The sequence below is a fragment of the Nuphar pumila genome, chromosome 15 (genome assembly GCF_984573655.1).
Source record: "Nuphar pumila chromosome 15, dmNupPumi1.hap1.1, whole genome shotgun sequence".
Classification (NCBI taxonomy): domain Eukaryota; kingdom Viridiplantae; phylum Streptophyta; class Magnoliopsida; order Nymphaeales; family Nymphaeaceae; genus Nuphar; species Nuphar pumila.
Window position 1 is genome coordinate 18,987,754 of NC_143263.1, and position 72,089 is coordinate 19,059,842.

The 72,089-nt window shown below is 36.7% G+C and overlaps 1 protein-coding gene and 1 pseudogene across 1 annotated transcript; one reads left to right on the plus strand and one right to left on the minus strand.

The window, feature by feature from the left end:
* Positions 1-8,117: 8,117 nt before the first annotated feature.
* Positions 8,118-15,510, minus strand: LOC149814704 (phosphoserine aminotransferase, chloroplastic-like; annotated as a pseudogene).
* A 2,053-nt stretch (positions 15,511-17,563) lies between these two features.
* LOC149814705 (uncharacterized) lies at positions 17,564-52,776 on the plus strand. Its single transcript, XM_089989054.1, has 3 exons — positions 17,564-17,661; positions 17,815-18,484; positions 49,258-52,776. The coding sequence occupies exons 1-3, from the start codon at positions 17,630-17,632 to the stop codon at positions 52,279-52,281; spliced, it is 3,726 nt and encodes a 1,241-aa protein (XP_089845180.1). The 5' UTR covers positions 17,564-17,629; the 3' UTR covers positions 52,282-52,776.
* Positions 52,777-72,089: the final 19,313 nt, after the last annotated feature.

Below are 72,089 nucleotides of genomic sequence, written 5' to 3' on the forward strand. Positions count from 1 at the left end.
TAAAATAGTTTGCAAGTTGGTTCCAAAAAAATATAGATGTACATTGCTTCAAATCTGGATTGTCTCTTGATGTTTAATTTTTTTATTTATTGTTTTAAATTTTGTTTGTGTAAAGGTTAAAAAAAATGAAGTTCAAAATATGTGTATATATATATAACAAAATATATACATATATATTCAAATTTCGAGGATGAACCATGTGTGGGTTTCAAATATGAAATCGAGCGCGTGTTCTAGAATTTGAAACGCAAAGGAAAGCTTAAAAACACACACACACACACACACACACATATATATATATATATATATATATATATATATATATATATATATATATATATATATACACACGTATGTGCATGTGTGCAATATGCATATGCATACGTGTGTGTGTGTTCGGATTTGAACCATGTATTTGATTTTTTTTAATGCAAACTATAATTTGATTGAGTTATTCTAGTCTTACTTGTGTGTGTTGTATCTATACCCCGCTCAAGACTTGAACTATATTTAAAAAAAAGTTTTTGTTGTGTTTCTTGAAAATCGTGTAAAAGAGTTTTTTAAAAATAAAAATAAAATCCTAAAATTTTGGTTTAAAAAACTGGGGTGTTACACCTAAGCTAGTATGAATGACACAATGATGCCCTTGTTGATGAAACCTTGCCTGGATGGCTCGTTCTATATTTTCCTTCAAGGGCATCGTACTTATAAGGGCCGATATGTCAGAGTAACTATTGCAACTTGTTAGGTCAGTGTTTGATGCGGCTAAAAAGCCCGAGCAGTCGATCCAAAGTGTTCCTTGTCTATGCATGCCTTTGTAAAACACTACTATAATAACACTCGTAAGTGTCGTTGTGCCAGAGTTGGTTGTCCACTCGTAAGGGGTAAGGCTCTCGTGAAGGCCAAAGATGCCAAGAGTCATGCTTGCATGCATATGAACAAAACATAAAGGTTGTCTCTGACCACACAAAAACTGGCCGGTGCTTCAGAAAACTAAGTGGGGTTAGGTTCATATTCCCTTTGTGCAGAATGCACTGAATTGCCTATGTAGCACTCGACATTCTAATACGAAAGATTTTACTATCGAACCCCTTCGAGACTTTACCCTCATCAAGATGATGATGGTACCACCTTGAGTGACATATATGTTATTACGAACCAAAGAGTTCAGTCGATCTCCCATCACTCAGAGGTTAGGAGGCTGAATTATCCTTAAAATCTAGGGATTGAACTCCACTACTGTAGTAGAAGGATGCATCCGAACCGACCTATCCCATCATGAAAATTGTTGCCCCACTATGAATAAGGTCATTATGCCTCTGAGGTATACAAAAATACATAAGATAATAAACCCCCAAATGCTTTTGTTGATGTCGAAGTCAAGCTTCTCCTGCATACCAGGGGGTGAACGGTTAATATTGAAACAATGCATTAGCTATAGATGCAATGATAAATGAATGAATGTGCATTAGTATTACTCATGCATCATCTTATGTAAGGTATTGGTATCGGTACACTGTTAGACCGATGGGGCAAGAGATCTAAATTGTATCCACGTGGCTAAGCTAAGCTCGAGAAACTCCTGCTTAAGTTCATGGGATACCGATATGCTAAGTCGTGGAGACTTGAGTTACGTTGTTTTGAACTGCAACATTGAAGTGACTTCTCATATTTTCAAGTATTATACTTATTAGAATTAAAATGCTTTTCAACCAAATCAGAATTGGTTTTGACCCCATTTTATGGGGAATACAGGTACTAAACCTGCGATGTGATATGCAGAGCAGGGCGACATCGAGATCTAGGGTTTCTCTAGATTGTGTTGGACATTTCGTTTACAAACCCAGTTTTATCTAGTACTGTTTTACCAAGTAGTATTGTTTGTAATAAATAACTCATTTTGTTTGTCTTGTTGATATTCCAACATATTTTTATGTGAAATGAATGGTACTACATATGAAATCTAATATTGATTGTATGCAGGTATTGGGTGTCCAATTAGAGAAACAACAAGATTATGGTGCTTATATTATAAATGATTGCATTGCAAAATTGATTCTAAAATGAATGAAGTATGCATAGAATATGAATGTTTGGATGCATCTAATTGTTATGATCATCGTCTATTGATGAATGAGTGCTTAAGCTATAAATGAAAAACAACATGCAATGATACATGAAGTTTGCATTTCTAAGAATGTGCGTCTATGATCCCAAAAGAGGCCAAATTCTTAAATTTGATTCATAAATGTGTGTTGCATGGAATTAATGAAATAAAAAGTTTAATTATGTGATACTAAAATATGATGCTTGCAAGGAGAGGGTAAGTGATACTTATGGCTTCATGGATATTATTTTTTAGCATGAAAAGTTGCTCCTCCCCAATCACAAAGATAGGAAAACCCTCCACATTAGACTGCAATGTGAAGGATAGAAACACATGAGTGAAAAAATTGATGCATCGGGATGACGGTGTTGGGAGCGCTCTCTCGATGCAATCGTCCCTTACCTGTAGGACGGATGAAAGGTGCCCGACTAGGTCAAAACCATAATTATATAAAAATATTCATGTGCCATGGCCCTGATCTAGGTTTAAGCTTGTGTTAGTACCCATGGGGCTAAGAAGTAAAACCTAAGTTGATTATTCATTTAGTTAGTCATGACACGCATCATTTAAAAAAGAAAACTTAATTGAAGATAAAAGTCACTCATGTATAAATGGTTAATTGTTCTGTTATAGTAAGTGCATGCATTATTAATTTCTCATGCATGTTTAAATGTTCATGAATATGTAAATGCTTTTGATTGAAATAAATATATATTGCATCGTATGTATTTTTAAAGTGTTGATTGATATCTACATGTGTGAGTGTTGGAATATGCCTTTGCATGCTTGTTTTAATTTATGTGTATTGAATAGTGCTTTCATACTGAGGACTTGTTAAGTTTGACCTTATTATGAAAATATTTTCAGGTAGTGAATAGAGGACTAATGCGATGGCGGGAGGTTGTGGCGGAAACCAAGCTAAATCTTTTCCAATTATGCTAGTGTTTTGGATTGTAAACATTCACATTTATTTTATGGACTTTGAATAAGACATTGATATTATTTATTAAAATTTTGTAATAGATTTTATTCAAATATGGATATTGAATTTTAAATTTATATATAAATGATATGATGGATCTGTAACTTGCTAAAGCTTTTATCTCGTTTCGAATTATCTATAACTCGCCAAAGCTTTTATCCTATTTTGAATTTCTGTTGTGATTTCTAAAACCATTTGGAAAAAAAATCTGTAATTTTTGGAATAAAAATTTGTTACAACTTGGTATTAGAGCAGATAGAAGAATTTGGCTCAAAGCTTGTCCAACTGATCAACATTGTTTGGTAAGTGTGTTCCTTTTTATTTTTATGTATTATTATAAAATTGTTCCTAAAATGATTAATATTTATAATTCATGCAACTTCTGAACTTAGATGCTAAGTAGGGACATCAGTAGAGAAAAATTTGGTTATGCAAACATAGAAATTTATATAGAATTAAAATTTCTTGTAGATGGCCGCCCGACAGCCCGACAGTTGGACTGCTCAAAGGGATTTTCTCCTAAAAGTCCTACCTACTTTGACTGCTACGTGCTAAAACCTCGTGAATAATGAGGTTAATGGCAATGGGAACGACCATCACTCTGATGGCAATGGGGCGCCAAATGCAGTGAACCATGAAGTGTCCTATAAGCGCTTCATGGAACTGGAATACCCCAAGATGTTTAACCCAAAAAATTTAGTAATTTTTTTTTGTAAGTGAAAATATTTTTTAACATATTGGATCAAAAAACCTTGGGCGAGTTACTGTCAGTCAAATACACTAGCACTGGATTTTAATAATTGCGGCAATATCTCTTTATAAAATTCTCATTGTATCATATAGAAGTTCATAAGACAAAATAACAAAATCACAATAGTTCAAAAATCCAGTCTTCAGAGAAGGAAAATGGGATGACTCCCAAACTCTGCCACAGCTCCTCGTCATCGTCCCAGTGATTCATTCAGTTCCTGTAATTGTGTAGGGGTCAAAACAACACCTAGAATATGCAAAGATAGCCCTGGGGTGCGGACAACCGATTTTTATTCCCCGGAAGAGTCGCATTTAGTCTAGTAAAAAAATTGCAAACATGAAAAACATCACACATTTAGATATGTGATTTTACTATGGTATATGTGTAGTTAGTAACATATTTGCGTCTCTCTGCACAATTAGATATGCAATTTTTTTTTTTTATAAAATGTGATTTTACTATTTACAAATATAGAATTATGATTAAAAGAGGTTTGCATAAGTTATATTTGTGCATTTTGTGATGGTTAAATAAAGGAACAAGGAGGTTCATGGTTTTCTGCAACTTTGATATAATCTATGCAATTTTTTTAAGGTATTTGCAAAATTATGATCATAAGGAGGTTCACATAAGTTATTTTTGCACGCTTCATGAAGACCCCAAAAAAATAGTTATAAACATACATTTAAGTGATGATTAAAGAAAAAACAAAGGAAGTTTGCACACTGTCCAATTGACTTTGGTATAAAATATGTGATTTTACTAAGATATTTACGATTAGCAGGGAAGATTGCATAAATAACATAATTTTTGTGCTCTTCTTGAGGACCACAAAAAATATGTGTGAATATACATTTAAGTGAGATTTTGCCATAGTCGATAAGTTGAACGGTATACCGCATGAACTTCGGGATGTTTGTTTGTTCAAAGGGTAAAAGGGTCCTAAAAAGTTGCCTATTTGTAGTTTTGGATAGTGAATGAATTTCGAAAATTTTGAGGCATTTAAGTAAAAACACATCATTTTTTGTCATACAGCAGGATAATTTTGGTTTATAAAATGTACTACATTATAAACCTTAGCTTATTGTCAGGAAACTTATAAAGCTACTTTAGACACTTCACGCCTTAAATTCTTTACCATGAAATCAGTATAAAGACCTTCACATCATTCATTGCTTTCTATTATTGTTGATAAAGGGCCTTTTTAGAAGAACATTTCTTAACTAAAGTGAGGCTTTCGGTTCATATGCTTTCATGGTAAAAGGATGGCTAGTCTTACTTAATGTGGCTTATTAAAGGCAGTAGAGCACCATTATTGTGTATAAGCCAGATCAATTTCCGTGACTACTTTTCTAGTCACATGAAGTTGTACGTAAGAGATTAATGTAAGGTGAATTTAAATTTAGCACCTCAACCATGTTAAATCAACAGCAGCCCCATGCACAATCAGGATTGGATCATGGGCTTCACCACATGGGTAATCACCGTGGTGGTAAGGAATTTCTTATTTGTTACTTTAACCCTTTAAAATTACTTATTTGCCCTTAATGGTTACTAAAAAATATGGAACTACAAATGTGACATTCAATAATTAAAAAAAAAAAGATCGTTAAAAGCATCATTTTAAAGAGTTAATTTAGTAGAGTTACCAAGAAGTTATTTGAGCAATTTCTTGAAAAGTTAGGCATTGATCTTAAATATCTGAAAACTGAGATGGTTAAATATAGATTTTCCATATATATGTTAGATGCCTATGTGTAAATTACTCTTCTCAAAATTTAAGTTTTCAAGAGCCCACGATGTATTCTTCATATGAATTCAAGTCTTATGAAATTTTAATAATTCCCCAAAAGAACTCAAGAAGAAACAATCATTGATTGCTTGGATATCGAAATAATGGAATCATATTTCACAAAACTTGAATAAAGTGATCAAAATATTCAATGCCCGCAGGTAAGGGCTTGTGCAAGTGGGAATTGGATGTTTTATTTCATAGCACCATTCAAAGAAGCTAATATATAATGACTTGATAAATCATCTGCGATGTCACAAAGTCTCCCCTGAGTACTATCAAAAGAAAAAAAACACACACAGACAGTCTCCCCTGCGTACTATCAAAAGAAAAAAACACACACAAAGTCTCCCCTGTGTACTATCAAAAGAAAAACACACACACAGTCTCCCCTGCGTACTATCAAAAGAAAAAAACACACACAAAGTCTCCCCTGCGACGTCTTCTCATAGAAACTTGTAAAGAAAAATGCATGTATGAGTAGTTTCAGGAGCTTAGTAGGAATTTCCAATCCAGAAACAAATTTGACCCTATTCATTGACTTCCAATACACGAAAATGCAAGTATGCCCATTTTATTTCTACCTCTTGTTTGAGGTCATTTTGTGTCTTGAGATTAATTTACCAAGCACATCCAATCCAATCTTCAAATATTTGGTATTCCTCCCATACATGTCACCATGTTTGAAGTAACCACAAAATAATAAAGTGAAAATTGAATGTCTATCATCTATAGTTGCTTATTAATTCTTAATTATCAAACTCTATCAACTAGTGGGAGACAAAGATCATTTATTTTTCTATTCAAAAATTGCATTCCACTAATGATGATTATGTTTTAGAGTGTCTGGCACATTGGTCACAAGTGTTGGCATCACCTTTGCACATTGACCAGCTGCAAATCCTTTAATAACCATAATTTAAAAATGCAAAGCGTTGCCAATCTAGTACATAGGGTCAATATATACATGATTTTAGACAGGTAATATGCCCCAGATATCTGACTAATGCCCTTTTCCAAGCATGTGAAGTGGTCATCTTCTAGCAGTCTAGGATTATTGGTTCAGATATCAATGTACCATTTTACATTGTTTTTGGTGATGAAAGATAACAAATTTTTGGGAAATTATGTTGGATATATTTTAAGGTACCTTTTGAAAGGGTACTTTGTAGTCATTTGCAAGAGCTCATAACATGGTTTTCACCAAAAAACAAGAATCCAAATTAACCCAAATATGCTATTATAGATGAGTTTCACTTATCCTCTAGAAAGCTCAAGAGACAAAGCAAGGTGATTTGGAGGCAAAAGTGAAAGTGAATTTTGGATTGATGCTCTCCTGCAACAGGATATGAACAGACTGGATAGGAAAGAAGAGGATTCAAGGACTTGAAGTAGCTGTTGTCTGTTTGCTGTTTAAATTTGGCATCAAGAAAAGATCTTTCCATCTGGTCACTCTAATTTGCCCTATTAGCTATATTTTCTAGTACTGTGTTGTGTGTGCTATGTTTTCACTATTTCTGGTTTTTGTATCTTTTCCACTTAGATAACTTCTTGTAAACCATTTGCTTATTATGGATTTCAAAATTCTCATTATCTGTAAGCAGTGGTTTAGAAATTTATGAGGCAAGCTGAATCGTAGACATGCAAAGAAATGAAGTCTAAGATGGTAAGCATCATCTCAACACTACTGGCAATGCCTTTGAGGCAGCTTAATTTCACTTTTAAAGTAATTAGCACTAATTAAATATGGTCAACTTAGAGTACCCAGTTTATTGACCAATTTTGTAAAGAAATAACTTAGAACACCTTCAAAAGTAAGTAGGGACTCCCAAAATCAGAAATGTATGCACTTATTTATTAATAAATAATGCACCATTTTTTTTGGTGCCCATCATATTATGTCCAACTTTCTTGGAATTGGTGGTTTTCATTTCATGTTTTCCTTATGAGTTAATGATATTCCTAGAATGCCTTGTCTTTTATATATTTTATTGATATTCTAAAACAAGTTACGTACGCATATACTTTTTCCTTGTTTTTTTTCTGAAGTTTCAGTGTCTGTATATATACATTAGTCAGGAGAACTTTATACATCCTGATATGCTGTTGTTCCTTCAAATGATTTATAAGCTACATTTTGACCACAGGTCTAACCAGGAAAAAGAAACCATATCACATTTTGCTCTTCAATTTTTTGTTTTCAAAGGAAAAGAAAAATCCATTCTTCACATATTTAAAGAACTTGAAATTTCTTGATTTGACTGTGGAGACATTACTCTTCCAAATAGCAATCGGGACTTGTATCCTGATCACCATCATCCCATTGGCAAGGCAATCAAAGAAGGTTCTACTCAGGATCGCATGTCTGACTCTATTTAGGTGCCAATTTGAATGTCCTTTAGCTACTAAGTGCTCTATTCACATCATACTATCACGAAAGTGAGAAGAGAATGCACTAGCTGTCCTAGTAAAAGGAAAAGAAACCCTAAAAGCCAACCCTCTTCAATGCCTCAAAGTACATCCTCACCACCACCACATCAATGTTCAAAACTGTATAATTGGACAATAAGATTATTGACACTACATGAGGGCGAAGAAAAAATGTCAGGAGGTACAAAGCTCTTTTCAAACTTATCCTCCATTTGAAGATCACTTGTATCTATGATCTCTTTTTTAAAACTTTACTTCTCTAAGAGCAATCACAAGCTGAATGTCTAGTGTGAAAGATTCTCATTCTTGGGTTGGTCTTTCTTTTAATTTAAAATCCCACTCTTTGTTTTGGCTGCACGTACGCCATTCTTTCGTTCGATTCTTTATGCTATAAAAACCTTAAAAAATATTCACATTTGTCTTTTACTTTTTACTTGTTGGGTAAAAAATTGTTAATTACTAATGGAGTAAGTAATCATGGTGGTGATGATAATGGTCATGCTGATCACCTGACCCCATACTGAAGGCGGGAAAACTGTTGATAAAGGTACTTACTGCAGGTGTCTCACAGAAGCTCATGGTAAGCAGAGTTGGTTTAGATAATTTGTCTAGGGAATTGAACTAATAAAGTTAAAAAAAATGGTGTAAGGATTGCATAAGTATAATCTCCATAGAAAATTAAGGACATGGGCATGGAAAACACTAAAGGGAAGGTAATAAAGAAATGTGTCGTTATGGGAGAGACAGGCGTCAGAAAATGTGGGGCCCGGCCCACGCTACAGGAGAGCTCGTCTACGTCACTGACATGCTGTCTTGATGGCCATGTATGTGGTGTGTATGTGCAGCCATGCCATTCCTTTGCATGATCATCCATATGCATGATGGTTTGTTCCTACCTTAGCGACAAAAGTTTAAAACAGCAATTTCTCGGTTGTGAATTTCTTGAGAGATTTTCAACTTTCCTCCAAAAAATTATTAAAAAATTAAATAAATTCTCGAAAATCTAAAAACATTTAAACAAATTCAAATAAAAATAAACTAATTACACAGTTAATTTTACATGAAAAAATATAAAATATATTTTCAATCTCACTATCCATATCTAAGAAGTATCAACCTATTCCACAAAACCCTAATTCTAATTAATTTTCAACAATAACCCACAAGAAGATACTAACGGTGCATGATTTTCCATCACCATATGATTTGCCATCACCATCTAAACCACAAAAAAAATAAAAAGGATAAAAGAGCCTCAATCTTCTCCGTAAGTGCAAAAACAAAAGGAGGCAAGGAATTACCACCGCCTTAGGAGACAACGCGCTCAAATCGTGAGCATAATCAACAATCGCCAAACCACTACCGTTGATCGACTTGCTAACATTTGAATCCCCAACTGTGATCACTAGAAATTTGAACTATTTTTTTTTTTAAATGAGCACATAGCGAAAGCAAAAATATTTTGAATCCGGTCTCGAGCTCCGACTTCTCGAGCGTAAACGAAACATTCATCAGAGATCGCACCGATTTCTCGACCGGGCACCTATAGAACCCGCCGCTCTCATCGATCGTCTCGTAGAGGATCCTCGCCTTCTCCGAATTCTTCCTCTCGATCTCCTCCAAACCTCCCTGGTTCAACAGATCTTCGAAAACCAGCCCGCAAATGTAGATTGCGAAACAGGGCGAGGTGTTGTACAGAGACTTGTTCTCTGCGTGGATCTTGTAATCGAGCATCACGGGAGTCACCGTCTGAGCGTTGCCGATGAGATCCTTTCAAACAATGACGATGGTCACCCCCGAAGGGCCTACATTCTTCTGTGCCCCGGCGTAGATCAAGCCGAATTTTGACACATCCACCGGCTTCGAGCAGAAATTCGACGACATATCGACCACCAAGACGCAATCTTTGCCGACGGGCGTTGGGTAATCCTTGAATTCGACTCCATGGATGGTCTCATTGGCGCAGATATGCAGGTATTTCACATTTCGTCTACGTCACTGACATGCTGTCAATACACAGTGAATCAAAATATTTCATATATTGACTTTTAAGCTTCATTTACAAAATCTAGTTATCTATAAGTACTTTTTATAAAAAATTTAAATCATATAACATCAGTGAGTCCCAAAACACACAGAATCCTCAATAGTAGAATGGGTCCACGATCCAGCTCTAGAGATACTTGAGTCCACCATATCCATCACCTCCAACGCACACCTAATCGTAGGTATTTGAAAAAGAAAAAAATAGGGATGAGACCAACAATATGTCTCAGCAGAAAACTCGACCTCCCATCTCGTTATAGCGAACATGGATAAGTCGATGAACTAAACTGGACTCCAACCAAGTCCAAAGCTCAACACGAATCCAATACCCGTCTCTCTGTAGGATCTAACTCTACTCAACCTCTAACTCAAGAGGAAAAATAACAATACATGCACATCCTAGATGCATGAACATATTTTAATACTTTCTTTGTTTAAGTTGTTCTTTTGTTTTCTAGATGATGCACATACAATTATTTTGTTTTGATATTAATTATTGTTTCCACGTGAGCACCACAACCTTGGGCCGCTATAGGCTCACCAATCTACATAGGGGTGTATTTTCACACACTGGTATTTTTCATTTTTTATTAACCTCAAGAGAACTTGGTTATACCAACACCAAGGTCCAGAACCTTTCGTTAAGGCATTCCTTTTTTCAAACAAAGTTGCAGTACACTACCGCTAGCGTACGTACACAAAGGAGTCATTGTCTCCTAAGTTGTTGTGGTTGGGAACTGGTCTACCCTAATGACTAAGATGAGACCCACAACAACAACCTGCCTCCATCAACTGAGTAGGAGTTTGTCGACAACTCAGCACATCCCACAGGGTTGGTGCAAACTCATTCACAAGATGAGTACAAGGTCACTCAAGGTGACAAGTAGGGATATACACCGAACCGAGTTGGCTTGAGCTCGACTCAGTTAAAGCTTAGCTCAAGCTCATCCGCTTCATAAATGAGTCAAGCTTGAACCGTTGTATGAAGCTCGGGTGAGCTATCGAGCAGGGTTTGAATGACCTGTCAAGCTCGATAAGGCTCGATTCATTGCAACCCCCATATATATAATATCTTTGCAAATAAAATCAGAATTGCATTGTTACTGTAATGGGTAGGGCGTTAGTCTTTATTAAGAATGTGTTAGGTTCAAATCTAGCCTTTTTTTACTGAGAATTTTTAGTATGTATAAAAATTTTTCAGTAATAATAATCAAAAGACATGCTTTGGCTTAATGGTAGGTCCCTTGGTTAATTTTAAGAAGGTTGGGGGATCAAATCCCTCCTTTGTAAATTTTTTTTTAATAAATCTTGTTTAAGCTTGGCTCGGCTCGGCTCGGCTCGGCTCGGCTCGAGCTTGGAACCGAGCCGAGTTCAGACAACGCCTTACAAGCTTAGCTCAGAGCTCGAGCCTAGCTTGGACAAAGTGATTTTGAACTAAGCCAAGTTTGAATAGCTCAGGCTTGGCTCGTGTGCATCCCTAGTGACAAGTTACCCCATCTTTCTGGGCATAACCAAATATTTCTGTGCAACTTGTTTCATATTTAATTAATGTTCATGTTTACATTAGTTTTCAATGTACCTTCTAGGTATGTAGGGCCTTGTCCAAAAAGCTACACTAAGTTCTTAACTTACAAGATTATCTATTTAACTTATCAGTCACTTTAATTATTGCACACATAGGGTCACCTACGTGTCCCAACAACATCATGTTTAACTAAGGCCTTACTGCCCTCCTGCAGTAGGCTCACACATGGAAAAACCATCTCTCATGGTCCACACTAGAAGAAATTCGAGAAAATTGTACTTCTACAAATCCCAACAACAATATACATGGACTACTACAACCCATGTATTAAAAAACTAAATAGAACATCATTCAAGAGTCTAGAAGAATGCAACATAATCACAAATCCTATAACTAAATCAAAATTTTATTAAAAAATAAATAACAAGGGTTCATTATGCTTTTAATGCCACAACTTTTGGGCCTTCAATTCAATTAACATTTGCCAAAAATAAGATATCGGTTTAATATCCAAGATATAAATTTTTCATAACTTGCTTTATAAGAATAAGGTAAATTCCCAACTTAAAACATGAACAACATGCACACGTGCTACATAATTTTTTTTTTCTAATTTAGAACAATATGGACAGCTTGAATATCACATAACAGAATTTTTTTTCCACAACAGATCACATAGTTTACATATGTATCATAAACCATTTTTTTTTTATCACAGATCACATAGGCAATGTAGTTATTCAAATTACAGAAAACTTTTCAACCTAAACATATAGGTAGCATAGGTATTCATAAAACATATTTTTTTTTTCAAACAAACATATAGGCAGCATATGTATTCATACTATAATTTTTTTTTCAAACAAACACATAGGTAATATAGGTAATCAAAATACAATTTTTTTTTCAAACAAACATATAGGCAACATAGGTGTTTACACTAAAAAAAATCTTTTTCAAAACTGATCACATAGATAATGTAGGTAATCAAATTACATTTTTTTTCAAACAAATACATAGGCAACACAGGTGTTTACACTACAGAAAAATATTTTTCAAAACTGATCACATAGACAACATAGGTAATCAAATTAAAGATATTTTTTTTAAACACATAGGCAGCATAGGTAATCAAAGTATAAATTTGTTTTTCAAACAAACACATACAAAAAATCTTTTTTCAAAACTGATCACATAGGCAGTATAGGCATTTCTAATGCATATTTTTTTTTTCAAACTGCACACAAAGGCAGGCAACATAGGTAATCAAAGTACAATTTTTTTTTCAAACAAACACATAGTCAACATAGGTGTTTACACTACAGAAAATCTTTTTTCAAAACTAATCACATAGACAACATAAGCATTTCTAATGCATTTTTTTTTTAACTACACACATAAGCAATATAAGCATCTATAATACAATTTTTTTTTTAAACTACACACATAGGCAACATAGGCATTTCTAATGTAGAATTTTTTTTCAACTACACATATAGGGAGCATAAGCATTTCTAATGCAATTATTTTTTTTAACTACAAACATAGGCAGCAAAGGCATTTCTAATGAAGATTTCTTTTTTCAAATTACATACATAGGCAGCATAGGCATTTCTAACGAAGCAATTTTTTTCAAACTACACAATAGGCCATAGGCATTTCTAATGCAGAATCTTTTTTTTAACTACACACATATGCAGCATGGGCATTTCTAATGCATAACTTTTTTCAAACTACACACATAGGCAGTATAGTTTATTAAAATACATATTTTTTTTCAAACATAACAGTGACATACACGGTTCATAACTTCTACATTTTTTTTTTCAACAACCAATTCATATATGCAGCTCATATTCTAAGTATGGTTTTTTTTTTTACAAACTAACACAGGCAGCATAGTTTGTTAAAATATAATTTTTTTTCAAACATAACAGTCACATACGCAGTTCATAACTTCTATAGAATTTTTTTTCAACAACCAATTCATATATGCAGCTCATATTCTAAGTACAATTTTTTTTTTAACTAACACATAGGCAGAATAGTTTATTAAAATATAGATTTTTTCAAACATAATAGTCACATACGCAGTTCAAAACCTCTACAATTTTTTTTTTAACAACCAATTCATATATCTAGCTTATATTCTAAGTGCAGAAATATTTTTTCTAAAAACTAACACATAGGTAGCATAGTTACTTAAAACACAATTTTTTTTTTCAAATATAAGAGTCGCATACTCAATTCATAACCTCTACAATTTCTTTTTTTCAACAAGACACATGATACCAAAATACATACAAGTGCAACAACTTTAATGTGACAAAACAAAACATTTTTCTTTCGACAATCACTCAAACAACACAAACATATACTACAAAAAAAATCATCAAATGCACAAGTCATGGACAGACCAAACACGAAGAAACTGAAATTTCAAGAGTTGATACATGTCGAAAAACACAACACACATGTCTACCATGACGCTAATCAGGAGAGAGGGTCGAGTACCTACCTTGAAATGCAAAACCTGATAGGTATAAGGCCATAAACACATAAAAATGCTCAAATACGCCCTACACTCAACCACGACTCTCCAATCAACCCTAAGGCTACAACTCATCCTCAGCCTTGAAGATGCCCAAAAACCAAAAAAATAGAAGAGGAAGAAGAAGAAAAAAGAGGGGAAGGGTCGACCTACCCTGGTCGGTCCTTCCTCTAAGGCTCTACGGCAAGCAGGGAGGCTCCACACATATGTAAACCAGAAGGGGAGAGGGGTGGCTCCATGGCAGGTGGAGGATCAGTACGCCAACAACAAGAGGAAGAGTGTTGCAGATGGAGGTGGCTCACCACTGGCATCAATAGAAAAGAGGGAGAGAGAGAGAGAGAAAGGGCGCAGTGAGGACGAGGGGAGAAGAGGAAGAAGAAAGGAAGAAAAAATAAGAGAATTTTGGCAAAAATTGTGAATGAGAGTTTTAAGGGAGAAACTGAGTATGGATCTAGGTCTGGATCCAGGATCCAACTAGATCCTAACCAAAGAGGGGCATGGAACCCTAGGTGGCCTACTTAATTGGCTAACTAGGTTCAAACCTAGCTGGTCCAACTAAGTTGGAACCAACTCCCAAGTGGTCTTGCCACCTGGCTGGGTCCAGCTGACCCAAGGTTTAACCTACTAGGGTTGGCTAGACTAAGTGGCAACCCTGGCCCAATAAGGACCAAAATGCCCTTGCATGCCAAAGAAATCTCAAATGAGTCTATTAGACTCATTTATGTCCTCTCCCAAACAAAAAAACCATAGAATTGCCACTCAAACAATTGAAAAATATCAACCATGTCTCTCACGCAATTGACTGAGCCCTCAAAAGTCAACTTTGGGTTGGATGACTATGACCCTCGAGACATAAATGCCCTCATAACACTTCCAAAATGATTACTATGCCCTCAAAACTTGTTACAACTCTAATTTTGACAAAATAAAGATCGTTCTTCTCGAAAAATCTGTAAAAATGCAACCAAGTACATGAAAGTCATCCCTCAAAATTATCATTATCAAAATAATACAAAAATCAAGAAAAATGCCATATATTACACCAACATCCGCCACAAGCAGAGTCGACGTCATCGTTAGTAGTGATTTTGAAGGGCTCCTAAGGAGAAACCTCTTGGTCTGAGCAGAATTCTCGTTCTGGAGAGTCTTTAGAATTGAGGATTTCATCAGCACAACAATGCCATCATCAACATCCCGAACATCAACATCTCTATCACCGTTGCCTCGATTGTCGTCATCCTTACCACAATCATCCACGGTAGCATCGACAACAATAATGCCATCGACGTTAGGCTCATCACCTTCATCATCATCATCGAGATCCATTTCCTAGTCATTGTACATGGAGAAGAGGGTGATGCCCTTTATCTCCTTCTCTCTATAAAACCCTTTTTGTAGGCTGATAAACGAAACCCTTTGATGTCGGTGGCCAGTGGCTTTTAAGGACCAAACCCCTTGATGCTAGTGGAAGAAACCCCTTTTACAGGGCATGCCTCTCTCTTTTAGTCTCTCTCGGTAAACAAAAGTGATGTGGCTGAAACCCCTTTTGCAGACTTAGGGCAAACCAAAAACAAGTGAAAAATCGAAGAAAAAAAAATGAAAAACCTAAGACAAAAGATACGGCTATATATCACGAGATTTATAAAATCTCATGATATTTTTGGAGGTTTTGTCACAAACGTTAATCTCATGATATTTTGTAAATCTTGCAAAAAATGTCGTTTTTAACTTTTAAAGTATTATTCACAAAAAAAAAAATGGGATTTTCGTAAATCTCATGATATTTGTCACTAAGGTTCCTACCCTTTTGCATCTCTCTCTCTCTCTCTCTCTATATATATATATATATATCATTGGATGATGTTCCTTATAGACTTTACATATTGAATTCTTATCACTCGTTTAGAGAGCGACATATTTTGGATTATAAATTTTTTTAAGTTTAGATGTGTTTTTTAAAATGCTAAAAATCAACAGCTCATGATATTTTATATTGTAAGTATTTAAATGCATTACCAATGGGGGCTTTGCATGGTTGGTAGGAACTGTCAATGCACGTCTCCTTGTGGTGTGCCGTTGCAGGTTCAAACCCCAGTGGTAAGTTGAATAATAACTGGTGGGAGTCTGCGTGACCCCAGCTTGTTGTGTAAAGTATATTGTTTATTAAATAAATTATAAATATATATAAGGTCCGATGGATGAGATGTCAAAGCATTGAAGAAGGAAAGCCGTACCATATTGGTAGATTTTGAACCTTTTTTTTGGTTGGACGGTCCTTCCGCCTCTCTCTCTCTCTCTCTCTCTCTCTCTATATATATATATATATATATATACATTTCACTAATTACTAGATGCATGAAGGGGGAAAAATAAGTGCTTTGTGTATAGATTGCATAAAAAAATTATGGCGTAGATGTTCAACTGTAAAAGTGTCATCTAGTGGTTTTTCTTTTTTCTGATTGTTAAATACCATCGATGAATACTACCACAGTTTTGACTTGTAAATACTCTAGGGTGTTTGGGCTCATGTGCTAGCGTTCTGTAATTTTATCATAAGTCAAAAACAGCCATTCTCATGCAGCAACCTTTTAATAGTTAAAGAAAGCAGGCACGACACGATCACAATTCAGTTGGAATAAAGGCAAGGTGGAATGTGATTCTAAAAATCTACTGAACCAAGGCTAAATATCAAAATTAAAATATCTAAATCAATGTTATTCTATTGGGGGCAGTGTTTGGTAATAGAGATTACTTTGTAATTAGGCATTAATTTAAATTTTAAGAGTACAATCACCATCACTGACCTTGGTTATTTACAGGTAAGGATTGAACTAAGGGTTGTTCTGACATTGTGGAAGATGATTAAGGACTGAGAGGAACATAATTTTATTTAATAAATATGACATTGATGTACAATGAAAGCAAGGGGAAAAGAGGGAAAAGGATAGGGGAGTCCATGGTAAACACACAGAGGGGTCATTCCTGTCCTCTTCTGTGGCGTAACAGTGATGCCATTACGCATCCCATCTCTATTCTGCCACTCATGTGTCGCTTTCTGTCCCATAAATGCATATATATATATATAGAGAGAGAGAAGGAGGGTGGGGATGAGTGAGAGGCTGAGAGCGGGAAAACAGAAAGGAAAGAAAAGGCATCTGGCACTTGTTCAGCCTTTTTTATCTCTCTCCCACCAATTTCCTCGTAGTAAACTAAGTAGAAAACTAATATTTATTGCCATCGTTTTCCTCCTTCTTCACCCCCATTTTCTCTTTTCCTCTTTTTCCGTTCTTTTCTTCTTCCCACTTCCATCTGCTCTTTCCATCTCACATCTACCCATCTCTCTCTCCTTTATTCTCTTGCTTTACTCATTGCCCATTTCCTCTCTCTCTATAGCTTGGCCGGGATCCTAAATTTCCGGCGAGAAATCTGTCGGCAAACTGGAACCATGGCCAGCATCTCAGACACCTTTTCTATCCGGTAATATTTCATCCTCCACCGTAATTTTTTTTCTTTTTTCTCATCTGAGTGTCTCTTGTTTTGTATCCGCGTTTCTCGTCTTCTTTCTTGTGCTTGTTGTTCTTCTTACATTGTGGTTGTTTGTACTTGTGGGGGACTCTCCTGATTCTTTAGGGAGTATGTGCTGAAGATGAGGAGCGTGGATGTGGCAAGATGCTGGCCGTTCGATGGTGAGCTCTCGCGGGCGGACGGTCGTGGCTTCCCGCCCATGACTTGCCGGAAATTCAGATGGTGGTCGTTCGAAAGAGCCCGATTCTCAGCCCCCCATCACGAACCCGTCACATGTACGGTGTCCGAAAACCGGAATCCTGATCCTGAAACCGGGGGTGATGACGTGGCAGGGCGGGATGGCGGGGAGGAAGGCGGTTTCGTGGAAGAGGAGGGTGGGGAGCTGCCCACCACAGCGGACGACCAGGATAATGGGCCACCTGGAGATGGACGGCAGAGATTGAAGGTGAGGGTTCCCAAGAAGAGATCCATCGTCGAGATATTCGCCAACGCGCCGGAGGTGGTCGGTGGTGGTGATGGTGCTGCGGTGGACGCGATGGAGAAGAAGAAAACGAAGATGATGAACATGAAGAAGAAGAAGAAGAAGAAGATTAAGATGAAGAAGAAGAATGGTGTTAGTGGTTTTGAGAAGGTGATGAATAAGAGAAAGAGAAGTGACGTTGGAGAGGATGATGTTGGTGTGGAAGCTGCCATGAAGCAGAAGAAGAAGTTGATGGTGGTGGAGAGCGTGATGACAAGTGTTTCGGCCTTGAAACCTTGTGCTAATGATGCCAAGGTATGGATTTGTTGTCTTACTGTTACTACTAGCAAGCAAGTAAACTCTCTCTCTCTCATATGATAAATTGATGATGATTATGGGATTCATATAGATATGTTGTGCACGTATGAAACATGGTTGATTTCGAATGGAAGTTGGATTTTGTGAGCTGAATTGGTGATGATGGTCGTGATGATTATGATGGCATTTGTGTGGATTTCTTTTTGCATGAAATATAAGTGATTATAGGCCGAGTTATGTTTTGATTTCATGAAATGGATGCTTTCTTGGATCTTCTTGGTGTGACAGCGTGGTGAGGTGTCAAACGGTTGGTTGTTGATTTAGTACGTCTTTTTTCGTGCTTTAAGTTATGAGCCTGATCTTTACTTTTGATTGTTGATTGAACCTTGTTTGCACCATGATCTGCGCTTTGCTTTGACCTCTCTCTCTCTCTCTCTCTCTCTCTCTCTCTCATATTCACTGCGTGAAACATTAATGTGAATGTGGATTGAAAATTTGAAACACGTATACATATTCGATGTTGCATGCAGTATGGCCACTTGCGAACTCCTTCTTTCTTGCTTGTCATGAGCTGCGATGAGCTTTCCTTGCAAGATACAATCTCTATTGCTTATTGTTTCTACTTCATATTCGTTCCTTTGTGATTAAGCGACTTTTTTCTCACTCAACTTTTGAAGACCACCAAGTTCAATTATACGTCTCCTTTCTAAGCCATCGTGATTATGGAACGTTCTCTCTCTCTCTCTCTCTTTTGGACGGAAAGACCGTGCCGGTCACCAAAGTGTTTGGCTTCTCTCTTTACTCTCTTGTCTTTTTCCTCTTTCTTCTAACCATTGGGACTCTGAACGCGTACGATCGTGTTATCTTGACCAAGTGTGCTGGCATATCCAACAGCGTTTCTTGCCTAGTCTGGGAGAGATAGGCATATTAGGCGTACTGGTTGTAGATGGCCGAGGCCTCTCTCTCTCTCTCTCTCATAGCAACTACTAATTACCTAAAATGTATAAAAGTATATAAAGAGGTCTATAGCATCAAGGGAATGCGCTTATGCATGCCTTCTACATGAGTGGTAATGCTTCCATTCTTTTTTTGTTGTTTACCGTTGGTTATTTGAGTATTTCTTTCTGACGATAGTTCTGATTCATACCATAAAAGAATGGATACCTTAGACGGCCGACTTGCTATGAGTTGGGTGTACACATGGTTGCCATTTACTAGACTTGGTCCAGAACTACATGTGGGCATGGCCTTGCATTCAAATGCACGGGCAACTTGGATTGCTGATAGCGGCATTGATATATTTTATATGCCTGATTTCGATACATTTTGGATGCCTGATTAAGTTTTGGATTGGAAGGAAGGATGTGAGATAAAATAAGTATGTTGCAACACATTCTTTGATATGTCCTCTTTAGGCTCATATTTGGAACTTGTTCCGTGTTAACATTGTCAAGAAAGGTACTTATATTTGGTAGGTGTTGGTTTCATTCATTGTCAAGAAAAGTACTTAATTATGCTTGGTATATCTTGGTTTCATATTTGGGATTTGTTCCGTATTAACATTGTCAGAAAAGCACCTAGTTATATTTGGTAGGTGTTGGTTTCATATTTGGACTTGTTCCGTGTAAACATTTTCAAGAGAAGTACTTGGTTATATTTGGTAGACACTGGTTTCATCAATTAACATAAACAATGCCCTAATCATGTGAAATATATTTATGACTTGCATGGTGTTGGAACCCCGGTGATTCCTTAATCCGGTATGGATGAGTCACCGAATTCGATGGGTCATGTCACTAGAAAAATGACTTAAACCTCCATTTATGTGAAGACACATGCTCTATCAATTGAGCTATTCCAACCCGCTCCACATGGTGGGTTTCCTCCTCAATCCTCTCTTGAGCTCATTTCTAGCTCATGCCTCTACCGTTAGGTTTTGAACCTGCAACATCCCAACACAAGGTGACATACACTAGCTACTTCTACCAGACAAGCAGAGCCCCCCTCCCCCGTTGGTAAATAATGCCCCATTAAACTCTATAACCCATATATTATAGGTTACATGCAACCCATAAAACTTATTGAATTATTCTAAGAAGCCCACCATTCTTTGTAACTCTTGGGGTTCTGGTGTGAAACCCTATGGCCACACTAGATCCAAAACCAGTATCCAGCATCTCTCACTTGGCCATACAAGGCGATCACCCATATTGTATCATAACTGGTGCATTAAGTATAGCATATAACTTTTCATTATAAAACATGCTCCAAATAACCATGCACAATTCCATGGGTTATATCAATGGTGTTTTTCTCACATGTTATGGGTTATTTTTCACATAATCATGTAAATTTTTTTATCATTCAATTATAAAGTTTTCACATATGTTATGGTTTATTTCTCTCATAGTCATGTAGTTTTTCCATCATCATTTGAACCATGATACTTTTCCACATATAGTATGGGTTTAGCCATGATATCATGAGGTTTTACATATACTAGTTGAATTTCTCCTTCATGACATATCTCTATCATGAGGCTACGTACAAACTAGGTTGATTTTTCATCATGTTCCTTTCATGCACTCATTTTACATAACTATATGAGTTTCTCATCATGTCAAAATTTTTATCATAACCCTTAATGTGCAACAATATATTTTTAGTATTCACCATCCACTGCATACACAACACAACTATGCAGTCCATAGTTCTAGAGCAAAGTGAATACATCATAATATAGGTCTCACATAAGTCATGAGGTTCTTATTGCTCTTCCATGACCATACCATAGAACATCATCATGTCCACATGCATAATAGTAGAGTACTATGAATTTTTTATGCTCATGGATCTATGATAAAGTATGATTTGCCAAACACAACAAATACTCCTATTTTTCAAAACTTTCACCATAGTCCATTACTCTCATTGTCTACGTGAATTATCACATGTAACATGCTTAAATTCTCATTAAGTTAATCTCCACGTGATCATTTTGGAACGATATATCTAGATCAAAAAATAGTCATATGAATGCCACCATGTTGCATACCATGCATAAGCTTCTAATGTATGAAAAATACAATATGCACCAGATCCATATCCAATGGGAGTTATCCCATTACCATTTGAATATGCCAAACATGATAAGCCAATTTCAAGGCTTTAATCAATCCGCAAGCTTCTGAATATATTAGTTTAGATTCATTACTGGATCCACTCAAAAAATCTATATCTAAATCCATTGGATTTATATGAGTCCATATATAAATCCGACTTGAGATGTTATACATCAAGTCTAACACGAGCCATATTAATATTCAAATGGATCCACACCACACATCCAACATTATACTTATCTGGATCAATCTGGGTTAAATCAGGACCCATACAAAATATGTTATTATTAAATCCAATATCCGATCTTAATTCTATTCAGATAAAACCTGGAAGAAAACTAGTTCCATATCTGCCAGTATATTCCCTGATCCATTTCTAAATCAAATCTGGATTTATATTAACTAGATACATTCAAGTTCAAAAAGATTGAATAACATTGTCTAGATCTAAAACTAATTCAACTAGATATATACTCATTCAACTTGATCTATATAAGTTCAATAAGATCCAATATTGCTTTACTGGATTAAACCAGGTCTATATCAACTTACTAAATCCAAACATCTGATTTAATACTGATCAGATCCAATATTGATCCAAACATAAGATCTAATGAATCCTAACTTGATCCATATAAAAATTGGATCAAATACTAAGTCATACTGGATCTGGATCCATATATAATAGGACCAAATAGATCCAAACATCAGATCTAATATTAATCCAAACATAAGATCTAATGATTCCTAACTTGATCCATATAAAAAACTGGATCAAATACTAAGTCATATCGGATCCAGATCCATATATAATAGGACCAAATAAGATCCACACTTAGATCCAAAATGTATTTAGTGTGTTTTTGTTTGGATCCAAAGAGATACCATACAAAGCACACACACATATAGATCAATTATATCAATATAAATAGATTTTGGATCCCATCATGCTAATTTGGGTCTAAACTCACCCTTCTTAGGTAGAACCTCAATTCAAATCATAAATAGATCCAAACTATATCATGAGTTTTTAGTAAAAAACAATATTAAAATTGGATCTCAATATTTAGATCCAGCATTGGGTTATTTGAGCCAACACGAAATACCCACGAAACTCATGTGTTTGACCCAATTAATCAATATTCTCTTTATAGATGCAAAGAAACCAATAAGTAAAGTTTAAGGACTGACCTTGATGTCGTGCAAAGAGAAGTCCAAACCTGTATGAGGCCCCACATGCAACTTTCACTTTGGCCCAATGTGTGAGAAATCAGATGTGGGAGTCACCTTACTATCGTAGCAAGAGATAGAGAGAGAGGTAAGAGGGAAGAGAGAAAAAATTTTGGGCTGCAATGGGATCTTCTCCCCTTTCCATTGATATTTATATGTTGTACAAGTGGTACAATACAGTACAGTATGCTGTACAAGTGGTACAGTACATACAGTACAGTGGTACAATACAGTACAGTATGCTGTACAAGTGATACAGTACATACAGTACAATATACAATACAGTACAGTATGTTGTACAAGTGGTACAGTACATACAGTACAGTATGTTGTACAAGTGGTACAATGTACAAGTGGTACAGTACAGTGGAATATATCCATTTACATATTTAACAGCCTCCCTCAAGTTGAGGATGATCTTCAATCATACTCAACTTGCCCTTAAGTAACCAAAATTGATGACTAACCAATCCTTTGGTGAAGATGTCTGCCACTTGGTCTTCTGATCTGACATACGAAGCCTCAATTTCTTCTGTTTCAATCTTTTGTCTAACAAAATGCTGATCAATCTCAATGTGCTTCGTGCGACAATGATGAATAGGGTTAAAAGAAATATTAATGGCACTTTGATTATCACATAAAAGCAGAGAGGAAGAGATGGGTTCATTCAACTCTTGAAGAAGATGCCGTACCCAAGTGACATCAGCTGTCCCTGCTGCCATTGCCCTGTACTCTGCCTCAGTGCTGGATTTAGCAATGGCCTTTTGTTTCTTACTACTCCAAGTGACAATATTTGGGTCAATGAAAACACAATATCCTGAAACCGACCTACGCTCATCAGGGTCCCCACCCCAATCTGCATCACAATATGTAAGTAAACGGTGTCCTGTAGTGAAGCTTTTATCTTTGTGATAGAGCAATCCATCTCCAATAGTCCCTTTCAGATATCTGAGAATACGCTTAATACATTCCATATGGCAATCAGTGGGAGCATGCATAAACTGAGATGCTTGATTTACAACATAAGCAATGTCAGGTCTTGTAAATGTAAGATATTGCAACATACCAACAATGCGGCGATATAAAGTGGAATCATGATATAATTGGCCTTCTTTTGCACTAAACTTATGATTTAAGACATATGGGGTGCTGAGAGGTTTACAATTAATCATACCAGTGGTGTGAAGAATGTCAAGAGTATACTTGTGTTGACTTAGAGTAAGTCGATCATCTTGCCTATCGACTTCAACTCCCAAGAAGTATCGCAATGGGCCTAAGTCCTTCATCTTAAATTTGGCCATGAGTAAAGACTTGACCAAGGCAATATGTGCATCATCACTCCCAGTGATAATGATGTCATCAACATATATAAGAACCCAAGTAGTAACATGATCATTCTTATACATAAATAAAGAATGATCAAGTATACTCTTAGAAAAGCCATGCTGCTGAATTTCCATGGAGAAACTCTCAAACCAAGACCGAGATGCCTGTTTTAAACCATAAAGAGACCTTCTCAATTTACAAACCCATGTAGCCGCATCATGTTCACTATATCCAGGAGGTTGCTCCATATACACCTCTTCCTTCAAGTCCCCATGTAGGAACGCATTCTTGACATCCAACTGGCTAAGAGACCAACCATGCTGAAGAGCCAAAGTGAGGATCACACGAATGGTGCCAATTTTGACAACAGGGCTAAAAGTTTCCTCATAATCTTGCCCATATTGTTGTGTGAATCCGCGTGCAACAAGGCGAGCTTTATATCTTTCAATGCTACCATCTGGTTTACGCTTGATCTTGTAAACCCATTTGGAACCAACAACATTTCTATCAACAGGTCGAGGAACAATATCCCATGTATGACATTCATGAAGTGCTGCCATTTCTTCGTTCATAGCTTCAACCCAAGCTCGAGAATGGGCTGCCTGATGGAAAGTGGACGGCTCTTTCTCTTTGGCCACATTGGTTAGAAACAACTGAAAGTCAAGAGAAAAATTGTTGTAACTAACCCAACGATGGATAGGATGCCTTTCACGTGTGGATCGTCGAAGAGGGGGAGCCTCGTGAGATGAAGTTGGAGGGGCTCCTCGACGGGCATAAACCAAACCTGAAAACCGTGAAGGTGCATCCTGGATGATGGAGTTGTCTGCTTCAAACTGAATTGGTTCATCAACAACAGGATCTCTGATAGAGTCATATAGCAAAGTATCACAAAGCCATGGATCATAAGTAGTTTGCTCATATACCTGAGAAGTATCACAAGTGCTGAAATGGTCATCATCAAAAACAACATTTCTAGACACCTTAATCTTACCCAAAATAGGATCATAACATCTATATCCTTTATACCCATCGGCATATCCCAGAAATCTGCACTGAACTGCTCTATCTTGAAACTTGTTACGTAAAGAATGATCCACATGGACATAACAAATACATCCGAAAGCATGCAAATCATCATACGAAGGGTGAGAACCGTGAAGCAAATAATAAGGAGACTGATCTCCTAATAATTCCATAGGCAACCTGTTAATGATATGCACTGCAGTGTGAAAGGCCTCAGTCCAAAGAGAGAAAGAAATATCAATATTGTGCATCATACTTAACGCGGTTTCAACAATATGCCGATGCTTACGTTCTGCTACTCCATTCTGTTGTGGAGTGTAAGGACAAGAGGAGTTACGTGTGATGCCATGGTCCTTTAAATATTCACTAAAATCATGAGATATGTATTCTCCACCACCATCACACTGGAAATAAGTGATATTTGAATTGAAAAGGTTCTGAACAAGAGCATGGAATTGTTTGAAAAGTTTGAACACTTCAGATTTAGATTTCATAAAGTAAATCCAAGTGTAACGAGTGAAAGAGTCAAGAAATAACACATAATAACGAGAGCCAGATAGAGATGAAACAGGAGCTGGGCCCCAAACATCAGAGTGAATAATTTCAAATGGCTTGGAAGCTCTTTTATTGATACTTTGAAAGGGAAGTACATGACTCTTGCAGACATTACAACTAGGACACTTATGATCTAATTTGACTTTGGGAATAAAACCCTGAGAAGACAATTTGTCAAGGAACCCTTGACTACAATGACCTAACCGACGATGCCAAGAAACTGGCTTATTACATTGCATAACAGAAGAAGACTGACTCAAATAAGCAGGAAAAGATGGAGTCACGGTAGATGACGTCTTCAAAGTCCCGGGGGCTGCTTTGAAGACGTACATGTTTCCGCGTCGTTCACCCTTAGCGAGCATCTTCTTGGTTCGAAGGTCCTTAAGACAAACAGAAGACGGAGTAAATTCCATGGATGAATTTGTTTCATCAACCAATTTAGAAACAGATAAAATGTTTTTCTCAATGGCAGGAGTGAGTAAGACATTTTTCAATGGTAGTGTAGATTGTGACAAAGAGAGAGATGCATTTCCAGTATGAGAAATAGGGTGGTGGGAACCATCTCCCGTGACAATAGTGCCAGTGCCAATATAAGGAACCATGTTGGAAAGTTTACCTGCATCAGAAGTAACATGTGCGGCTGCTCCAGAATCAATATACCAAACTCCATCATCATTCTGACGCAAATTCATGTTGTTAAATGCAGTCATCAGAATTTGTTGCACATCATGTGGCAACCCTGCACTCTGTCCCTGATCAGTACCCTGATGTGCTCGAAAATTTCTCTGCGGCTGCCCCTGAAACTGTCTAACATTCATCTGTCCAGCTCTTGGTCCTGACCTCCCTGCCTTGTTGCGATTCTGTGGGTTGTGCCAACAATCTGCTTTCACATGGCCACGCTTGTTGCAATGGAAGCAAGTAGGGACACGGGTACCTCTAGTGGCAGGTGGAGCAGTAGGAGTAGGAAGGAGTCCTCCACGGCCCATATGAGCAGCAGGTGGACGAAATGAGGTAGACCCAGATGTAAACATGACAGGATGAGGATCATCAATAAGATGATCTTGAGTCAAACTAACTTCATACTGTAGGAGTTTGGCCTGTAAATCCTCAAAGCATGGAAGTGTAGAGGCAACCTGTAATGCAGTACAAAACATACGATATTGGGGCCCAAGGCTTCCCAATACCTGCTGAACAACATCTCTGTCAGAAACAGGATATCCAATAGTGGCCAACTGATCAATGATAATTTTGATATCCCCTAGAAATTCAGTAATGGTCTTAGTTCCCTTTCGCATAGATTGGAACTGCCATTTCAGTTGAAGTGCACGTGATTCAGAAACCTGTGAATAAGAGTGAGCAAGATGGCTCCATAGTTCTGCAGCAGTAAAATGGTCAGAGATAGTTTGTAATATACGATCAGATAACGTGGCAGTCAAATAGGCAACCACAGATTGGTCATTCTGAAACCAAACATCATACGCAGGATTTGGAATAGCAATGCAACTCACCTTCCCATCATTACCAGTTACCTCTTGCGTAATAGTCATAGGTGGGGCGGGTGATCCCCCATCCAGATGCCCGGAAAGACCATGACTTCGGATAAACGGCAGAATTTGGCGTTTCCAAAGTAAGTAGTTATCATGAGTTAATTTGTGAGAAACAAGTTGAGAAAGAAATCCGGGGCTGATTTTAGAATCCATAAGGAAGAAGATCAAGGATGAATCAAACAGCACGACAGAAATTCGTAGGTTGTACGGACAGAACCGTACGGACAGAAATTTTTGAGTTTTGGAAATCACGATTTTTCAGTTAATCGTGCAGAATGTACGATTTATCAACTATATTGCAAGAAATAGATAAGAAATCACAAGAAGTTTGAGAAAAGAGGCACTTTTGAGAAATGAGGGTTCCCAAATTTGGGGAAAACAGAAATTAGGGTTGATAAAATTGGGAATAACAGAATATGTAAGAAGAAAAAGATGCACGATATGAGGAAATGAAGAAACGACGTCGAAATATAGTGATTCAACGGAGAAACAACAGAGAAAACACTTTCCTTGAGAACGCCCAAAAATGCACGTCAAAGTCCTTAGGGGCCTTCCAGATGATCGTGATTACCACGCCCTTGGCTCTGATACCATGTGAGAAATCAGATGTGGGAGTCACCTTACTATCGTAGCAAGAGATAGAGAGAGAGGTAAGAGGGAAGAGAGAAAAAATTTTGGGCTGCAATGGGATCTTCTCCCCTTTCCATTGATATTTATATGTTGTACAAGTGGTACAATACAGTACAGTATGCTGTACAAGTGGTACAGTACATACAGTACAGTGGTACAATACAGTACAGTATGCTGTACAAGTGATACAGTACATACAGTACAATATACAATACAATACAGTATGTTGTACAAGTGGTACAGTACATACAGTACAATACAGTACAGTATGTTGTACAAGTGGTACAATGTACAAGTGGTACAGTACAGTGGAATATATCCATTTACATATTTAACACAATGATGTACGTTATCCATGTGGGTCCAACAAGTCCAATCATGTTGAATGGACTCATGCTAGTTCAATTGGATCATTCTGGTCCATTGGCTTAATCACTGCCATCTACATCCAATATGGTTTGAGTAGATCCAAATTGGATATATTAAGATCCTTTCATGACAACCAGATCCAACCTTGTTTTGTTAGATTTGAATCGAGTAAAACAAAAAATTGCTAACAAGGTGTGAATCCACATGCACCACGTGGGTCATTACTACGCACCAAGGGAGTCATTGTCATTAATATGAAGTTAATACTCATGCGTGAGAAAAGGGGAAGGTCGTTACCTCTCTTTCTTTCCTTTTCTTTACCTTTCGTCTTTAATGAAGATGGTGGGTGCTAGTATACGTTTCTCTCTCACTTCCGTTTCTTTCTTTTTTCATTTTTTTCTTTCTTTATGTTTTTTTTTCTTTTCCTGATAGGGTTCCATCTTTTACGAGAGGGAAGAGGAAGAGGCGGCAGTTGCCACCCTCTTCCTCGTCTCTATTTTTTTTTTCTGCATGTTCCACCACCGCCCGATGGCGCTCTGCCACCTCACAAAGAGCAACACCGCCATCGTGCTTCTTCCTCTAAGAACAACCACCATCGTCGGCAGAGGCTCTGGCATGACCACCTGATGTCGACAGCGGCTTCGCCTCCTCGGCAGTCTTGCCTATCTCCCTCTCCGCTTCAAATGCTACTGCGAGGTTCATGCTCGTCCTCCAGCAACAACGCCCAATGCCAGTTTCCCTCTGTTGCTTCCACTTTTCTGAAGGAGGTGGCATCACAGTAGCCACAGAGGATGTCACTCTCCTTTGGGGTGAAGCCGAAAATGAAAAACAAGGAAGAACAGTTCTAGCGGGTCATGACCCAGATGGCTCGGCAACATCGGCGACTGAGGTATGACTCATCGTTGAGGAAGAAGAAGATGATCTCCAACATATAGGTGTGCCTCTTGCCCAGGGTGTCCACGCACACCAAGAACCCTCCCTACTCCTCCAGCACCACGCCAGGCTGAAACTCTGCCATCTCCCTCCCAGAGATGGGTCTCAACAGCGTTGTGAGCGCGAGGACAACGATAATGTCCAGCTTGGTCATGAGACTTGCACCAATTTTGCTTGCTTGATCTGTGTCTCTCTTTTACTGTTTTCTCGTCGAAAACATGGAAGGATGTCGCCACCACCGGTGTCATTTCGACCTTAGAAAATAACTCGGGGCATTGGAATCGCGACCTGCTCCGGTCGAAGCGATTGCCCTACCAGAATCTTCGGCCTTGCACTTATCGATTCACAATCGTGGTTAGGCCAATCAAACCGAGAGAAAAATGCAGGGGAATGGGCTTTATTACTAGGAGAGGCGTGAAAGTATCATTGAGTGACACAAAAAGTGTAATGCTAATCGATGGAAGATCGATGGGCTGCACCTGAGGGAGGACAGGCAAGGGGGATCCCTTGGTATTCGACGACTATAAAGTTTTCTTTTTTTGTCAGGCTCTTTGTGGCTCTGCCGGACTTATCTAGCTGTCACAAGGGTTCTGCTTCGCCTTGGATGCAGGTTGTGCCACCCTTTGCAACTTGCTTCCTCTATTTTTTGTTTTGTTTTAGTGGCTTCTTCCATTACTGTCCTCGTCGGAGGTGTCGGCGAGGCCTTGGGCCCGCGAAGGTTGCATGCAGTGTTGTCGTATGCCCGCGCGGCCTCCTTGGTGGTGTCAAAGGTGTTGAGCCACTTGCGGGTCTTCTTCCATGGGTCCCTGATCTCTGCTGCGAATTGCCCACACGATCGCTTTCGGATGCCTCGGAAGTGCATCTCCTTCGCCTCACCATGGAGACGTAGGTAGCGGTGAAGAGATCTCCATATCCGATGTCATCGCCTGCAAGTCCCCGAGCCTGTCAACGGCCATGGTCGGAGATTACAAAATGACCGCTAACAAAAAAAACCCAACCGAGAAGAACCTTCTCTCTCTCTGCTACTTTTTTTTTGGAGTGGTTGCGTTTTGACACGTGCAGAGTCTTGCTCACACACCCGTGATCAGGCTCTGATATCAATGTTGGAACCCTGGTGGTTCCTTAATCCAGTATAGATTGGTCACCGAATTCGATGGGGCATGTCGTTAGGACTTAAACCTCCATCTATGTGAAGACACATGCTCTATCGGTTGAGCTATTCCAACCCTCTCCACATGGTGGGTTTCCTCCTCAATCTTCTCTTGAGCTCATTTCTAGCTCATGTCTCTACCATTGGGGTTTGAACCTACAATGTCCCAACACAAGGTGACGTGCACTAGCTGCTCCTACCAGACAAGCGATACCCCCTTTGTTGATAGATAATGCCCCATTAAACTCTATAACCCCCTCCATAACCCATATATTATTAGCAACCCATAAAACTTATTGAATTATCTTAATGAACTCATCATTCTTTGTGGCTCTTGGGGTTCTGGTGTGAGACCCTATGGCCACAGTGGATCCAAAGCCAGAATCCAACACATGGGTCGTACTTGGGGTACTTCACTACATAATGTGAAGTTTCATTTATGCACAATATGATAAGAAAAGAATCAGTTCATATTGTATGCAAACATGAATCAGTTAGGATGAACACATTATCTACCGCAAGTATAATTTGGATAAACTTTCTGTATACAGATAGCCATGTACTTAAACTTTTGGAATGAGGCTCATTAATTATGGTGGTAATGAGTTAACAATAATTGCAAGAAGAAATAGGAATTCTTTCCTCCAAAGCCAAAAAGACTGGTTTTCAACTTCCCTTTGCCCTTTGTTTAAGTGGCAGTTTGTTTAGTGAAAAAGATTTGGATGGCTGCAAGAGTACTTTCTAAAAGCTATATTCATCCTAATAGAGCCAGGCACTCGGTTTTACCAGCTTCGTCTTTAAGCTAGCATTGGATAACTTGATCTGCTTAGAATGAAGGGTAAATTTAAGTTCATATGCACCAGGCTTGCATCCTACTTCTGGAAAGATGATTTGGACTTGCTGAGGTGGAGGTTATTTTGCCTGTTCATGGCCTAGAGTTGCAACTGCAATATCTTCAAATGCCTTTCGTTCAGTCTGCTGCAGTCATATCCTTGTTGCATTGATGTGTTTGCAGTTAGGGATGTATCTGGTGACTGCAGCATCTTGTATCATTTTGATATTTTTATCTGTTTGGGATCCTTCATTTTCTTTAGAAAGTGTGAACTGCTATTTGCAGCTTCATTTGAATTGTTGCTCATGTGTATATTTGCTCTAGAAACATAGGCTGGGTAGTTTTTTCCCTTCTTTCATTGTCTATAATTGTTCGTTCCCGCTATGATGAACAGGCTTTTGGAAAGTATATTACCTTTGTTTTGTCAAAGGATAGATTCAGTAGTGCAAAATTGTCCAAACTTCTTAGGCATCATACACCTCCATATTTTCTGTATATTTTTGTCTTTTTGTTAAACATGAAAACAAAACACAATCATTTGGTTTCAATATAGAATAACAAAAAAATTTCATCTCATTCAGCCACTACAAGGATGAGGCTCAATAGTGGTGATTTTTCTCGCCGTTATTGCTCTATTTCTTGCCGGTATTGGCCTATAATGGCGAGATTTCTCACCAATAAGTCGCCGTAAAGAAATGGCTTTTGTTGACCAATAACGGTGATATTTATAGGTCGGCGTTAAAGGTGACCCAACACCAATGAGATTACTTGCCGGAACTCGAAACAATAATAGCGGCGATGTAGCCTATAACAGCAAGGTTGTTCTAACAATGAGATACCCTATAACAGTGAGATTTTTTGCTCGTCGTTATAGGATACCTATAGGTTATAACATTCTTGTCTCGCCGTTATAGCCTATAACGGCGAGCATTAACTCACTATTGTAAGCTATAACAAGGAGAATTAACTCGCTGTTATATGATGGCTATAATAGCGAGACATGGATCTCGCCTATAATGACGAGACAGGAATGTCACCATTATAGGCTATAAACCTGCAAATTTAAAACTAAAAATTAGTTTTAATTTTTTTTCTACAGTCACATTTACACTTCAAATACATACACTTCAACAAAAACTTCAAATATACTGAAATTAGCAATTGAAATGTATATTCAACAAAAACTTCAAATATATACTTCAAACATGCATTCTCAAACATTCAACTTCAAACCCACTACATCCTCAAACATTGTTGCTAGCACCTACCTGTTTCATATTTCATTATATAACTTTTCATAATATATCAGAGTAATGTTTAATCTTGCAAGATAAAAAATAAAAATGTATGTAAGTGTTGGTACTGTTAAATATTCTCCTTGAGATATAACTTTGTTCAACTTGAACTACATTTGAAATCCTTGAATGGTGCATTGTGAAAAGTAAGGCTTGATTCACATTGTTACACCAAAATAAAAAATAAAATTCACTTAATGCATATCTGATTTTCTAACTTGTTCTATGGAATCATCAAATTTGCAAAACATAGATCACTAGATTAGATTAGTGTTGCTTGCTAGTTGCCTTTGTCTTTTCCAAGGATGAATTGTACCATAATAGAAATTTTGCCCAATATAAATCCACATTAAGATGATGCATATTTAACCATGTAATTGTCCTTTCTGGAGGTCATGCCCAGATTTTTTTGCCATAAAGTTGAAGGAGGACTTTACTAGCTAGGTGAATATGCTAAGTGTAATGCCCCAAAATTTGACTCGAAAAATATAGCCAATTTTTTTTTTAAAATGGTGCAAGGCCTTATCAGGACCTTACAACTTCGTACTAGACAGCGGAAACACTAGTACTGTAGTTTCGGTTAAAAATTTTGGGCTGGTTACAGATATATAAAACCAACATCCATCCACATAGCAAATTGACATAAGCATCAATTAAATAAATGGTATATCGAGCAGGACTTAAACAATAAGAAATAATTGTTTAAAACAAAGTTTCGCATGACACAAAAATATATGGCTCCATGGCACCACCTGCAGCAAGCCTGCAACCACTCCATGTTCATCATTCCTTATCTGAAAAAATTTATGAAATGAAGGGGTCAGACTACAACCAGTCTGAGTAAGAAACATAGTAGCAATATGTGTATTCACAGTGTCAAGTGTATATAACACACTATATATTTCTAGAAACACAAGGGTACAACATTCAGAACCACATGCAAACCATATGCATTTCACCCAATACAACCATCACATCATCATAAAAATAAATACAATATTTAAAATTGTACATCCTAGAACAGAACATAACCATACTATACATTCACAATATCCAGATATAGATATTAATGTATAAAAGTAAATTGTTTAGTTATGACATTTATGTTTCTCTATTTTACCTCTCGTGCGAGTATGCATAGGGTAGAACCATGAGTTAGGTTGAGTCCACATAGGGTTTATTATGTTATGTATTTTAAATACTCGAGTGAATGGCTGAAATTGAATTTAAAGGGGACAATTAGTGACCGAGAGAGAATTCTCCAGAGGCCAAACTAGAGTAGGATGCATTCCTAGACTTTTGCAGAAGACATGAACCTACCACCTAAGACACATTGGTAGTCCTTGTCCTCTAAATCCAGGGACTAGAGACCGACTGAGATTCCTAGCCTTTACAAGAAGACATAATGGTCCTACAAAGTTTGTATCAGCTCCCCTCTCCAAGGTAGACCAAGTGTATGGTAACATATATCATCTTTCAGATATACCCAGAATCAGGTAAACAATACACAAAATCCCAAATATATGGTTATGTGACATGTATTAGTTCATTTATTACTTGATGTAAATCATAGCATCCCAAGGGTTTAATACAACCACAAGCCAGTCGTAGGCATTCCATGTGCATGCATAATCACTAATCATGCAACACACACAAGCCCAGTGCTCTTAAGGTACCACAATGGTTTTCTCTTAACCATAGGCTCACACCGAAGCCAACACCTGTGCATGCATAAACATCATAAAGACAGGTATATAATCCACATGTCACACATTCACAAAGTGTCATTTGCATGTTGCAAGTTTCATAGCATATTGCACATCACCTCAACAGGGTGCTCACAACTACGACATGGAACACATATTAACATCATGAATAATTCATTCATATGTACAAAACATGAGCATGCATGCACATCAAGGTCAAATTTTTTCCATCATAAGCATAACTTCATAAGCACATACTCCCATACATTTCAATAGCAAGCACAGTATGTCATCATAATGTAGAAACCCATGCATTTTCAGGAATCAGTTTTCGCCTGGATGAACCTCATTATTGGATTTCACAAGTCATAACCATTCACAAATTATATCTGACATGAACTTAATTTACCACATGATGCACATAACCAGATTTATCATATGCATGCTGCACGTGAATTTAAATAAATTAAACCATGCTAAATAAGTACTTTTAATTAGCATGAACATATTCTCATTACAGAAAAAACATCGACAAGTTCAAGAAAACTGATTTCCCATACATGGGAATTCAAAAGTTTAACCATACCTGCATGATTAGTATGGGATTCGCTACGTATCTGAATGAACACTTGTAGTTCATGCTTAAGGAAATCACTTTAAAAGATTTACACATCCAAGATGATTTTCAGGAAGATGTGTCGGGTTTTTTCCCAAGACCGATTTTCCCCCATTTCCTTTCGAGGTTCAAAACCTCCAGATCTAACATCATATCAGTTCTTGCTCAATTCCAAGACTGATATAGATGCATTGATCCACCCATAACCACAAACCTAAACCGAAATAAGATCCCAAACCACTTTCAGGGAACCATGGGCTTTTCCCCAAAAATGTTTTTTCTTCGAAAACATGCCTGGCACATATATATATATATATATATATATATATATATATATATATATATATATATATATATATATATTCTTCAACCTGATATCAGCATGACTCTTGTTCACATAAAGGTGCTAAGTTCCTACTTCATAAAAAGAAATCTCAGATTTTTAAGTCGATATACATATCTTCATAAAAATACCAACTATTTAATTAGCTCATGTACACAAATTTATAAATTCAGTTTTACATGTTCTCATGGTACAAATGATCGGTTTATTTTTATGCCTTTTATTTGTTTGTTTTTTATCATACAAATCCAGCGCAAGTGATTCTAAGCTGATATCACGGTGAGATAAAAAATGGCACCATTACTATTTATGAAACCAGGTTCATGGTTTAGTAAAACACAACTCACATAAAACTCCCAATCTACAGGTTTGCATGAACCTGTGTTCGACTCCCACACACACAATTCGAAAGTTCAGATTCATTAACTTGCCCAGCGAAGATCAAAATCAATCTAGACGATCCATAAAAAGATTATCTTTAATTCTCATAGCCCAGTACACTTTAAGAACAGATTCACATGAGAAAAATTCATATATGTAAATACATGGTAATATATGCCTCTTCAAAACCGTGTAAATTGATATGCATCTTCACAAAGAAAACATACATTGATATGTGTCTAACAAAAAAAAAACTGCGTGAATAGGTACACCATCCAAAACCGTATGGATGAATATATACCACATCAAGAGACATGAGTAGGGAATGATCAGATTTGCATGACTGTCAAAACCAGGGTTACTGAAAGCGCCATAGGGTGTGGGGAAGCGCGAAACATGGCACTTCCAAAATGTGCTAGGAAGCGCCAAAAAAAAATGGGAAGCGTGCTTCCTATTTAGGGAAGCTCACTTTCCCTTCCTTTTTTCATTTTCTTGTGTTTTTGTTTTCCTTTTTTTTCTCTTTTTTCGCTTCCCCCTCGCTTTCTAGGTTGCTTTTGGTTCGCTTCCTAGGTCACTTTCGAGATGATTCCTGGTTCGCTTCTAAGTCGTCCCGCACTTCTCGCTTCATAAAATGTTGGAAGTGCCTCGCTTCCCGCTTCCGAAAAAAAAATCAGATTCATCAATTGTTTAGGTTCACAATATATATATATATATATATATATATATATATATATATATATATATATATATATATATATATATATATATATTCAAGATTTACATGAAATATGCTACAACCCCTGGTTCAAGCTCAGATTCACGTGCATACTAATCCAATCAGACATAGCTCAATCCCTATGATTTATTACTATTTTTTCGAACTGATATACGGGTCATGCATGGAATCATAGATCCATTTGTAAAATGTTTTTCCAAGAACATCACTGTTTGGCATTATTTTCCAAAACTGTGCTCCTCAAAAACGTTTTTGAACTTTATCAATTCATATTCAATACCATGTCAGCCATGATCCATCTTCATGGCTGAATATATATATATATATATATATATATATATATATATATATATATATATATATCCAAAATTTGTACGGTATTCATGTGCAACTTAACACGATGCACACACAGAGTTTGTATGTACCTACCTTAATAGCCAATAAGAAACCAAAAACGTGTAGATCAGGCCTCCTCCAAAACGTGTGGATGGTGGGTCTGGTTGGCCGATCACCCTCCTCCAAGCTGCAGCACCTCCAAGGCACAACTGCACCTTCAATGAGGTCCTCTGCCTAGGGCGTAAAGGAGAGAGAGAGAGCTTCGGGGGGGGGGGGGGGGGGTTGGGAACATGTGATGGCCCTCTTCTTATAATGTGGTTGACCAATGTCCAAGGAATATAGGAAACTTTCCTTGGCTATGGTTTTTTTCTTAGAATCTAATTTCTAAAGTGATTCTCCAAAACCGTGTAAGGGGAAGAAAGGTAATTCAAACTTGCCTTTTGTGTCATGCTATGCTTAATTGGCCTATTCTTCTTCCCTACCTTAGTCTTTCTCAAAAATGTAAGAGAGGGAAAGACATTCAAACTTACCTTTTTCATTTATTTAGAATCCCATCCTAATGTGAGCTTTCCAAAACGTGTGGGAAGAATGAGTAATTCAAAACCTACCTTGCTTTCCTTAACCTTAGGTTATTTAGAAACCCCTCCCAAGGTCTCTCCAAGATCATGAGTGAGGGATGGTGACTTCCCTTAGTAAATTAGGATTTCTTTAGTTTATGATTATCTCTTTTTCCAACTAATTAATTTGGATATATATATATATATATATATATATCAAGTAGGTTGGGACCCATATGGGATGGTGACTTCCCTTAGTAATTTGCTTAACCATGAGAAGGCTCAAACTTGTTCTCATGAATTTGTGTGCATGTGTGGCATATGATTGCCACTGTAGGTATACATTAAAATTCTTATGCGAACTACGATTGCCATGAGAGTCAGACACCCTTTAGAGTCTGATTTATGGAAATTGGGAAGATTTTTTGAATGCTAGAAAATTATCTAAAAGAAAAGTTGGATTGGACGATGACCAAATCCTTTATTGAATATGTAAACAATTTAATTTTGTAGATAATTTAGGAAAATTCCATTTGGATGAAACATGGTTTGGTGCAGTATAGCTAGAAACTTTGCATATAACATCATATTAGAATGTATAATAATGCTATTATATATAATTGTTGTAAATTTGGAATTTCTTTGCATAAATCAGTGGGACTGAAGCTTGGAGGCGCGCAACAATGGTGCTTTCTTAAAAGCAATAGTTGCCCTACCGGGGTTGAACCTAGGTGCAGAAGGGTTGAAGACAACCTCGCTTTTGGGATACAACCAAGCCTGCACCTCACGTGCAATACTAACCACTCCTAGCATTGAGTAGACTAGTCACCACAACACAACCACCCTGAACAACTTCACAAGAAATGAGAGAGAGAGAGAGAGAGAAAAAAAAAAGTAGTTCAATAATGGACTGACCTGATGCAATTAGGGTTTATATACACCCCTGCAGAACGGTCTAGAGGACCGTTTGCATAGGTCCTTAAAAGCGCATTAAGGTCTAAACGAGTAGCATGCACCCATTAAGGCCCAAACGGCCACCCACAACAGGTTGCCAACGCCCACTAACCTCCCATCATCCTTTGACACACTGAAGGTAGCCGTTAAGGGTAATTGTCGCTCCCCAGCAAGATCAAGATTGACCTTTAACTGCCCTGGTCAACCACCACACCGTTTTAGAAAAAATTAAAGCTTTTTAAGAGGTTTTATGAGGTACAAAATTATCCAAAATGTGATAAAAAGATTGGTCAAAATCAAACCAAGACCAGGACCAAGACTAGACCGGACCAAGCCGAGTCAGGCTGAATCCAAGTCCAAAGTCCAAAGTTTAAAGTTTAAAGTTTAAAGTTTTAATTGACAATCCCCTTGAGGGCCTTGCTCTCTAAGTCAACTCTACACATTTTAAACCCAATGTATTTATCAAAAAAGTTCAATGTGAGACTAAACATTTTTCATAAAGTTGGCTTTTCCTTCCAAAACATATTTCTCAAAAACTAATCAAAGAAAAAGTTATTTTGCCAAAGACCTTGGTTCAAAAAGGCTATAATTTTGAGCCAATTAATAACATTTGTGTGCATGTGTCACATATGATTACCATTGTAGGTATACATTAGAATTCTTATGTGAACTATGATTGCCATGAGAGTCGGGCACCGTTTAAAGTCTGATATGGAAATTGTGAAGATTTTTTTAATGCTAGACAATTATATAAAAGAAAAGTTGGATTGGACGGTGACCTACTCCTTTATTGAATATGTAAACAATTTACTTTTGTAGATAATTTAGGAAAATTCCATTTGGATGAAACATGGTTTGGTGCAGTATAGCTAGAAACTTTGCACATAGCATCATATTAGAACATATGATAATGCTATATATATATATATATATATATAGAGAGAGAGAGAGAGAGAGAGAAAGAGGGAATCAAATGATTGGATGATCGAAAAAGCGTACATATGTGATCTACATGGTTTGTTTGGTAAAGAAACAAGTTTTGGATCATGTCATTCTGATATGTAAAAAGGATTTTCAAGGGCATAAAAATTCAATGGCCCACAATGTGACAAAAATTCATGACTTAAATAGTTATTCCTTTTTAGAAAAAGTATGATTTCTAACAAAGTATGCATAACACATACATATCATTACATTGAGCAAGAGATGTTTTGACCCGGTACACATGGGGGCCAACAAAAACTTGGGGAGCCCCTATTGGTCTCTCTCTCTCATAGAAGAAAGAGAGCCACCACCTCTTGTTTTCCTTTCTTGGAGACTGTGGCCTCTATTGTCTCTTTATTAATATAAGGCAACCTTAGAAGGGTAAGTTACAAAAAGGATAATAAGTATCTTTAATATTACAACAATGTCCCTATCTAAACAAAAGAACTAAAGGTATGATATAGCAACTGAATTACATCTATTTCATGAATTACAGTTTAAAGCAAAAAAAAATGACAATACTGGCCTTCAGGGACAATGTTCCATCATAGAGTAAAATGATTGCTTTGCCTCTAAAGTAAAGCTACAACTCTATGCTTGCTTTCTCAACATGACCCCTCAAGTTGTACATGGTTCAAAAACCTGTATAACTTGTTCTTTAAGAATTGATGCCTTTGCTATGAAACTCCCTTTGTCATGATATTGTCTTCTTGATACTCCACAATAATGAATTTTACTTCTATATCTTTCAGTTCTATCATCTTTCTATCAAAGTTAGTCAATTTGAGAAATATTTGGACATGTTATGGAATACTGGATTCTAAGCAAGAGCCAATGCACTCCTATTACATTAGTAGATCTACATACTTTCACATCTAATATGGTTATGAGGTTGCAAATCCAAATTACCTTGGAAATTATGCTGGCTGGTGCTCTATATTCTGCCGATATATCTATATCTATATTTGCTTTGCTGAATTGTATTAGCTATTTCATAAATACATTGTTTTTTTTTCAATTTTCCATGTAAGAAAGCATTCTTAACATTAAGTTGGTATAATGACCATCTATGAGATAAGACAAGTGAAATTACTACTCTTACTATCACAATTTTAACAACTAGGCTGAATGTTTCTTTGTAAACTAATCCATGTTGTTGATGTCACAAAATGACACGGTTCTCATTGCACTCCGGAATGTGTTCTATGAGTCAAGAATACAATGTAGTTAAATACACATTCGTAATAGAAATACCCATAGAATACAAGACTTAAAAATAAACAATTTCATTACTCATTACTCTCTCACCTCTACAAAGGCACACACCCACCTTTTATATAGAGAATAAGGAAAAGAGAGGGATTAAAAGGAAGAGAAAAGGGGACAAATCTAGCTGTTGGACTGGATCCAACAACTATATTTCTAGTCGTTGGACCAGCAGTCCAACAACCAGCCATCCCTAAGTCAACCAATAGTTGACTTGGGTATAATATATATAAATATATATTATACAAATATATATATACGTATAAATATATGTATATATAATATACATATGTATTATATATGTATACTTATATACATATATAATAAGATATACATATCTTAACACCCCCCTCAAACTTATGGTGACTTACCGTAAGTTTGCAATTACAAAAAAAATCTCATTACATAAGATATCAACATGTTCTTCATAATACAAATTCTTGAAGAGGCTTCTAGAGCTTCCTTGATATGCTCGAACTATCATTAGAATTGTCAATGCCTCCAATATTTTGAGAACCTTTAAAGAGAGCCAAATAAGAGAAATCTAACAAGAAATAACTATATATTATGGACAAAGGATGGCCAATCACACAAACATACAATGTATAAAAGATATTTAATAAGTCAAATTAATATTTTTCAAAATCATTTAAAGTAAGAATTAATTTTGAGAAATTTCAAATACGATAGTCATTTATCACTTTAATCATTCATGAAAATCATGCATACATATATCTATTATAAAAGGCGCATTAATTCATAATAGTCATGGATTTTCATCATTATTAATAATATCAAGAAATAACTCACAAAGGAGTATAAATAACAAATCATCTTTACACAGTGAAAGACATAAATAAGCATGGATCAATTAGAAGCAATATTTAAACCCACAACTAATGCATATATGGATGAACTATGCAATAATTTCGAATCAATGAAAAAGCCACTTATGGACCAATATTAATAACAATAAACAATCTTTAAAGAACACATGCTTGAAATAAGCTGAAAAAAGGATCCCAATGAGGATCCACGCAAACACAATAAGAGTGCACAAGCACCAGTTTTATCAAAAAGTAATACAAAGTGAGATCAATCTCAAGAGAAATCAAATGCACACAATAGCCACTATGGGCATACTAATGAAATACTTAGAAAAGCATGTAATGGAGTATGCGAAATTACAAAAAACAAAGTGCAAAAGCACATACAAGTCTAAGAGTGGACAATACAAAGGCACAAAGGTATAATATAAGCACAAAAGTGCAAAATCTTGTAGTTAAGATCAAATAAGTTTAGCAAGGGTTTGATTCTTTGAAATGACGCTTTAACCATTTCTTTTTCTTAAATTATTGAGTGTCACTTGTGTAGTTGTCACACTGTTAAGACCAAATAAGTAATTTTAGCAAGTGACAGCCGGTCATTTGAGCAATTTGTTGAAAGCACAGGCGTCTATATGAAAAGTTTCAATAAGTAGGCGGTTAAACATAATTTTTTCATAAGTTAGGTGCCTATTTGTAAAATTCCCTAGAATTTATATATCAAGAAGAAAATGACAAAGATGACGGTAAGTAGGTTATGAACATTAAGAGTCTAGATTCTGTTTTGGAGAGACTGATTCTTTTTTAGATTCCTTTCACATATACTTTAATGCCTGAACTTCAGATTCCATACCACATGGATGCCTACAACTTTCTAGCATTTTGCATCACTGTTTTGGTGAGTTTGATCTCCAAGAATGTAACATTAACCTAGGTTTCACAGCTCACCTGACATCATCCAGTATCCATAAATGTTTAGATCAAATTATTATTATTGGTCTTCTTTTTTCTCATCAGAAAACCTATTTCTAAAGAAAATCTTTAGATGCACTCTGGTGATCTCAGACATTGGTATGAAACTTTCATCAATATGTTAATGCAAAGGGTTCAGTTGATCACTTTTGATTAAATTCCATCCATGTTGTATATTCTTTCTTAATCATGGAAAGGACAAGATAACCACTACAAATCGGCCTCTATTTTACAGAACTCTGTAAAAGTATCTTCAACAAGATACTTTAGTCGATAACGCAATAACCTTGAGAATAAACGTGTGAACATACACACCCAAGAACACTTGTGCACAACAAGCACAATACACCGAATCACAAATGTGCAAATGCACTCATAAGATTCATAAACAACTAAAGAGGTTGGGCTATAATCCCAAATCCCTTAGGAAAATACAAGAGGAGCTGCCCATATATATAGGGCTTTGAGGAGGCCTTGGGAGGGGCTCCACATAGTCGTTGGAGCCCCTCCAACGGTCACAAATGTGACCGTTGGAGGGGTCCAACGACTAGTGGGTTGGGCCCCTCCCAATGCATGTACAATGCATTAAATGCAAAAAGAAAAAGGAATAAAGAAAAAAGAAAAAGAAAATAAATACAAAAACATATTCTCGAAAAAGAATATGTGTAAAATTCTTAAACTACCCTTACTAGGAATATATATATTTTATATATATATAATTGGTAAATACATATACATATATTATATATATAAAATATATATGCGAAATTACAAGTTTGATTACATAATTTAACACCCCCCCTCAAACTTAGGGCAAGATGACCGAAAGTTTGCCAAGAAGGAAGTTGAACCGCGGAGCGCACAAGGCTTTAGTAAAGAAATCTGCCAACTGATATTCGGACGTGACATAAGGGAGATCAATAACTCCTCTGAGATATGCTTCACGAACATAGTGACAGTCCATTTCGATGTGTTTAGTCCGCTCATGAAAGGTGTGATTCTTTGCAATGTAGATTGCACTCTTCTTGTCGCAGCATAGCTTGGTGGGTCCTTCAATTTTGATCCCCATGTCTTCTAGCAGTTGGTGAATCCAAACAATCTCCATGGTAGTAGTTGCCATGGCACGATATTCAGCTTCAATTGAGGAGAGCGACACCTTTTGTTGCTTCTTGCATCTCCACGAAATTAGTGAGTCTCCTAAGAACACACAAAAGCCAGTGGTGGAGTGACGGTTATTTGGGTCACCTCCCCAATCTGAGTCAGTATAAGCAATCAATTTTAAGTCAGAAGAAGAGGACAGAAAAACTCCCTTGTTTAGAGTACCCTTTATGTATCTTACGACTCGTAAGATGGCACTCATGTGAACGGATGTAGGCGCATGCTGAAACTGACTTGCAGTATGGACTGCATGGGATATATCTGGTCTGGTAATACTCAGATACATCAGAGATCCTACAAGCTGTCTGTAGGGTGTAGGATCCAAAAGGGGAACCCCATAATCAATTTTCATCTTTGCTCCTACTACTGCAGGAGTTTCACAAAGCTTCTCATCTGTAATACCTGACCTGTCAATGATCTCAGAAGCAAGCTTAGTTTGAGATAAGAAATATCCTCTAAGAGAGTATGCTACTTCAATTCCCAAAAAATAAGTTAGAAAACCCAAGTCAGACATTTCAAATTTATCTTTTAAGATAGTTTTTATACTCTTAACCCCGTTAGAATCACTCCCAGTGATGAGCATGTCATCAACATACAGAAGTAAAATTACAATCCCTGCATTGGATTTTCTAACAAATAGAGCAGTGTCAGTAAAACAAGAGGAAAAACCATTCTCAATCATAACAGAGTTAAATCTATCATACCAAGCCTTGGGAGCTTGTTTTAGGCCATAGAGTGCTTTCTGAAGACGAAGCACCTTTCCCTTAGGAGTCTCCATTCCAGGAGGAGCATCCATGTAAACTTCTTCGCTTAAGTCGCCATTTAAAAAGGCATTTTTCACATCCATTTGATAGATGTTCCATTTGTTGATAGAGGCAACAGTTATAAGACATCGAACAATGACCATACGAGCTACAAGAGCAAAAGTTTCTTCATAGTCAATACCATATTCTTGACTATATCCTTTTGCAACTAAGCGAGCTTTATACCTTTCAAGGGATCCATCACTTTTAGTTTTTACTTTGAAAACCCATCTGCACCCTATTGTTTTCTTGCCTTCAGGAAGATTTTGAAATTCCCAGGTTTTGGCTCTTCTTAGAGCCTCAAGTTCATTGTCCATGGCATTAATCCATTCAGGGCACTTTCGTGCTTCTTCAAAATTTCTAGGTTCTATATAAGAGTGGATGGCACTAAGGCAGGCTCTATATCTTGGTGAAAAAGAGTCATAGGAAATGAACCTAGAAGGAGGCCTTCTACTTCTCTCAGTTCTACGAGGGATCACTTCATTCTGAGAGGCACTGGAACTGGCATTATTATATCTGTCAAGAGCACTCCTAAAGTTGTTTTCATCTCTATGAGAGTAGGTGATAGGGTCTCTAGGTAATCCAATAGGTTGATGTGACGAAGAAGGCAAGGAGACGTTTTTCTCGGTTTCAAATTCATTTGGGTTACTTTGATCTGACTCATTATCACTAGTATCATCGTCCTTATTCAATAAATCAAATAAAAAAGAATAATCCATATTTTCATTATGGGGGTCACAACGTTCAAATCCACTAATATTTTCCAAAAAACTCACGTTTCTGGAAACATACAATTTATCACTTTTGATATCATAACAACGAAACCCTTTTTGGGTTTCAGAATAGCCAAGAAAGGCACAAGAAATGGCTTTAGGAGAAAGTTTGTCATTCTTATCAGTGAGAACAAAACATTTACACCCAAAGACTCTTAACCTGCTATAATCAGGTTCCTTATCATACAGTTTTTCAAAGGGGGAAATTTTGTTTAAATTTTTCGATGGGAGTCGGTTTATGAGATAGACAGAAGTAAGGGCTGCCTCAGCCCAAAGATTTTTTGGAATGTTTTGATAAATGAGCAAAGTCCTAGTTGTTTCAATGATGTGCCTGTGCTTTCGTTCGGCTAACCCATTTTGTTGAGGGGTTTTTGGACAAGATTTTTGGTGAAGAATACCAAAAATTTCAAGATAACTCTTAAATTCATTTGAGAGGTATTCTCCTCCAGAGTCAGACCTAAAGATTTTTAAACATCCATTGAATTGATTTGAAATCATCATGTGAAAACTTTTAAAGGTTGAAAAAACTTCATGTTTATGTTTAAGGAAATAGATCCAACAAAACCTAGTATAGTCATCCACAAAGATCACATAATATGAAAATCCTCCTTTTGACATTACCGGAGCCGGTCCCCATACATCGGAATGGACAATTTCAAATGGTTTTGTCGTAAATATGGATCTTTGAGGAAAAGGCAAACATTTCATTTTCCCAAGAATGCATTCATTACACAAAAAGTCACTTTTACAAAGATGTTTAACAAAAGGCAAATAGGAGATTTTAACTATATTGGGATGACCCAATCTCTTATGCCATACATGAATATCTTTGTTTTGGACGACGTTGCAAAATTGACTCTTGGGAACTTGAAGAAAATCTACGTAGTAGAGGTCTCCTCTTCTAGAGCCTTCCCCAATCAATCTCCCGGACTGGCGATCCTGTATCCAACATTTATTAGAAGAAAATTTTATATCGCAACCATGGTCCGAGAGTTGGGAAACGGAAAGAAGATTTAGGTTAAGGTTTGGAATAAAACGAATTTTTGGAACAAAGAAGTCTTGTTTTTCAAAATTACCTATTCCTTTAATCTCAAGACATGTTCCGTCCGCGGTTGATACAAAGGATGGAAAAGAATTTTTAGAAAAATTTGAAAGAGAGCAATAGCTAGGGGTCATGTGAAAGGATGCTCCGGAATCTAAAAGCCAAGATGTCTTACCGGGGGAAGAGGATGACATAGCGGCTCCAGAAGTACCTTCCTTGAGAAGAGGTTGTAGTGCTTCTACGATTTGTTGAAGAGAAAAAGACTCACTTGATGAAGAAGGTCGTTCTTCAACTTGAGATGCCATAGCCGTTGCAATCAATTTCTTCCATTTAGGACACAAAGGTTTGATATGTCCGGGTTCTTTACAATGATAGCAAGTCACTTTGCTATAGTCTCTTTTGCCATACCGATCATTTCCTCCTTGACCTTGATTCTTGAAATGAGGAGGTCTATAGGTCCTCATGTTATTTCCCGGTCTTGACACGGCATTAGCCATTTCACCATCTTCTTGAGTAGAGGAAGTAACAAGAATGCTAGGATTATTTTTGCCAATCCCCATACGGGTTTCTTCACCACTTAGTTTGGTGATAACATCTTCAAGTGTGGGGGATGTGAAGGCGGAGAGAAGACAGGACCGAACTTGTTCAAATTCTGGTCTAAGGCCATTTAAAAAATTGAAGAACTGGTCTTCTTCAAGTTGTTTGTGCCTTAATTCGATTGCCTCACCACTCCATTTAGGTTCAAGGATGGCGAGCTCGTCCCAAATAGAGGATAATTCGGCAAAGTACTCCCGAATGGTCATGTCGTTTTGTTGGAGAGTCAAAGCCCTCTTTTGGAGAAAGTACTTGTGGGATAGATCTCTTGAGGTGTACATTTTCTCAAGATATACCCAAGCTTCGGAACCCCTTTTAAATTTGATGATATTGGCATTTATCTTAGTTTCAACGGATGAAAAAATCCAAGACAAGATCTTGAAGTTCTTCATTTCCCAATCATCATGTTTCTTAGAATACTCTTCAAGAGTTTTTTGTCTTTCATCCCCTTCAAGGATCTTAATATCCCCTCCTTCAATAATGGTAATTTTGGGTTCCGGTTCCGGTATGGATCCTTGAACGTAACCCCAAAGCCCCTTTCCATTAATATGGGCTTCCATATTACCGGCCCAAACATGATAGTTTGAGCCATTAAGCTTAAACCCAAGAGAGAAATGGGAGTCTTTTTCGCCCATTAGAGAGAAAAGAATGCAAGGGATAGTACGTACCTTAATTACTTTTCGCGTCTTTCTTGACAAGAGAGGCTCCTAAAATATTGCTCGAAGAAGGTAATCCTCTTTGATTTCAAAAAACTTGAAGGCACGCTTTTCGAGGAATGCACGAGAAGGCGAATCGCAATTCTTCTTCTTCAACGAGGCTCTGATACCATGTAAAAGTATCTTCAACAAGATACTTTAGTCGATAACACAATAACCTTGAGAATAAACGTGTGAACATACACACCCAAGAACACTTGTGCACAACAAGCACAATACACCGAATCACAAATGTGCAAATGCACTCATAAGATTCATAAACAACTAAAGAGGTTGGGCTATAATCCCAAATCCCTTAGGAAAATACAAGAGGAGCTGCCCATATATATAGGGCTTTGAGGAGGCCTTGGGAGGGGCTCCACATAGTCGTTGGAGCCCCTCCAACGGTCACAAATGTGACCGTTGGAGGGGTCCAACGACTAGTGGGTTGGGCCCCTCCCAATGCATGTACAATGCATTAAATGCAAAAAGAAAAAGGAATAAAGAAAAAAGAAAAAGAAAATAAATACAAAAACATATTCTCGAAAAAGAATATGTGTAAAATTCCTAAACTACCCTTACTAGGAATATATATATTATATATATATAATTGGTAAATACATATACATATATTATATATATGTATATGTATTACCTTATATATATAAAATATATATGCGAAATTACAAGTTTGATTACATAATTTAACAAACTCTAATTGGGTAATTTGAAAGAAAGCACTCGCATAAGCATGGCCAAGCTCTCAGAAGAAGCGGTGGAAGACAGCAGCACAAGTACAGTAGCAGATAGTATCATGTGTAGGCTGTAAATTTCAGCAGCAGTCTAATGCTGAACATCAAAGCCTATACCATTTGGTAGTACTAGTTGTTGAGGCACGTTCCTAGCTCCATATTAAGGACATGACTTTAGAAACTTTGCCAAACATGCAGAGGAGTTAAGCATACTTTTTGTTGTTCGTGATATTTTACCATTCAAATTTTGATCTTCAGAATGCACAAGATCTCATTCAAAACTTCTGAAGCTTCAAGATGCTCCATGTATAAATATTCAAGCAGCACAAGATCTCATTCTATTTATATATTAATGCTCCTTGCGTCAACTCGCTGTGAAAATGCATTATTCAAAGAAGAAAAAGGAATTATCCATGAAATGGTCTCTAAGTTATAAAAATTCAAAGAATAAGGTAGTTCCTATGACATGGTTGAGATGAATTAAATCATGGATCTGGCTGGTAACTCAAAGTTGTTTTCTAGAATGAGGTGCACAGGTATGGCTATGTGTGAGTGTGTTACATCCAACTCTCTCTCTCTCTCTCTGTGTTGTCATTACATTTTCTCTAATTTAATCCCTAATTGGAAAAAGTGTCATGAAGAAAATTATGAATTGGTTACTTTTTGGTATGTCATACAGTTTGGAGGCCAAAATATCACGGTAGCATTTGAAACGTCTACAGACATGAAAGGTTTTAGCAATTAGGTGGAGCTACATTTCGTGGCCCCAGATGGTGATGCCAGTTAATTGGTATTCACTCTTTGAAATTTATATTGGTACCTTAGAAATTTGTATTTCAATTGAACTCATGCGCCATTTCAATTATTATTTCTATTTCTGGTTGGCTTAAAGACTGTATTTTGACCAGAAGAGAAATTTTACTGCTGATTTTCTATATAATAACTTCCTGAAATGTTCTTGGCCTTGGAACTGTGAATTTTAAATGATGATTTTGGTAGCATATGTTCCCTTTCCTTATCTAAGTCAAGCATGACTTTCTTAATACAGATTGAATTCTCTTAAATGATGCAATCTTGACATGTTTGGTCTGTGCTGGGGTCTAATGTCACCCAGTTCATCTGCTACTAGAAACTGATTTCCAGGCATGACAGCCTCTGCATCTCTTATTCTATCATGTCACTGTGTTAATATGTAATACATATGTGCTTTGGGGATCAAAGGCCTGCTTTTTATAGTAAAATGGACTAACAATGTTCCATTTTCAGGGAAATTATCATGCATTTATGAAACTTTTGCCTACTCATTCATCTGGACTTAGTAAAGATGCATCAAATGGTAAGAAGTTAGGGAAGATAGAGGTTCCCACTGCTATTGAGAAAAAGATCTCGCTCAATACAAGAAAGACACCAGAGAAAGATAGATGGAAACCAAAGCAGTCATTCAAGAGAAACATGATATATGAGAAAGACAATGCATCTACATTTCAATTTCACAGCATTTTAAAGAACCAAACTAGTGCTTCTCCGATTCAGAAAGCTTCTACAAGTCATAAAAAGGATCACAACCTTGCTATGTGTAGTACTTCTCAGTTTCAACAGTCTGTCAGGCATGTAAGGTTCTCAGGCAAGGATGACATACTTGGCCAGAAAAACATGTGTAGTACTTCTATGGATTCATTGCATACAAAAAGCCCTCAGAATGAATTCTCAGAACTCATGGTTGCATCATCTCTTCACAAGCTTTCTCATCTTACTACTGAAACTGATGGCCTTTCTGAAGATTTGCTTCTTAGCAAGGATACAGGCACTGTTTGTGGTTCTGGGGAAGCTAGTGCCAGCGTGATTGAAGGTGATCGAGGTAGATGCCCCATTGACAGTAATCAAGTTAAAGAATTTTGTCACGGAGTTGCACTGGATTCTGATGCTAGCTCTCATTCTAGGAGCTCTGCTGATGCCAGAAAATCTTCTGGACTTGAGTGTGTTGACTTGAATCAAGCCTCTGATAGCTTCTGCACAGTTGCATCACAATATATTACACATCCTGCCATGAACAAGCAGCAAGAATGTCTTTCAATAGCCAGAACTGATAAAGATGTTGGAACTCAAGCTGAGGATAGCATTTCATGGGTGTCAAATGTCGACAAAAGGTTGCAAACACTTGAAAACATTGTGAAATCTGATGTATCAGTTTCTATGCCATGTTTTAGCAAAAACATGACCTCATGCCTGGCAAGTTCATCCAAGAGAATTAGCATGGAACCGACAGTTGTGAAGCCGCATCTTATCCAACCAAGCATGCCAGGTTCTGCAAGTTGCTTTTTTCACTACCAATCTGCATGTGCCCTTCCTCCAAAAGATCCAACCACTATGGGACATTCATCATGTTTGTTGTTAAATCAATTGATTCCAGCAGGTAGGGATTCTTGGATGTCAACAATCTCCTTAGAGCCGATGTCTGACACTGCCGATTTATTCAGAGGAGAAACGTTTGTCAGTGATAAATTCATTGGTTTACCTCTCAATTCTCAAGGTGGGCTTACTCACATGCATGATCAAATCTTCAGAAAACAAGCAGTGGTTAGTGGACCAACCAAGACATTCCCACTATGTAACTTTGTAGAGCCTATAGATGCTGGTGGTAGTTCGAGCATGCAAGAGATAGCTCATCGATCAGTGGCTCATTCAACACATGATTTGAATTTGTTCTCGAAGATGCATTATACAGTGAATGATTTAGTGAATGTAGCTCCGCGATCAAGATCTGGTTCACTAGAGATGAAAGATTTGGGACGAGCAGAAGCAGATATTGCGGAAACAACAAACTTATTTTGTCTAGGATCTGCAAAACTTGACCAACCTCCTGATCATAAAGGAAGGGAGAAAACTCATGAAGCTGGGAGCTTTAATTGCATGTTTCAGTCCACTTCTCTTCCAACGGTGCGTTTGATGGGGAAAAATGTCACTGTTGGTAGAAGCAGTGAACAGAACCAAGGGTCAAAAGATCCCATAATGTGGACTGATAAGGCAATAATAGCTGAGCATAATCCTTCTTTTACTGTTTCGGACAATTTGATGGGAAATCAATCTTTGCAAACTGAACGGATTATTCATCCAGTGCCAGAGCCCAATTTTTCTCCTTTGTCATTTAATCATAACCCACAGTTACATTGCAAAGACACCCTTCCTGCCATCATGGAAAGAATTGGAACCAAATATCATAATGCCAGCCATACTATGGCTTCCCAAGCAGCACTAAACCACCCTGTGACTTGGAAGAAACCTTCCAATGTCGGCTATCCAAGGTCACTTCTGCTTACTGGTCCTACTCAAGCTATCAATCATACTGACCATGTAGAGTATAGAACAGCTTCTGCATTTCATTTTCCTTTTCCAAATCCTGATTGTGAAGGATCTATCCAATTCTCCTGGGCCCAACCTACTACTCCATGCATCCCACCATGGCTCTTAAATGCAACAATCAATGACACCAAGATGCCATCTCCTCCTCAAACTTACCCTTCTCCTACTTGCAGACACCACCTTTGCAGTCTTTCGAGCTCCAGTCCCTCACCTTCCCAACCATATCTTACACCCTCATTTCCATCAGACTTGCATAAAGCCAAGACTGAGTCTTCATCATCCGCACCATATCATGCACTAGTAGCTCCATCTCCCTCGCATAAGCACATTTCATCTCATTCCTTCCTACAACATTCATCTACCCTCAACCCTCTAGTCAAATCCCAATTCCTGCAAGGATACCCAGGTTCAGAACCTGTTTCTGCATTTAATGGCAGTGGCAGTGCCACCAGTAGTATTAGCAGAAAGATAAAGTCCAGGCATGTACCCTTCATTCCTGGAAATAACTTCACTTCCCAACCTAAGAAACTTAAAAAGAAAGTCACTGTGACTGGGAATGCAAATGTGAATGCTGCTGAATCCAGAAGTTGCAGGATCAAAGAAACAATCAAGGCACAGACGGGAGTTGCAAAAAAGAAATTGCAACAAGAATACCTCCATTATGATGCTTCTGCTGCTACACTAAGTATTTGCACAGATGGAGCAGTTAGTGCTGATATGTGTGGCAGTATGAACTGTTCAAAAGCAAGTTTCATAACAAGGCCAGGACCTATCAAGCTGAGTGCAGGGGCTAAGCATATACTTAAACCTGGTCAAAAGGTGGATAAGATTAGCTCCACACTGACTCATTCTACCTTACCTTTTTCTGGTATCTCATCAGCTAAGGGGCTCGATTTGAAGAAGAAAACTGCCAGGATCTACAGGTTTTAATAGGAACTTCATCTGGGAGTTCCTGTGTTTATTGACCTGCAGAGTGAGAATAAGAGTGGTGTCAGCAATTGATTCTCCATACCACAATGGATTTAGGGATTTAAGGTTGAGCTTGATGGTAGGATTATCTCTGTTGCATCTTAAACGAGGGTCCTTGGCTTCTTCTCCCATATCCTTCATGAAGAATGGAGCAAAGATTTGGTTTTCTCAGTTTGAAATAATGCATCATCGATCTTCCATCCTACGCAAGATCCTACCACACTATCAATTTAAGCTTTAATTCATCTGGCAAAAGTGAAATACAGGTTGTGATGATGCACCAGTTTGTGATTCACAGTAAGAACCTTTAGTTATATTAAGACTATCTATTGGAACTAGTTGTAGCATCGTTAATTCTATTTCATGCAGTGTATACTTTGACTAATGGTCATGGATGAACTGTGAAACAACCTACTGTATTGTATTATTGGCTTGCAATATATTCTGAAAAAAGACTGATGCCAAGACTAACCATCATGTGTGGATGCTAGGACCAAGAGGTCATGAATTCCTGATTGATTGTTGCTGCTGCTCTTTTGCAGTGTTTTGTCACTGGTGGATGAACTAATAAAGTATATATAATCCTCATGGTATCAAAATATTCATCACAGGGCTTCGAGACATCATATCCTTATGATTAAAGGTACTTTTTATTTATGCCATTTCAGGATAATGTGTGATGGATATCAGAACAATAACACACAATGGGAAAAACACAATTTTACGTGGTTCAGTGATAAATGCCACCTACGTCCGCAAAGATAACTCCACACTTTATATTGGGTGTGTGAGTGGCTATCCTTGTATTGGGACGTTGCATGTTCAAAACTCAATGATATGGCTGTATTAACTGGTAGGGGTCTGCCTAACCCCAGCTTACCTTTCAAAAAGAATATATATATAAATATATATAGACGGGCTGGACTGGCTTTCTACTATGCACATGCACTAGCACACTGAAATACGTGTACTGTGCATATGCATAGGCACAACTGTTTCATCATTTTAGTTGGTTCACCTTGTGTTAAAAAAAAAGTAACATACAAATAAATTTTGGTAAGCGAACATTTCTCGTGCATGTGATGGACATATGTCAGGTAAAACATGGAAAATTATGTGCATTGGTTCAATGTAAGTCTGAAACTTGTCATGACACCCACACAAATTTTTGGTAGGATTCGCTCCAGTATACTAATCAAATTCAAGTAATGAAAACTTGATTATTCGAATATAAAAAGAATTATACGTGATCATGAACATGGCAAAGGATTGAAATATCTGTATTGTACCTTGCCTCAGGTGGTTTTGTTGGATGTATGTGCATGTCCCGACTATTGTTCAATTCATGAACTACATATGAATAGATTTATATTATTGATAACTACTTGTCGGGACATTATTGTGTGAAGAGCTAAATCTATCACGCTATTCCGCAGAACCTGTGTGGTGCCATGTGATCAATCATGTAAACAAATTTTAAGTGATATGTCACGATTGGATTGTGAGACATATACATGTGTAGTTGCCTTGAATTGGGTATGCAGCTGATAAAGAGCAAAGGGGGTACAATACGTATGCCCCAAATTTATAAATTAAGTTTTCTGGCACAGGTGCTTAGCTCATGTATGAGCCTTTGGTTTTAAAAGAAAACTGAGATGGTGCCTTATACGTACCCGGTTTGATGTTGTGCATATACCTGGATCACTCGGGTGCCGGTTGGGGGTTCACGATTAAACTCTTGAGGTGATATGATTTGCACCCAGAAATAAACTGATATTTGCACACACAATTTAAGATACAGGGTGTTGGGTATACCTGAAAGATAATATATGTTACCGAACTATCCTAAGTTGGAGAATTTTGGGTATACTTGAAAGACAGTATATGTTACCAGTTTTTTGGAGTTCTAGGTACATCTGAAAGATGGTGTATGTTATTGAACCCATGGTCTACCTTGAAAAGGATAGATGATATAAACTATGTGAAACATTTCTGTTTTTGTAAGAGCTAGGCGTCTTACCCGGTCTCTAGTCCTCGAAGTTAGGGAACCAAGACTACCAATATGTCTTAAGTGGTAGATCCATGTCTTCTGCAAAAGTTCTTGAGATGTATCTTATTTTAGTTTTGCCACTGGGAATCGTACTCTCTCGGTCACAGACTGTCCCCTCTAGGTACCCATACAGTTAGTCACACAAGATATTAATAACAAACTCCCATGTGATCTCGGTCTGCTACAATGTTTGAGTTTGTGTGTACCCACAGAGCGAGTTAAAAAGAAAAACCTAACTTTATCTTTGTTGTTTGAGATACCTGTATGGTTTAATGTGTGGTTATTTTGAATTATGCTATGATTTAATTTTAAGTTGCCTATTAGTAAAAAATGTTCTCTTATGCCAGGTAGTATGATAATTGCAATGATGAATTACATGTGATAGGAATGAACTTTAGTATTTCAACCGAACAATTTAGATGTTCTGCATATATATTGGTTCACATGACACCATCCACATTCATACTGATATTGTATTTCTTACTCAGATTGGGAGTAGTCTAATTGCGGGCATCGCTGCGGGTGGTACCATGAAACCATAATTTCTTAAGGATTTGAATTTGCTGATTTAGCTATTTTAAGATTATTTAACTATTTTAAGACTTGATGAATATTAAAGGGTTGTAATAACTATTTAGAATAATGTTTCTTTTGTTCATGGATGAAAGCTTTTATCAAATGTTTATAACTCACCCAAGATATTCACTGTGAACCATATTAAGTAATTTCGTTGTGATTTAAAAAAAATCTATAAATTTTTTAGTAGATAGTTTGGGGTGTTACAATAGTGCATATTCAATATGACTATAGTTTTAGAAAAATTAAATGCAAAAATTAATGACTATAGTGCAGAATCATTAAGGCTATAGTTTTAAAACATCAAAAATAGAAATGACTATAGTTTCAGGTTCATTAATATAAAAATTATTATAGTTTTAGATTCATTAAAATAGAAATGATCATAATTTTAGATTCATTAAAACAAAAATGACTATAGTTTCAGATTCATTAAAATAGAACTAACTATAGTTTCAAATTCATTAAAATAGAAATGACTATAGTTTCAAATTCATTAAAATAGAACAAACTACAGTTTTGATTTAATGAAACCAAAATGACTATAATTATCAAAACATTAAAATAGAAATAACTACAGTTACAGGTCCACTAAAATAGAAATGACTATAGTTTCATATGACATAAAAAAAATAACTATAGTTACAAGTTCATTAAAACAGAAAATAAAACATATTTACTATAGTTTTAGAATCATTAAAATAGAAATTACTATACTTAGGTTTTTAAATCAGAACTGACTATAGTTCCAGATTCATTAAACATAAATAACTATAGGTTCAAGTTTAATAAATCGGAATTGACTATAGTTCTAGATTCATTAAACAGGATGACTATAGTTTCAGGTTTAATAAATCAGAACTGACTATAGTTCTAGATTCATTAAACAAAAATAACTATAGTTTCATATTTAATAAATTAGAATTGATTATAGTTTCAGATTTGTTAAACATAAAGGACTATAGTTTCAAGTTTAATAAAACAGAACTTTCCAGAATCATTAAAACAAAAATGACTATAGTTTCAAGTTTAATAAAACAGAACTTTCCAGAATCATTAAAACAAAAATGACTATAGTTTCAAGTTTAATAAATCAAAATTGAGTATAGTTTCATATTCATTAAACAAAAATGACTAATATTTCAGATGAAAAATAATTATAGTTAGAGATTTATTAAAATAGAAAATAAAACAGAATGACTATAGTTTCAGAATCACTAAAATAGAAATGACTATAGTTTCAGGTTTAATAAAACAGAATAACTATAGTTCAAGAACATTAACAGGTTTAATAAAATAGAAATGACTACAGTTTTAGAGGAAATAAAATAGAAATGACTATAGTTTTAGATTAAATAAAACATAAATGACTATAGTTTCATATTTATGAATATAAAAAATGCCTAAATCTAAAACATGAATCAATGCATGAATATAAAAAATGCAAACATATATATCATGAATCAATACATGAATATAAAAAATGCAAACATATACATCATGAATGAATGTAAAAAATAAAAACATATACATCACGAATGAATGCATAAATATAAAAAATGCGAACATATACATCATGAATACATGCATAAATATAAAAAATATAAACATATACATCATGAAAAAATGCATAAATATAAAAAATACAAACATATACATCATGTATGAATATAAAAAATGCAAACATAAACATCCAAAATGGTGGATGCATTTTCTAGCATCTAAAATCCCTATGAGAGATGTGCTCAAACCTACACTTATTGTTAAAATGAAGAACATACCAATGAAACTCTTGAGAGGTAGTGAACCCCCATCAAAACCGTTTAGAGGAGAGTTCAAAGCGCACCCCACCCTATACGTGAGATGAGAGGGGGTGTGGTGTCACCACACTTAGAAGACCTTCTTCCACCTGTTAAAGTGTGCAAGAAACTTGGTTGAAGCTCTAATGACTTCCCAACCTAGTAGGAGAGCTTCAACCAAGACCCCCTAAAAAAAAAAAGAATTGAGAGGGCAAATGAATGAGCCCCTCTCCTTTTTTTTTGATGTTTTATAGGTAGGATTTAGAGATGGAGGGTTGAGCTTGAAGGGTGGAGATGGTGGGTTGAGAAGAGGTCAAACCTAGCTCCTTTTTCAATTTCCAACAAAAGACTTTCTTGTTTCACAGAGAAAGAAAGAAACAACAATGAGTGAAGAGGGCTTGGGTGGTTCATTTTTTCAATCACCTTAGGAAGAGGCAAGAGACTTCTTGGGATTTAAAAATGGAAACCCCAAGGAAATCCGTGTAGAGGGTTATCCCTTTTTGGATGCCCTTGTGGTCCCCAAACCCAATACACCATCCCTCTACACTTCACCAAATCCGACCTCTATGTTTATTATTATTACTTTTTGACTTCCTTTTTAATTACTTGTTCCTTCTCCATAAAGTGGACCCTCATATTGGGTCCCCATTTGGGTCCAATCCAACTTGGATCCAACTCCAATATATATATATATATATATATATATATATATATATATATATATATATATATATATATATATATATATATATATATATATATATATATATATATATATATATATATAAATCCTTTTAATTAAATGGTTAGTCAAAATTTTCGCTTTATTTTAAATTCCAAAATAAATGGTCAAATTAAATTAATTGCACAATTACGTATCAACTAAAATGTGCTTAATAATTTATATGTTAATTAAATTTAGCTATCAATAAATGCATTAATTGATAACTAATTAAAAATAGAAAATAATTGCTAATTAACAAGTAATTATCAATTATACTATAATTATCAAGGAAATGGCCAAATAAAGATATAGTTCACTCTCAATGCCATTTAAATAGGAAACAAGAATTTTTGCATCAACCATAAAATTCTTATTTTTTATGTATTTAAAATTCTAAAATTTTAGAGATCTTACACTAGCCATGGGTGTCTCACTTGGCCTACTTGGTTGCTTTGTTGATGTGGCATCCCGATGATGGGTCTCATTGCTGGATGAAGCTTAGAGCTTAGAAATGGTGCAGCATCAATTGGATCAGCTTTGAGTAATTGGTGCATTGAGTTTGGATTTGAGCTTGCAACAACACTTGGATCTATTTCGAGATCTTGGGACAGTAGATGCGGATTAGGTTCCTCCACAATTGAGTTTTCATTGTTCCCTCCCCCCTTGAAAATTGCCTATTTCACTAGGCAAGGTTTCACTTGATTGCAGTCAAACACAAAAGTTGGTGCACCACTTCATATTATTAGGCAGGCTGTCTTTCTGTCTTGAACACCTGCATCCTTCCAACACACGAGTCAGCCGCACTTGTAAACCTCTAGAGGGAGAAGCTCACTTGGTTAGTGGTGGATCCATTTGTGATTTTCATTGGGATAAAACATAATGAATGGGTTTAATCCAAACATTATAAGCTCCACCCTCAAGTTCTTCTCGTTGTTGGTCTTTTATTGAGATACAGACTCATACTTTGACATGCGCTGGACCATGATGGAGTGGTGCCACGTTGGAACCATCCACCCATCACCACTTACAGGCTTCTCAACATGCTTTGGGTTGAGGACAAGGAGACCATCCCCCATGATACGAACTTGTCCTCGAATCACAACTGTCAACCATGCATAGGGTTCCCAATTATGTTGGTCAAACAGGTCCTGTAAAGTTCTTCCCATGATATTCCCAGACTCATCACGCTTTCACTGTGCAACACTGATCCCATCAACCACCTTGCCAGAGTAGCTAGCCATGGGAAGGACAGCCTTCGTCGGGTAGCAGCTGGCCACACTGATCTACTCACCCGTGGTATCAACAACAATTCCCGCCAATTGGACAAGGTTGGAATACGAGGAAAAATGTTGAAAAGCATCACAGCAATGTCAAGCCCAACATCAATGAGCTACATGCAAACACTTTTAAGACGGTCACATTTCTTCTCCTTTAATTGAGTATACGTTTGCAGCAATGAATCCAGAGTTTGATGCAGCTGCTTGGCAAGAGATTTTCCTTTTGCTACAATTACCTTGGTGTGTCATAGCAGTCAGACCTAGCCATGACTTTGCAGTGTAGAGGGGGCTTTTCAACATGCTAGTCCTTGTTTGGCAAACAACAAGAGAGATCCACAAAAATGGCCTTTGTGCCAAGCTTGTGTCTGCACCATTCCTCAAAATATGGGTTTGTGATCGTCCCATCAATAACCAAACTAGCTCCCCACAAGGGACATCGGGGCCTTTTCCTAGAGTGCAACAGGCTGAGCAATGGGAGAGGCTCAGTCTGTGTATTTTCTTTATTAAAAAGCACACGATTATTGATAAAAACATGGGGCTTTCATTCAAACTCAAGCATTCCGCCATCGAGCCGTTTGCAGTTTGCAATTGCAACTGATTTGCTAACTGTTGGAAGCTACCCATATCAGTGTTCATGTGGGGGCGCGTCAGCCCCACTCTTGCATACTAGGGAGTAAGGGTTCCTTCCTGCCTCCCGCATTATGATTTTTAAAACACAAAATTTTGCGTTTTGTCAACCATTGATTTTTGAGTCCCTGAAAAAGCTTGCACACAAGTCGGATCATGGCATTCTAAATGTGATCTTCCGGATTCACAGAAATCTGTAAAAATGGCAAGAAGAGGACGTGTATGGGAAGAAGAGGTCGTGTATTGGAAGCCCATCCTAATTTCCTCAATCATCGTTACGTATTGGGCAATCCACATTGGTGCCCAAAATTATGGCTAGGGACAGCTCGTGAAATCCTTTCTTTTCTTAAGATTTCACGAGTTGTATCCCTTAGCTGCTTTCTTTTTCATTTGATTTCCAAGCTGTGCATATCTTGTAATATTCAACTTCTCTTTTCTCTTTATACATTGTTTGTATTATAAATAATGAGTTTCGATCCTCATCTTATTCAATGAAATACAGAGAGGTTCATAGAGTTCACAGAATCCCCATCATCTTCGTCGCTTGGTATCGAGGTTTTTTGGGAGGGGTGATGGATACCAGGGTGGAGTTGGGAGGGGCGGTGGCATTAAATAATGATGGATTTTCGAAAACATCATATCCTAGCGGTGATGTTCTTGTCGAATCGGTCAGCAGCTCCCAAACAAAGCCTAAAATAAACAGTGTATATCACATCTATTATGGAGTCTCATTTGATCAAAATATAACTTACGTCAATGAAATCCCAAGAGAAGGGTGCAATGCAAGATAGGGATGACTTAATTTGGAGATGAGTGAAAACAATTTGATTATTCAAACTGCTGGATGAACCAGCAACTACAGCTTGTGGGCTCCACAGTTTGACTCACGTGAAAACAGTAAATTGTTAAAAGTCGACAGTTTCTTACGGGTATGGTGAGTAAGTGGTTAGGGCTGGTTGGTTGTGGCAGTCGGATGATTAATTAAGGGGTTGGGATCAGGTGATATTGAAAATCACGACTACTGTTGAAAAATAGTCATTACTGTTGATTTTCAATATCCACCACACTCTCTGTAAGTGGCGCGTGATGAGATATATATCTCAGATTCACCACAGCAGAAAAAAGAAACCAATATATACAGATCGGAAAAAAGAAAGAAGAGAAAAACAATACAAAGAACCAACGTTCAAGGCCATGAGAACCCTCAGGAGACCGTCCAGTTCCCCCACTCCCCTAACCAGTGGGAGTGGCGATTCGGCCATTTGCGTCCCCAAAGATGATCCAGTTCCAGTCTTAGCCTTCTTCACTCATTGGAATGTTACCCTGATTCATTTAGTGGGTCCCACCTTGCACCGGCCAAGTCGGTGGGAGAATAAGGAATATATCAAGTCTAATCACCAGTCTCCATCGCCGCATTAAATGTGGGTGTCGTGAAAATTTGAAATAAAAAGAACTTTTAAATAAATTAGAATCCAGGGATGGATGGGCATGGGGGTGACTGGTGAGGCAGAGGGGGGGGGGGGGCACTCACTTTAACTGAGTGAATTACCAAAACACCCTTGATTTTTACACCATAATAGAATGTTGCCCTCCTAATCTATGGAAATCACCAACGTAACCCTCCTTTCTACGATAGTAATAAATAATAACCACAGTGACAAACGTTTTTATCGGCAATTTCTCGTTTTTCAAAAACTCGCGAGAAATTGAAAAAATTTCATAAATCTCGCGTTTTTTTTTCGGCAAAATCTCGGCAATAAAAAAATAGATAAATAAATTATGTTTTATAAGAAAATATTAATAAAAATTATTTAAAATTAAAAATACGTGAATTTTTGGCGATAAATAGTCGTTTAAAACATAAATATCCCATTTAAATCATGGTATTTATGTTTTTTTTCATAAATCTTGCGATATTTTGAAAATCTCGCGAGAAACTGTCATTTTAAACTTTCAGGCAATTTCTTGAGAGATTTTCGTAAATCTCACGATATTTGTCACACTGGTAATAACTAATAAGCCACTTTTATCTAATTGCATTTAAAATTTTAAACGGTTTCTTAGGAAATGCAGTAGTAATTGCCAGGTTTCTTAGGAAATGCAGTAGTAATTGCCAGGGCCATCTTCAGGATATGGTCACAGTTTTAAATTACATGCAAACACATGTAGATTATTGGTCATGCATTCAAGTGCAAAGATGGTTTTCCTACCAAACTAGGTCCATTATAGACTAACAATATTGCTTATGGGTAATATTTGGTGCTATTTGAAGCCATGGAACTATGAGCTGAAAATCATAGGTAGGAGCTTTATCGACTTAATCTGGCTACATAGATGTGTTGAGCACTATCGACTACCAATGATCAATCCTTGGACGGCGTTATTTCAATCCAAGTAAAATTTTAGAGTATTGTGAGCGGTTGATTTTTCAACTCATTAAAAACCTGCTTACATGTCACAATCACATGATTCAAAACTTATTTTATTCTAAACAAACCATGTAAATCGCCTTCATAAGATCTGATCTATAAAAACTCAAAAAAAATATGAAAATAAGGTGATTTGTACTCAATAATTTTGTACCTTCAATAGTACCAAATATTAACCCATTGCTTATTGAACGTATTAAGAATGGCGTTGTCATGTTGTCATGCTATATCATTGTCGCATACCACCTCAAGAATACAAGTGCTTAATAGACATAGAAATTGATTGACATCACAAAAAAATTAGCTTTCACGAGTATCTACTTAACTCTAAGATAGATGATATTGGAATAACGTATTTTGATGTCTATAGTTAGCAATTTGGCGACCAATAAGAGCTTGTTTATTAGGTCAAACAGGCCAGTCAAAGTTTATATATATATATATATATATATATATATATATATATATATATATATATATATATATATATATAGAGAGAGAGAGAGAGAGAGAGAGAGAGAGAGTATAGCTTGGTGGCGATTAGTTCCTTATGCAAGAAGAGCTTGAAGATGGTTTAAAAAATTAATGCAGTCAATAAGCTCTACACGAATATGCACTCATATATTTCATATATGCAACCTATTTATTATGTAAGATTTCTCCCTTTTCAATTAGTATGGTGCGATTTTAACAAGAGAAAAAAGTAAAACCTTACTAGGAAATGAAGATATCCATTAGCATAAATAAGGGTTCTTTGTATCAAAACGTATATGGAGAGTTTTTGGAGGTTAATAAAAGTAAACAGAGTATGAACAACCTACTTCCAGTTTTTTCTCAAATTTACGTGCGTGCTTCTTCTTCATTTTCAGTTTTTATATGATCCAATTTAAGAGGATTGATGAAAGAAATTTCTGCCCTCTTACTTTTGAGTCATACTCTTTCTTTTTTTTAATAGTCAAGCTGGGGTTAGGCATACCCCTACCTGTTCATTGATCCACTACCTGTCGAGTTGGTATACAAAATGGGTGTCATTATGAGTGATGATCTTTCCAAGTCTTGGTTATTCTCCTCTCGCTAACTGAGCTAAGTTTTTAACCAAAAATGAGTTTTACAACAACTAACAACTGTAGCTAATGTTAATCCTATTCAAACTATACAAAGTTTGTAACAGTTCTATAGACAATTGTCCTCTTGGGCCCACTAAGGCTTGTAATACTCATGGTAGACGTCCATTCAACTTGTTTCTATGATGACTTTCCCTTTCACTTCTGCCTTCTTTAGAATTTTCAGCCATGCTGACCATTCCCTATCATCTATCTTCCCATCATGTGAAAAGCAACCTGCTTCCACTATGGAGTGCGGACCGTGTATCCCATCCCATGTACCTCGTGGGTGGGGGACCCCAGTAACGTAGGTGCCTCCACCGGGTTGCCACTGGGTGTTCTGAGTGTTTCAGTATGGATATCACTTGCTCTCTCGCTGCATGAATCACATTGTTTCTTACCTGGTATAAGATCTTGTCAGTCCCCTTAAAAATTTGTCTCATTTCTTTTCCTCTATATCATTGATATGATCTCATGATAGGCTATATCCCAGCTTGTTTGAACTTTCTTTTTCATGAATTTTCTACCTGACCATCTGACCAAGTCATCCTTTACATTAGCACCTGGATTTTAACCTTTCTCAAATAAGTTGGATACTGATTTCCATATGTATAAGTGATTGTTTGTTTCTTCTTCCCTTTTGCAAGTTCACACCTACTTGGCATTTGGAACTCCAACTTTCGTAGGCATTTTTAAGTGAGTAACTTCCCTTCCATAGCAAATCGCAAGGTAATTTGCGTTCTTGGAGGGACTTTGTTGTTCCAAACTTTGTTGAATGTTTTATCTTGTGAGTTCTTTTCTCTTATGAATTCCGAAGCACTTTTCATACAGAATTCTTTTGTCGGCAACCATGAAGGTTATCTTCTTTCCTAGGTTGCCACTTTTTTATTTCTATTGTAATCCTCATGGGTAATTGCACTGTCACGTCAACCAGATGAATGTTGAGGTGGGAGTTCGTGCCTATAACATCAATAAGCTAAATGTTTACAAAGAGTGTGGTACAATATCTGTTAAGAGTTGAAAGGCAGCCATAGAATGAGAAGCCCCAAAGGCATTCATGGATCAAACCAAATTTCTATAATTCTTCTTTCACCAACAACCCATTTGACCCTGTTCTTTAATGCCAAGGCGCCAACAACCCATTTGACCCTGTTCTTTAATGCCAAGGCGCCAGAATGAACGTCCTTCCACTCATAAGATATGATCTTGCTCTTTGTAGGTACCCACATGAGTATTTAGCTTTGGCTAGCGAGATCCATGGGGTAAGTTGTTGTTGGCATAGTGCCTATGGTAATTTAGTAAGAGCTGCTATATTTTTTCTCTTCTATGTTATGAATGCACATGCAGCCCTCTACCATGGGCTTGCAGACTTGGTTTCAGTTTAGGTGTGACCACCTGTCAGACTCATCTTCATGCCATAAAAACTTTTTAATTGCTCTGTTTATTTCCTGAATGGTATTGCTGGGGAGACAAAAATAGCTCATCCAATATATGGAAAATGAGAGTAAGACTGACCTGATTAAGACTAATTTGACCGCCATAGACAAGGTATTCCCATTCCACATTTCTATTTTGGATCTGAATTTTACTAGCAGTGTGTCACACATTGCTTTCTTTAGTGCTCCTTTAAATAGTGAAAGTCCCATGGATGTGATAGTGAGGGTTTTGGTTTGCCACCCACTGCACTGGTAAATTTGATTAGCCCTTGTATGAAAGAGGTTGAAAGGAATAAAGATTATTTTTTCTTTACTTATATGAAGTCCTGACAGTCTCTCAAATTTTTGCATTATTGTCAAGAAATTCTTAATCGAATTCCTATGATCCTGTAGGAAGAAGAGAGCATCATCCATATAGAAACTGTGATGCCATATGAACACTTTCACTGAAATTGGCATTATGCTTCCATGAATTTTCTGTTGATTCATAACCCATGTTAGTCGTTCCATAACCACCAGAAACAAATAGAGCAGCATAGGATCTCCTTGTTATAATCTCCTGCTTGGAAAGAGGTTGCTCACCATTAATGATAACTGCAAATAATAGAGTCTGGATGAGCTGCATGATGAGTGAAATCCAGTTTTTTGTAAACCCAAAAATATATAATGTGTTTTTCAGAAATAACTAGCATATTCTGTCATACCTTTTGCTAGGTCTATTTTGAAAATCGCTGTAATACCCACAAAATTTTTGGCAATTATTTAAACAAATAAAGCTGATTTATTATTTTAAATATGACTTCTATTTATTTAAATATGCTTGTGAATTAGAGTTGATGTGGTACATTGATTCAAAATGTAATTTCAAGTGAATTAGAATTTTATCAAAAGTTTAAATGAAATTTGAATTTAACCCGGGGTTAAATTTGTGTAAATTGGAATTTAACTAGAATTCAAATTTAGTTTGGGTTTGAAATTAATTTCACTTAAATTTGAATTTAGCATGTGGGTTTGTATCCAAATTTGGTTTGAAAATTTATTAGATTTGAATTTGGTATGAAATCCAAGACTTAATATGGATCCAAGATCCAATTTAAAATATCATGTTTTTCTCAAAATATTAATTAATTTAATTACGCAAGTTAACCAAGGAGGATGGGACACCCCCTAGGTGGGCCCACACCCTCTTGGATGAACCTTAGTTACTAAAGATCAATTGCCTTTGATTTTATAAAAAAACTAAGATAATATATATATATATATATATATATATATATATATATATATATATATATATATATATATAGAAGTTAAAACTTACCATGGAAATCAAGGCTTAGTTTGAAAATCCTTGAAACCCAATTTGGATACCATGTGGCAACTAAGGCAAGGAAGGACCCACATAGGACGTCCCTACTTGCTAAAAAAGAAAGAAAGAAGGAAAAAAAATGGCAAAAAGGAAAGTTTGAAAATCTAATATGATGTTGGATTTTAGAAAAAAAGGAAAGCAAGGAAGAGCAAGCGAGGGGGCTGGTCCACCAGCCCCTTTCCCCTTTCCATGTGTGCAACTAAGGAAAGCCAAGGACTTGCCTTAGCAAAGCCCATACATCCTTAAATAAGAGAAACAAGGGGAGGGTGGGGGGTGTCCCCACCCTTTCTTTCTTCCCCTTTGAGTTTTCTTTATCTCTCTTCTCTTCTCTTCTCTTCTTCTTCAAAAGTTAAAGGAGATTTCAGCAACTATTGGAGTTTAATTGGTGGTTGCATCAAGAGGAGGAGGCTTTCCAACCATTGGATTTCATTGTTGAGGTAGGTACCTCTATCATATAGGCTAGAAAATAGATTTTGGGTACATAGAGAATGCAAAATCAAGATCAATGGTGATCTATGGTGGATCAGTCGTAGATCTTGTATTAAAGAGAATGCAAATGTATGTACATGACATACCTCATGTTAATATGTATCAAAAAATAACATTTTTTTTTTAAAACAAGATTCATTTTAGGGTTTTACCAAAATCGGTTTTTAGAAAAAATGTGTAGTATTGTAGATTAGATGCAAATCGGTTTTGATTATGCATGTTTACTGGTTTGTATGCTTGATTAGATGAATAATGATGTTGAAATTGACGTGTATGATGATTCAATAGATCTGTAATAAAAGTGGTTTTTATTAAATACCATGATGGATTATGAAAATAATGATTTTCCAAAGACGTGCTTTAGATCTTGGTAAAAACATGATTTTGGTTATGTGTTAATGCATGAATCAATTTATGTTCTATGCTACAACAACATGATTATTTATGTGTGTACCATGCTGAGAAATTCATGATTATATGTAATTGAATGTGTTTTCATGTTGATGATTAAATTCAAAAAATAACTATATGTTATTTGTACTTTTCTAACTGAACAACATTGGTAGAAAAATCATAACACTCAAATGAATTAGAATCTAATGAAATCCTTTTATGTGGGTCGTGTATACATGTACACAAAGTTTCAGTAAATAAGGCTTGGACAAAAAGTTAATCGTTTAACGGTTATAGCTTTTGTAACACGAACTAGGAAATCTTGCCTATGTTCAAAACCGGATATGATAGATCCTATTATGAAAAATCCAATAAATCCAATTTATGGATTTTTCAGCTGATTTTTTGATGTGTTGTAAGACAACCGATAGGATCTATGAAAAATAAAAGAAAAATTGTAACTCTTGCTAGTAAGTACCAGAACTTTATCCAAGTTGATGAAAATTTGTTACTTACAAAAAATCAGGACTTGTAAAATTTCTAGATAGGGTTCGACCCAAAATAATTTTAAAAGTATTGATGAGGAGTTTTGCAGCAAAAGTGGATTATGTTGAAAGATAAAAAGGTTGTTATCCAAAAATTTAAGAAAATTATAAGACTTCGAGAAGGATGCTTAATCACTATTTCTTTAGAGAACAAAAATTTGTACCTGTGTCTATTAACAGAAAAATTAGTTTTAGTCTAGGAATTTCTACTGTAAACATATGAGAGGTTTTCCGGATCTATAAACTGTAAATGTTAGGAGACACATGTAAGTGTTACCCAGAATTTTTGTTTATCAGACTGAGCTATATTTGAATCATAGCAGAACCTGATACAATAAGATGATTTTTACTATTTATTGTTTCTGAATAATGAATTGTGAACCTCAATATATATCATGCTTTCATGTACATGGTCGGTATGTAGATCAGTGTACAGTCTCAGAATTTTATGAAATTGATGTATGACAACATGATAATGTTTATGCATGATGGTTATGATGAATGTCATGATTATTGATGTGGTGTTTCATAATAAGATAAACCATATATGATGATGAATTTCATGAGTGATTTGTTCTATAGGTATGGACATTATGCATTATGTTGAGTGGTATATGCATAGCATGTTGGATGTGTTGTGGGTCATAAGAGACCTTACATGCACATAGCTCATGAGTGAGCCTGGGTTCGATAAAACCATTATAATGTTTATGTGCACCATATTGTAAATGTTTGTCATGCATGCTCATACACACTCTAAACCTCAAGAGTACTTCTGAGGGAAGTATGTTACCGTGAGTCAGACTTAAGGGTATTTCAGAATAACGATATGTTACTGAGGGCTTGGTTTTAACGGGTTTATATTTTTTTGTATTATTTGTGAGAGCATCCTGAGGAAAGCTTGGCCTGGAGGGCCATTGGTGCGGAGGCACTTGAATTGATTGCTGAGTCAAATTAATTAACACTAAGTAACCCGTTTAAACCAAATATCTATCTTAGAGAGGGTAGGCGGTACACACAATTGAGAAAAAAATAGTTACCTTGGAGAGTGAAGCATTCCTTTGATTCTCCATCCTCGACGTAGGGAACTAGGACTACCTGATAAGACTTAAGTAGGTATCTCCACGACTCTACAGAATAGGAATCAATTCATTGGATCATTGGAGTATCTCTCGACTTTTGGTCGATTCAGTGGGTGTTTGAGATCTTGTTGAGTCTACGGGGTTAATAAAATACATGGCAAAATGAACTCCCATCGAATTTGTTAGATTGAAGTTGAGTCTCTCAAAGTGTATTCTTACAGAGCGAAAAAAGAGAAACAATGCATTAAAGATGTGGTTCACTTGGTTCATATGATCCACATGTTTTATATTGAGATGTATGAAATGAATGTATGCAATAGTGCATGATTTTGCTTACCGATGAGGTTAAAAGCATGTGTTGAATCAAAGAGTAAATGTTGTTTATTTACATGTATGCCCAAATTTGTATATATGTAATTTGGATCGATGATATATGTTTGATTTATATGTTCATTGCATGCTTTGTGTATTTGAAATTTATTTCTTTATTTATATGTTAGAGTGTTATCTAGTGAGGCACGGTTTGACCTCCTTTATTTTTATGATTTTTAGGCAATGTATGTTTGTGGTAGTGTTAAGATGAATGTCATCGCTCTCTTTCCGAATACTTGGCTCATGTTTTGGCTCTTGAGCATTTTAGTCAATTAATGATGTGTTAAGACTGATTTTATTATGATTAAACATTTTAAATTAACGAATGATTTGTTTAGAACTCTATTTCAATCATGTGTGTATTATGGTTTCATTGTAACCCGCCCAAGTTTATTCGAGTTTTCAAATGACTTGATTTAAAAAAAAAAACTGTACATTTTTTTTTATATATATAAAGTTGGGGTGTTACAATCACGCTCTTTTGTTGCTCTGCTACCATTGAGTCTGTCATTTCATAGGCCAAAAGGATGTTGTCATGTATATAGCTCTCTTTCAAAAAAGCCATTTGGTTTCAACTAATTATTTTTTTCGAGGTCCCTTGTATCCTCTTGATCATAATCTTTGTTATTACCTTACGCACGAAGTTAGATGGGCTTATTGGCCTGAATTGGGAGAATCCTCGATCGAGAATCCTGTTTGTCCGAAGATCAAAGTCTGTCTTCGTTAGGGTCAGGTCTCGTTCCAGTCGTGGTTGACCTTGCTACTTTCGTGCAGCGTTTCAGATCCTTTGTTCGCTGCCTGTGCAGCCCTCGTTGGTCATCAGCTCCCTTGGGACCATCTTTGTTGCCTGTCGCGGCATGGTTGGTGACCTCCGAAGGAGGTCGGCATTGGTTCATCTGCCTTTGAATTGAGTTTGCTCGACCTTGTCGCAGATGCCTTCGGGTTATTTTCACCTGGATTCATCCGTCCTCATCCTGCTGTTTGGCTACTACTGCCGAAGTTGGCCAATCTCGGCAACGGTTTGAGGAGTGAGTAATGCCCCCGCAATAGCCACGAATATTGTTTTCATATTCAATCCCTTGATTTATGGTTCGACCATGCTCGATTTCAATTTTAACTGAAGGAGCCGACCTTAAGTCCAGGGTGATTTCAATTTCAATCGAGCATATTGCAACCTCTCTTGTGTCCTTGTGTAGTAATCTACTTCCACGTATTCTGCGCCTAATGATTTTGCAATACCCTCGAACACGTCTGGTGACCAGAGTTCGGTAGAGAGTTCCAGCAGACAAATCCAAATTGGGACCATCGTTCAAACTTCTAATTTCATCGGCATTCCTGGTTTCCACTGATTCGTGACTAAGGTGTTCTCCGCTACTCGCCATGCACCACTCTGTGAAATATATTGGAGTTGTTCCGCGTTGGCGGTTGTTATTCGAAAAATACCATCCTTGAACGTAGAAAACGACTGCCCTTTCATATGTGTCCATCGGCTTATGAATGCCTCTATCACGTTTGTCAGAGATGCCTACTAGCACAGTGAGTCCCATGGATTCAATCATCTGTGTGTATCTCGTTGCTGGGATTCTGATTCGTGGGCTGGTGTTTCCCAGATTGCTTTGCTGAACCTCCAAGGCTGGGAGTTGCTGTGAACGACCACATGATGAATTCCTCACCGAACCTGCTGAAGTCTCTGTTGACGCCTCCACTCCTTCCATTCCACTGCTTTCCTGCATTCCTCTATCCGGCGATGGCCAATCCTTCGCCCCCTCTGGAAGCTTTTGCTTTTCTTGGATTTTGGTTGCCATTAATGAGGATGTACTCTTGTGAAACCTCTTTTTGTTGATATGCACTGCTGCACGAGGACCGCAAACACTTGGTGGTGCAGGAGAGATGGAGTTCCTGCAAAACCTTGCTCTTAATCTTGAGTCTCTCTTACCCTGAAAAAACTCATTCATTCAGAAAAGTATAATTTCTGAATTTTTGAACTTCTTCCCAAAAACCATATTTTGAGTGCGCCTCAACTATATCAACCTCACTTGAACTGCTAGATAATCATAGAGTCGATGATAACATCACTGTTCCCATCTCTATTCCAGAATCGAACATGAGACCTCAGATTCATAATCTAGGAAAATACGGGTATGTAAATGTGGATGTCTTCTTTTTTTTTCCTTTTTATAATCAAACTGGGGCTAAATTAAAGTCTTAATTGTTGGTATTTTGCTTACTTTCAGAGATCCAGTAAAGCATGGCTCAGACGGCTTTCAAATACATTAAGGAGTGACTCAGGCAATAGCGATGGACAGCTTTACAAGAAAACAAAAAACTACAGCAAAGGGTCCCAAGTAGGTAAGGAGTGAGCCTGACCGGAAGGGACAAGGTGATGCAAGATCAGTTAACTGGTCCACCGTATAAAGAGTCCTTGGGCAATTTGGTCATTTACAAAAGCCACGTGCAAATACAGCTTTTGTTTGACCTACATGGCTCTGCATGCGTCATCAAAGCACATGCATGTGCATGCATGCATGTCAACATGCATGGGCATGCATGCATGTCACACAGGGGATTGCTGCATGAGGTGGCATCCATAATAACGACAAGCAGCACGGGACGGTTTTTAACCTTATTCTCTTGGCACTTTAACCTTATTCTCTTGGCACTTGGGATAATGTTGCGACCATAGTGACAAACGTTTTAAACGGCAATTTTTTGTTTTTCAAAAACTCCTAAGAAATTGAAAATTTTTCATAAATCTCTCATTTTTTTGGCAAAATCTCGGCAATAAAAAAATAAATTAAAAAATATAAAATTTATTTTTTATAAGAAATTATTAATAAATTATTTAAAAATAAAAAATATGTTTTTTCTGCGATAAATAGCCATTTAAAGCATAAATATCGCATTTAAATTGTGGTATTTATGTTTTCTCATAAATCTCATGATATTTTGAAAAATCTTGCGAGAAATTGTTGTTTTAAACTTTGAGGCAATTTCTCACGATATTATCGCAAGATTTTCATAAATCTTGCGATATTTGTCACTATAGTTGCGACAAGCAGCCTGTTTAGAATCTAGGAACTGGGATAGGAGTTAATGCATTTGGCAAAAAATTGGTCAAACTACCACGGCTGTTTGGAAACTGGTAGCTGGGATGGAAGTTAATGCATTTGGGATGGGAAGTGGCATTGTATTTATACTAAAGCATGGAATTGACCTGAAATGCCACTTCCCATCTCAACTACTAGTTTCGAAACAAGGTTAATGAAAAACTACAATTTTTTTTCTTATGTTTTACACATGCATTTCATCCTCAGGATGTTCATGTGTGGTTTGATCTAGGTTTTACCAACTGAAAGTCGGTTGAGGTTTTTTTCTTAATTATCAAGAAAAAAGTCGGCCTTTTGATTAGAGGTGTTTATAATCAAAGGTGTTCAATGTACTCAATTTTCAACAATTAAAAATTCACATTTTTACGTTGCAAAAGTAGGATTCAAAGGT

Excerpts from the sequence above, each read along its gene's own strand:
- LOC149814705 (XM_089989054.1), top strand. The coding sequence starts at position 17,630 with ATGGCCAGCATCTCAGACACCTTTTCTATCCG. Across the intron at positions 17,662-17,814 it reads TCAGACACCTTTTCTATCCG|GGAGTATGTGCTGAAGATGA; the intron begins GTAATATTTCAT and ends CTGATTCTTTAG. Across the intron at positions 18,485-49,257 it reads CTTGTGCTAATGATGCCAAG|GGAAATTATCATGCATTTAT; the intron begins GTATGGATTTGT and ends TTCCATTTTCAG.